Source organism: Puma concolor, chromosome D4 (genome assembly GCF_028749965.1).
Source record: "Puma concolor isolate L17-30 chromosome D4, mPumCon1.1.hap2, whole genome shotgun sequence".
Lineage (NCBI taxonomy): Eukaryota > Metazoa > Chordata > Mammalia > Carnivora > Felidae > Puma > Puma concolor.
The window spans coordinates 72,888,412-72,960,500 of record NC_141679.1 but is presented as its reverse complement, the minus strand read 5'-3'; the positions used below and the strand labels follow the sequence as shown (position 1 = coordinate 72,960,500).

At 40.2% G+C, this 72,089-nt stretch overlaps 1 protein-coding gene across 1 annotated transcript; it reads right to left on the bottom strand.

Annotated features, from left to right (window-relative positions):
• Nucleotides 1-15,032: 15,032 nt before the first annotated feature.
• On the bottom strand, nucleotides 15,033-53,992 carry UGCG (UDP-glucose ceramide glucosyltransferase). The gene is made up of 9 exons (XM_025932063.2): nucleotides 53,451-53,992; nucleotides 34,081-34,222; nucleotides 26,080-26,182; nucleotides 25,251-25,352; nucleotides 23,676-23,788; nucleotides 20,018-20,196; nucleotides 18,629-18,715; nucleotides 17,941-18,130; nucleotides 15,033-17,579 (listed from the first exon to the last, which is right to left on the bottom strand). The coding sequence occupies exons 1-9, from the start codon at nucleotides 53,546-53,548 to the stop codon at nucleotides 17,409-17,411; spliced, it is 1,185 nt and encodes a 394-aa protein (XP_025787848.1). The 5' UTR covers nucleotides 53,549-53,992; the 3' UTR covers nucleotides 15,033-17,408.
• Nucleotides 53,993-72,089: the final 18,097 nt, after the last annotated feature.

The following is a 72,089-nucleotide window of genomic DNA, read 5'->3' as shown; positions in this document are numbered from 1 at the left end:
TCTGAACCCCAGCTCTGGATCCTCTTTAGGTGATTCTGGCAGTGACCCTAAAGCAAAGGGGCAGGTTGGGTCTAATTCTCTGTAGGTAGCCCATGTCTCCCCGTCTCACACAGTGTGCCCTGCACTGGGAGGTCTGCCTCTTTCTATAGGATCCATTTGCTATAGGTCATCTTTCTGCACATGGTTCAAGGTACCGGTATTTGGATGCTGAGTCTGGGAATAGCTGAGTGAGCCTGGTGCTCTGAATCTCTAACCAAGGACTCTGTGCGCTCTTCGAGTGGCTGAATTCATTACAGATTGTGGTAGCAAAAAGGAGTTTTAAAGGCTGTCTGGCTAGAGGAGCCCCTTCCTGCTTGAGGTCAGAACTGAAAATGACTTCCCATTTACACCGTACTCTGGCATTTCCTATGCAACAGTACTGTCGCTTTTTGCCCAATATCCCCTATTACATGGTCACAACACTCTTCTTTCATTCATCAGAAAGGCAGAATAGTTGGTGAATAGTTTGAGTTCTTCAGTTGCACTCTGTAAGGGATGTAGTGAGGTGCTCTGTATGTCGTTCTATTGGAAAAATCGAGGAAGGCTTGATGGAAAGAGAAAGGCCACCTATCTGTATCTATTCTCAACCCAGACAGGCTGTTGGCTACATACAACACCGGTTATCCCATATCATGGGCTGCAGAGAATTCCAAAGACTGCTGCTTCTTCACTGGAGCCATCCTTAATGGATGCTTCCTGAAAGAAAGCGAGTAAAGTTTGCTACGTGTATATCTTTAGAATACATTCTTAGACGTGGAGCTAATTAAGTCAAAAGGCATGTGATTTGTAATTTTCAGCCTGAAAATTGTGCCAATTTATATGTCCACCAGCAATGTATGAGAGTACTTGTTTTCTACACCTTTGTAAATAAAATGGGCTTTTAAACTTTGCCCATTTCTTCCCTGGATTATTTGCTTTTTGGGTGTTGATAAGTTCTTTATAGATTTTGGATACTAACCCTTTATCTGATATGTCATTTGCAAATATCTTCTCCCATTCTGTCGGTTGCCTTTTAGTTTTGCTGATCGTTTCCTTCGCTGTGTGGAAGCATTTTATCTTGATGAGGTCCCAATAGTTCATTTTTGCTTTTATTTCCCTTGCCTCTGGAGAGGTGTTGAGTAAGAAGCTGCTGTGGCTGAGGTGAAAGAAGTTTTTGCCTGCTTTCTCCTCAAGGATTTTGATGGCTTCCTGTCTTATGTTTAGGTCTTTCATCCATTTTGAATTTATTTTTGTGTATGGTGTAAGAAAGTTGTCCAGTTTCATTTTTCCACATGTCACTTTCCCAACACCGTTTGCTGGAGAGACTGAACTTTGCCAATTTTATAGGTGAGAAAATAAAGTCAAGTTTGTAACCAACTGTGAAAAATCCATGCTCTTATCACTGGAGACTCTCTAGGAGGAGACCTGGATTTGGTAGAAGCTTTGTTGGGGTTTACTCATATCACCCCAGAGTCCCATAGAGAGGCCAGGGAAGGGGGGGAGGGGGAGGAGAGAAGAGTGGCAGAGAGCAAAAATGGGGTGAAGAAGGTGAGGAGGTCAAGTTGCAGTAGGTTAGGGCACATCCAAGCAAAGCTAGAGATTACAGTTCCTAGCTAGCCGGGCATTCTTCTTATCTTCCCACCTGACTTACCTCCCTTCATCCAACACGTGCATTCCCACCCAGCTGCTCCACGTTTTGTGAATAGGGAGTCATGCTCTGGGCACTTAATCATCACGACTGCTCATGCTATTCTTGGACCTTAGGACAGATACTAAACACAGAGGCACCCAGTGCCCAAGGGGTGCCTGCTTAGGGAAAAAGGAGTAGTATAGGCTGTACCAGGAGGTTTCTAAGGCTCTGACAGTGATTATTTGGGATGGAGGAAAGGATCATAAGTGAATTCTGGGCCAATCAAAAAACTGTAGGTGTTGCTGCCAGAGGGGACACAACTATGGGATCAAAACTTTTAATACTGATTTTTGTGGTTTGTACAGGTGCAGTTGCTAGTGGAAAAGCCAATGTGTTAGCCTGTTTGGGTTGTAATGTACAAAAAGGCTTACCCATTTTACCCTGAGTGTTGGTGTTTTATGAAGCTACATGTTTTAAGAAAGGGTGACATCTTGGCCATATAACCAGGTCCCTGGTGACCCTATTAATAGCTCAACAGCTAACCTCCCCAGGGCCTAGAACACTGTTTGGTAATTGGAAGGTAGTGCAGGATCCAACGTGGTCTGGCAGCTGGGTGATCTCTACACCTCCCTCCGCAGCAGGAGGAGCCAGTCGCTACTCCAGAGCTTCCCCATCGTTTGAACCCAGCTCCTCCATCCTTTCTTTGCTGTTCACATCTCCACCTATGAAACGCTTTTTGCTCTTCATCTGACCTCACACCCTGCTCACTCATAGCTTCAGCTCATGTCTTCTTACTGCCTGTTCTCTGTGTCTTTTGTCCTTCCTATCAATTGCTCAGAGCCCAATGTCTCATATTCAAAAATCCTCAAAAGACAGAATCTAGCGGGTTCAATTAGTCACTGGAGTCCCTCCTGCTCAGTTTATAGACCAGCATCTAGGCTGGCTACCCTTCCCCCCTTCAGCTATGGCCATGCTGGAGGGCTCAACAGTAGCAGCATGGGCCCTAAGGTGAGAAAGCCTTAGAGGGGGGTCATGGGTATGGGGCTGAGGTCATTAGACTTCTTTAGGACAACCAAACTAAATGCTGGACTCACATCCCAGCCCCATGAATTCCCACATGACCTTGCCAAACAAACCTGTCAGGTAAGCAGGGATTTGTTGTACGTGATCTCTAAGTTCTTTACAGCCCTGAAGGTCTAATTTGGTCGTTCCACCTGTCTGCAAATAACACATCTGCTCTTCCTGGTTACTAGTCCTTCCTCTTACACGATTGTCTCATTTACCTACCATTCTAGATAAGACATCAAGACCATTGTCTTTCTTTCCTCGTCAGAGTGAATTACATGTTGCATCTGCTGACGATCCCTGGTAGACTCAGGGTGTTGCAATGTGGGAAGCACAGTGTTGAGAGGAAGGAATGCTTGTTCCCCCTTCCTCACACTGTCATAGAGAAGAGGTGAAAGCATGGGCAGACACGTTCAGCCCCTCTCTCCTTCACACAGTGCTCCCCAAGGGAGAAGTGACTAACCAGAAAATTCTCTTTTGGAGCAGCTTGCTCTCTGAAAACTCGGGTTCTCTGCTCCTCCATGCCATGAACTTACTGGGATATATTCTGCCCCTCAGAGAGAAAAGACTGCCATGCTGGGGATAAATAATAGAAAGTCTGGGGAGGTGAACCCATGGTCTCCTTTTCAGCCATAAAGCTAGTATTTTGAGCTTTGTTTTTGTGAGATCTTATGATTATGCCTCAGTCACTTTGGAAGCTGGCTTAGGAGGGAGGAGTATGGTGAATGAACACCACCTTGTTTCCTAATATGTAACAATCCTTGGGCTTGGATGCTTGAGAAAGCATGCCACACCAGCCTTTGACTACAATACACAGTGATTTGCCTTAAAGTCCCAAAGCAACCTGAGGAAAGAAGGACACCCTGCAGGGATACTGGCCCCCTACCAGGGAATCTCAGGCCCCTGACTCTATCCAGAAAGATGCTCCATGCTTCATTCTCCTCTGTGGCCTGATACAGTGGAAAATGTTCTGGCTTTGGAGTCAGATGATTTGAACTCAAACCTTGGCTCTGCCGGTTACGAGTTACATAACTGTACACATGTAAGTCTACTTCTGAGTCTCAGTTTCTCCATCTTTTTTTTCTAAAATTGTTTATTTTTGAGAGAGAGAGAGAATGGGGAAGGTGCAGAGAGAGAGGGGGACGGAGGATCCAAAGCAGGCTCTGTGCTGACAGCAGAAACAAGGCTCAAACTCAAGAACTGAGAAGTCATGACCTGAGCCAAAGTTGGGCACTTCACCGACCGAGCCACCCAGGCGCCCCCTCAGTTTCTCTATCTTTAAAATGGACCTCATGATACCTACTCAGAGAGTTCTTGTGAAGATCTTATTCAATAGAGAAACAAGTGGGAACATGTTTGTAACTCTACAGATGGGAGTGGTTGCCATCAACCCTGCTGAGAATGAGCACACTGAGCTCTTGCTCCCCACTCCCCTACCACCCCTCTGCTTTTCCTATTGGGTTCTGGTGGTCCCAGGCTGGAAGTGAAAAAGACAGTAGTTTTCCGATGACCGTAGCATTGCTAAGTTTTCTGTGAGCCCTTTTGTATGGAGCAAAAGGAGAAGTGGGGCCTCAGCCAGATCAACTGGGGCTAAGTTAGCCTGGCAGGTGGGAATTCTGAAAACAGTGGGGAACTCACTTGTCAGAATCCCTGATTACTCTTATCATCTATAAAATGAATGTAATCAGGGGCGCCTGGGTGACTCAGTTGGTTAAGCATGTAACTCTTGATTTTGGCTCAGGTCATGATTTCATGGTTGTGAGATGGAGCCCCGAGTAGTGCTGTGCACTGGGCATAGAGCCTGCTTAAGATTCTCTCTCTCCTTTGGTGCATGATTAGATAGTCGAATGTTACTTCTCTTCTTCCCATTAAGCACTGAGTAAGATGCTACTCCTTAGAAATATTTCTTATAGAATTAATTTGCTTTGCAGAAACGTGATTTTTGAGGACCTCCCAACAAAGAAAGTTCAGGGAATGTCAAATTGAAACTTGAATCCACACAGAACTGTCATATGACATCTGGACAGATTTGAGTTGATAATTTTTTCAGTCAACTCCCAGAAAAAATGGTTAGTAGTGACTTTTAATATATTAAAAGTTGTGATTGGAAAGCCATGTGAGTTCTTTGACAACAGCCAAACCAGGAATGAGACTGTTACCCGCCTCCACTCTCCCTGATCTAGACCCCCATCTGGTCCAAGCCTAGTGTCTCACATACACTAGTGCAATGGTCTCTTCATGAGCCTTGTCGTGGCTTTCCTTGGAAGTTGTCTCAAGTTCCTCCTTAATAAAGCTTCCCTATTGTTGCCAGTTTAATTTTTCCCCATGTTTGCACGTATGAGAGACTTACACTTAACGAGGCAGCAGCCCCCATATTTTCATGGCATGCTTCTCTCGCTTCAATCACATCTGTATCTTACTCAGGTCCCTAAAGCATCTGCTGCATCCGGGCCTCCAGGGTCTATTAGCTTGATGTCATCAATATAATGGGCCAGCATCATGTCCTATGGAACAAGGAGATAGTCAAGCACGGACTAAATTGTGGCACAGAGGCAGAGTTGATGTAATCCCAAGGCAAGACAGCCAAGGTGGACAGCTATGCTTGCCAGGTAAAAGCAAATTGCAACTAATGCTTTCTCCTTATTTGAATGCATAAAAACAGTTATCGCACCCATAGTTGCACACCAGATGTTAGGAACTATGCTTTGCTCAAGTAAAGACAGCACATCTAGAACAGCAGATACAATTTGAATCACTACCTAATTAAATCTGTAAGAATACTGTATATTTCTTTGAGTTTATCTGACAGCTGCAGAGATAAAACAGGTATGTTAGAAAGGGATGTGAAAGAAACATTACCAAATAACCATAACCACAATCAAATCTTTTTAATTACATATGCATTTCTGAGAATCTTCCAGGAATGTATCATTGCTTCTGGCTAACTCTCATGGTAGGCAGGAGAAGGTCTAGAGTGGGGCTATCCAGTCCTGTAGCCAGTGGCCACACGTGGTTACTGAGTACCTGTAGTCCATAATAAGTTGTTCTGTAAGTGTAGCATAGGACAAAAATAAGTTTACTAATATGTTGTATGTTGATTTAGTGTTGAAATGATACTATGGTGGATATAGTGAGTTAAATTAGGTATACTACCAAAATTAATTTTACCTGTTTCATTTTACCTGTTTAAAATATGGCCACTAGAAAATTTAAAATTAAATGTGTGCTCACATTATGTTTCTATTGGACAGTACTCCTTGAAGGCTTAATTTGCTTTTTTTTACCACAATAGCCCTCATAACGGGGGTCAGGAAGCAAACTTGGAAATTATACCAATTGCTAAATTTATTTATTCCAGCTACACTCAACCACACGATAGGTTCGAGGGGCAGAAAGAGAGGGAGGGAGACAATCCCAAGCAGGCTCTACACTGTCAGCGTGGATCCCGACATGGGGCTGGACCTCATGAACCATGAGATCATGACCTGAGCCGAAACCAAGAGTCAGACGCTTATCCGACTGAGCCAGCCAGGCACCCCTACCTAAGGTTTTAATTTAACATTCTTCAGAATTAAATTTTGAATATTAGGTAGCAGTAGGGAAAGCCAAACTGTGAGTGGGACACTGGAAAAGGGAAATAAAGTTAGCACTGAGAGCCTGTCATATGCAGGAACAAATTGGAGAGTGATGTCCTGGAGAAGTCAGATGAAGGTAGGAAGTTAGATGAAGTGGGATGTCACTCTGACAGGATTTTTCTTAGGTGTCAGCCTCCCGGGATTTTGTGAGGTCAGACCCTCATAAAGACAGATATAGGGTCGGTATGGGACATGAAAGGATTCCCACTGTAGAAAGTGCCAGGTTGTAAGTGGCACATTCCCATCCAACCTGCACAAATGGAAAAAAGAAAAGTTTCTAGCCACCCTGAGGTCATAAAGGTGGGGGTGATTTCCATAAATAAACAGAATTCCTCTTAAATTAGAACAAAAAATTTCCTTCTGGTCTCTGCCTTCAAGGTCATTATCACTGAAAACTCTATCTCCATGTAGCAACCAGAGAAATCTTTCTAAAACACAAACCCTTCAATGCCCTCCCTCCCCCACTGCCTTCAGGATAAAGCCTACATTCTTTATCTAGGATTTCAAGGCTTAGCATGCTCCTGCCCTGTCACCCCATCCGTCTTCATCTCATGGTCCCCACCTCCATCCCTATCCCTATTCTCAACCCTATTGCTTCCCAATGACCTTGAACTTCATACAGGACCTTCTTTTTTTTTTTATGTTTGTTTATTTTTGAGAGAGAGACAGAGTGTGAGCGGGGAAGGGGCAGAGAGAGAGGGAGACACAGAACCTGAAGCAGGCTTCAGGCTCTGAGCTGTCTGCACAGAGTCTGACGCAGGGCTCGAACTCACGAACTGCGAGATCATGACCGCAACTGAAGTCGGACACTTATCTATCTGACTGAGCCACCCAGGCGCCCCAAAGTGCACAGCCTTCTAATGAAAGTGTATCCTGTAAAAAGACAGACCATAATCACAAGGTTTCTGCTAGTCCTTTTTTTATTTCTAAGGGAGAAGTTGTTCCTTTTGTCCCACTGAACATCTTGATGGGTTTTGGATCTGAACAGGTGGGCCTGGAGCTAAGTTTGCAATCTGTAGCTAACCTGCCCCGTGCAAAGGGTAAGACGAATGTGGGTAGAAAAAAAAACAAACAAAAAGGTTGGAGAGCTGAGGCGGTAAAGAAAAGACACCACCAGGTGGGAGAGACAGAAAGAGAGACAGCAGACAGAAAGGGGTGGGGGGTCGGGGAGAGAAAGAGCTCGAAGAGATACTACTACTACAGTGAAGAAATCCTCAGTGGAAGAACAGACAAAGGATGTTTCATGTCTAAGGAGCAATTTTGAGTTGTTTGTTGCACGCCGTGGAAATGGCACGGCAGCCCTTCCCTTGAGACTTGTAGAGCTCCGCAAAGCTTGAAGCCCTAATTTCTTTCATGTCCCTACTCTTAGGTTTTGAGAGAAATTAGAATTTTAGCCAAGGCCATTTGAAATTTCCCCTATAAAAAGTCTTATCTGATTCAAAAATTCTCATTATTCCATGCTACACTAGCATCATCCTTTCAGACCGTGACTAACACAAGGTTCATTATTCACCACTGTTTCCTTGAATTCTTTCAACTCTCCCATGCAGAGATTTCTGATTGGGGTTGTTTTCTTGAGTACTTTCTTGACTTGGGATAGAGTACATGGTTGGTGTGCCTTCTGTAGCCCTACAGGTCCAGAAATGCCTTCTTTTTGCCCTCCTATACTAATGTTTTGACTGGACATAAGCCTTTCCAATCATAATCCACTTTGCCCCCCCTGGACTATCCATATCATTCCTGTGCCTCCCAAGAGCCTAGGTAGTGCTGATAGTCCGATGATGGCCTCACTGTGTTTCCTTTGTCAGTAACTTGTTCTTTCAAGCTGATGAGGGTGAAATTTATCCTTGAAGCTCAGAAATTTCACCAGGACACTTCTTTGGGAGTGTGTCTTTTCAATAAACCCACCTGGGCCCCTTCAATGGAAATCAGGCCTTTAGTTTTCTTCCATGTCCCCTTTCTCCCAGGACTCCTACTGTTAGTCTATTAAGTCTCCACCTGTCGAGTCCTTTATGTCTTGTATCTGTGAATTTTTGCATTTAGTATGTTTTGTTTTGTTGTCTTTGGCTCTGGGTTATTGAGACACCCTCCCACCCAAACATGAATTTGGTTTTTACAAGTAATTGCTCCATTTATACGTTGAAAATTTAAATTTAGAGATCTTGCTTTTTAGTTCCAGAATTTCATTTTTTTTATGCTCTGTCTTCTTAAAAGTTGTCATTATGTTTCCCCCCCCCTTGTGTTTTGATTGAATTTCCCCCTCTGTTTCTCCCATTATTATTTTTTTTTTATTTTTTATATTTTACCGTTTTTATTTATCTTTGAGACAGACAGAGCATGAACGGGGGAGGGGCAGAGAGAGAGGGAGACACAGAATCGGAAGCAGGCTCCAGGCTCTGAGCCATCAGCCCAGAGCCCGACGCGGGGCTCGAACTCACGGACCACGAGATTGTGACCTGAGCTGAAGTCGGACGCTTAACCGACTGAGCCACCCAGGCGCCCCTGTTTCTCCCATTATTCTGCCTCCACTTACGCTCATCTTCTGGCCAGCTTGGTCTCTACCACAAATTACACGTTCTCTTCACTTGCAATCTCTTTTGCCTGATAATTTGGCAAGTCAGCTGTTGGAATCCTTCAGGCAGTGTGGACTGATGGCCACTGTAATACAGGCTGGCTGTAACAGGGACAGGAAGCCCGACATTTCTGTTGAGGCTTTGGGGATTGAGACTTTGGGGTCTCTGTTCTCAGATGCAAGAGAGCTCAGTTTTCTTTCTAGCGCTACTGCTGTCTATGGAATCACACCGGTTTCCCCCAGACAAGGTCACAGCAGGACATATGGCAGCCTGAGTGGTCCTAGGTGGGAGGGGCTGTGATCAGAAGTGAGATGGCAGCTTGTCATTTTCCCAGACTTCCCTGGCCGGACAGGTGTGGCACTGCTGGTCCAAATCAGTGGGACTCTGAAGGACAGAGGCTGCTTCCTACCTCTGCTCAGCAGCTTTGGTTCAGTGTCTTTAGACACAGCCATGGTACTCCTCCACACACTTTCCCCCTTGTGCTAATCCATGCAAACAAAGTAAAAATTTAAAGTTCCAGTTACCCTGGTTATAAAGTTCAAAATTACAGGTTCTAAGAAAAAAATATTGAAAACTTTCTGTTAACTTTTCAAATATGTTTTCCTGTGCCTCGAGGTTCCTGTTACCAGACCTCTGGATTGCCGATCAACACCTACTGTTCCGTATGGTCTGCCTTGTAGATTCCTGTGTGTTGTGGCAACCACTGGTGATTACACTTCCACCCGGCCACTACTGGGTTCCCGATCAGGATTCCAGTGTGTGGTGGGAGAGGTTCTTCCCATGTTACCTAGCAATGCACAGGACACCAGCTAGGTGTCCAAGAGTTTAACTCAGTTGTGACACTATCTACCCAGAGATAGCATTAGATCCCACAGGTTAAGGTTTCAGTCCTACAGGACTGTCCCCCAACTGGCCCCCTGCCCCTTCAGACACCTGTCCAGGTTGTCACCTGTGCTTCTGACCAACTGGCTATGGATTGGAGTTTCCAACCACCCCTGCCTTGGGTTCCATTAATTTGCTAGAGTGGCTCAAAGAACTCAGAGAAACATTTTACTTACCAGATTACCAATTTACTAAGGCAAATAACTCAGGAACAGCCAGATGGGAACGATGCAGAAGCCAAGGCATGAGGAAAGGCTTGGAGATCCCATGCCCTCTCCAGGCATGTGAATCTCCTCAAATCTCCATGTGTTCACCATCCTGGAAGTTCTCTGAACTCCATCCTTTGGGTTTTTATGGAGGCTTCATTACATCGGCATGATTTAAATCATTGCCCATTGGTGATTGATTCAACCTCCAATCCCTCTCCCCTCCCTGCAGGTCAGGAGGGTGGGACTGAAAGTTCCAAACCTCCAATCCCAAGTTTGGTTCTCCGGGCAATCAACCCCAACTCTAGATGCAGGTCCTAGAGTCGACTCATTAACATAACAAAAGACCTCTCTTCACATAGGAAATTATAAGGGTTTTAGGAACTCTGTGCCAGAAAGGGCGCTGAAGATGAAATATATGTTTCTTATTAAAGGGGTGCCTGGGTGGCTCAGTCAGTTGAATATCTGGTTCTTGATTTAGGCTCAGGTCATGATCTCATGCTTCATGGGATTAAGCCCCACTTTGGGCTCTGCACTTTAAGTAGGGAGCCTGCTTGGGACTCTCTATTTCTCGCTCTCTCTGCCCCTTCCCTGCTCGTGCTCTCTCAAAATAAACATTAAAATACACACACACACACACACACACACACACATATCTTACTGTAAATCACAATATTGCAACCACTTCACCTAGAGATCAAAAAAATTATATCCTAGGGGCTGAGCCTCAACCCTCCTGCCCACAAGTCCACCACCTTCACTCCACTGTCAACTTGAGTAAAATGCATCCCCACGGTGATACAACTCCACTGAAATGTTTCTCACAGTGTCCTGGAAAGTGCCTGCATCAGAATCTCAGGAAAGCTTATAAAGGTTTAGAGTTTGGGGCCTTATGATAGGGGAGTGGGGCACTACAGTTGGCATGTAAAATAATTCTTATCCGGGGCGCCTGGGTGCCTCAGTTGGTTAAGTGGGCTCATGAGTTCAAGCCCTGCATCAGGCTCTGTGCTCATAGCTCAGAGCCTGGAGCTTGCTGAGGATTCTGTATCTCCCTGGCTCTCTGCCCCTCCCCTGCTTGCCCTTGCGGTTGCTCGCTCTCTCTCAAAGAAAAAAAAACATTAAAAAAATTAAAAATAAAATAATTCTTATCCTACAGCTTAGGAACCATGAAAGCTGCAAAGCCATGTGCAAGAAAATTCCCCTTCAGATGGCCAGGTCTAGAGACCTCAGCCTCCACACTCACTGCTCTCAGTGCTCAGGGTCAGAGAACACCCAGGAAATGTCTTTTAGTTACACAGAACCAGTTGTCCTTTTAAAGAATAATAGCAGGAAACATTCCAGTCAGGTAAAATTCCTTGAATGTTGCCCATGTCACGGGTGCACCTCATTGCACATAGCGTGTTGCAACGCTCTGCTGTGAACACCACGTGCTCAGTCTTCAGATTTTGTGGACTGTTCTTATGGGAATGCGGGCCTGTGCAGTGAGGCCTTGCAATTTTCTGCCAGGCCTTGCAGTTCAGGCCATCAGCTAACATTCTGGCCAGTATTATATGGGCTACAGTAGCACTATTTATAATAGTTTAAATAAATCAGATTGATTTTTTGTCTTGAACGCTAGATAGAATATTTACTGTGAACCACCAAGGGCGGAGGGGTCAGTTGCCCTACAAAAGATCAAGCAACTCTCTCCATCAGATTCTGAACGATTCTTTTCCTCAAGCCTTGGAGGAAGAAGAGCTACTTTGTCCGACTGTGCAACTAAGCTTTCATTTTCACTTAGTGACTGGAGATCCTTATTGTAACACAAGCTTTTACCAAGAATGTGGCTTTTCATATGCAGTATTTCCTTTAATTCTCACATCGACCCTGAGAAGTAGATCACACTGGAATCCACTGAGGCGCAGGGAGTGTATACAGGAAGCATATGGTGACGCTGGAAAGTGGGCCCAACCGGTCTGGCTCCACAGTCTGCGCTCCTAACTATGACGTGATTGGCTGTAGGCATAAGATTAGTGCTGCAGGCATGCTTATCTTTATTTGTTCGTTAATTCATTCAATAAAACGGACTTTGTGTCAGGTCCTAAGCTAGGCGCTTGGAACACAAAGTCAAGTAAGAGACTGACCTTCCCTGCCCTTGACATTTCGAATTTAATGATGAACACAAACAACTATAGGAGCAATTACAAGAACTAGTATTAAGTGCTAGGACAGAAGTGCAGGGTGAGGCTGGGGAGGCACAGACACCGGGCATATAACCAGAGAAGATAGTCATGGAAGGGTTGGCACCCTGAGCAGAGTCCCGAGAGCGGGGCAGAGGTCAGAGGAACTGGAGTTTGAGTAAGCAACAGGCACAAAGCCCAGAGCAGGGAAAGGCAGACGTCAAGGAATGCAGGAAGTTTACAATGAGAGTTTATGTGAGTGAGTTTGGCAAAATGGTAACAAGTGGATCTGGAGGTGCTGGCGAGGATATAACCTAAAATGGTGCACTTTTTCATGTTTTTATTTTTGAGAGCGAGAGAGAGAGAGAGCGCCAGCAGGGGAGGGGCAGAGTGAGAGGGAGACACAGAATCGGAAGCAGGCTCCAGGCTCTGAGCTCTGAGCTGTCAGCACGGAGCCCAACGCAGGGCTTGGACCCACAAACTGTGAGACCATGACCTGAGCCAAGGTTGGAAGCTTAACCGACTGAACCACCGAGGCACCCCATAAAACAGCCTTTCTGCCATAGTAAAGCTTGGGCTTTACCCTGAAGGTAACATCAAGCCATTAAAGCATATCAAGAGGAGTCACAGGGTCAGGGTTTCTTTGTAGAAAGAGGGTATTGGTAGCCTCGGGAGGGATGGCCTTGCCAGCCAACTCTACTCTCAGATCAGAGGTCCAAGTTCAACCTGCACGGGGGGCTGCAGACCTCCTGCCCTGCAGCATACGTAGCTAGTGAGAGTTGGAAGAAAATTATGAGAATGCCATATGCATCTCTATGGTGTAAATGACTAAAAGTGACTTTAGAATAGAGGTTGGAAATGTGAACTGATTATTACCAATGAAATAAACTGAAAAGGTTTTTGAAGTGCTAGGCCCGTAAAGTCTTATGGATAGATTCTTTCGAACTTTCAAGGAACAGATAATTCCTGGCTAAATAATTTCTGAAGCATGGGGGTGGGGGAGTGGGGTGGGGAGGGAAAGCCCAAATGACTGCACTGTTAGCGTAACCTCACTCTAAAGCCCAGGAAATATTCCACTAAATACTAGCCAATGAAGTTCAGAAATGTACTGAAAAAAAATAGTACTCACATGCCACGTAAGCTTTATGTCAGTATATTGTTACTTCAAAGCTGAAAATGGTGTGTTCTAAGGCAGGGAAATCACATTTGGAAAGACTGATCTTTGATCAGGACACTTGTGTGGGCCATTTAGTTACACGAATGTTAATCAGTTATTTCCATGCCTACCCCATCTTGCCTTGGGAAAACATTATCTTAAATGCAAAGATTTTAGCAGTGTTTTGTCTGGTAATGTAAATTGTTTTTTATGGTTAAAAAGAAAAGAGATGTGGAATACACAATAAAAAAGCATTAAGACCCTCATGTAAATAAGACCAAGAAATGGAAGACATTCCAGCGGTTGTAAATCTTACGTGCAGAGATAATCTTGCCAGTCGTAAAAAATTCCGTATGTTTAGGGCGCCTGGGTGGCTCAGTCATGAAGCATCTGACTTCAGCTCAGGTCATGATCTCAGGGTTTGTGAGTTTGAGTCCCACGTCGGGTGAACTCGAGCCCTGCTTCAGGGGAGCCTGCTTCCCTCTCCCTCTGTCTCTCCGCCCCTCGCTCACTTGCACCCTCTCTCTCAAAAACAAAATCCCTATGTTTAAACAACGAGGTACAATATTTTCATCTGTCAAATTTAGAAAGATTGTGAAAATGGCAATTCTTAGTCTGAGCAAGGATGCCACATAAAGAGCAGTCCTACGCACTCTCTTGAAGCCGTTTCAGCAAACGGTACCAGAAGACTGGAAGGAAATCATACATTTACAGTGGTTTTAATTTTCCTTCATTTATTAAAAAAAAAAATGTAATGGAATCAACCAGACCATAAAATTTGCCTTTAAAGGCAGACAATTCAGTGGGTTTTTTGGGTATAGTCACAAGGTTGTGCAACCATCGCTACTATTTAATGGCAATACATTCTCATCCCTTCAAATTCCTTTTCGACTCTTCCTCTCCTGGGATGTGCTCCTCAGTTAAAAGTACTCTTCCCTCACAGGCTGGTGGTGAAATGGGCCCAGAAACGCCTCTAGGCCGGGAGGGGCCTGGCACTGGAGAGCGTGGGGGACGGCCTAGTCTAGCTCCCATGTAGGTCTCCAGCAGCAGAGCCGGTTCCTTTCCTTGGTTCCGCCTTTCCCCACCACTGGCATTGTACCATCTAAGAGGCTGAGTCAGGCTCTGAGCCTAGGCGAGGGGGTCACGGGGGCGAATGGGTCTCTTCTACAGGCGATTGTGGGCCAGCACTTCTCAGGCCTGCCTGCACAAACAGAACAAGCAGAGCTCAGCCCTCACCCCACACTAATTAAACCAAAATCTCTGTGGGCAGGGCCCAGGCATCTGTATTTTTTTTTTTTTTTTTTTTAAGTTTTCCAGGTGGTTATAACGTGCAACCAACGCAGATAAGCCGAACGTCAAGCCATAAGCCTGACTTTGTAGTCCAGGTAAAAAGGAAGATTTCAAATTAACACTTGACAGGGGCGCCTGGGTGGCGCAGTCGGTTGAGCGTCCGACTTCAGCCAGGTCACGATCTCGCGGTCCGTGAGTTCGAGTCCCGCGTCAGGCTCTGGGCTGATGGCTCGGAGCCTGGAGCCTGTTTCCGATTCTGTGTCTCCCTCTCTGCCCCTCCCCTGTTCATGCTCTGTCTCTCTCTGTCCCAAAAATAAATAAATGTTGGGAAAAAAAAATTTAACAATTCTTTTAGTAATTCTGATATGAATGGTGGAATATGTTGTTTATAAAAATACAAGACAGCAAACAAGAATACATTATTAATGTTTTGATTGTATTCAAATTTTTATTTTAAACAAAAAACTTCATACAATGATTTTAAATAAAACGTGGTATATTCTAGACATTTTTTTTAACGGTTTATTAAATTTGGACTCCTACAGTTCTGTTGTGGTGCTTTCTTCAACATTTATATTATTTCTTACCATTTTACCATCACTCCTAAACTTGCTAAACAAAGAATCACTCTGTCCTGCTTAAGTGAAGCTTCACTTCAAGGAAATACTCCACGACCACATAAAACACACACACAGAACAGTCATTGTTTCTATTTACAAAACACAAGAAGTCTGTCCAGCCATTTGGATGTGTTGTTACATTGCCCATACTGAGATCAGCAAAAAGCCAAGTAATAAGCAAGATTTCACTTCAGCGGTGCAAAGGATGGCATCAACCAAACTTCATTAAACAAACCGACAAATTACAAACATATTCAGCAAAATTCAACTTGTGTAATAGATATTTAAAAGAAAAACACAGAGTGGGTCACAACTAGACTGGTTTTCACTGTGCAACTTTCCTCAGGGAACACTACTACCCATTTCACATAGAAAGGAATATGCATCAAAGCCTTTGTTCATGAAGAAAATGCCCTTCAAACAAATTCGTCATAAGGCGCCAAAAAAAAAAAAATTTTTTTTTAAATGAAGCAGTTTGGCCCAGAGAAAAGCTTATACATAATGTATATACATAGTGTATACACATTGATATATTACAATTTAAACCATGTATATTAGTCATTAGACAATTAAATGAGTTGGCTCAGTGAGGTGAAAACGTGTTCATTTTCTTTAAATATGTAATTATTGCTGATATGCTACACACTATGCTTTGACATGGAAACTGTAGTAACAGAATTTAAAGCTGCCATATTGCCAGCATCAGCCCTGCAGCAGGCGTTCATATGGACAACATGCCATCTAATCCCGAAAAGAAAGCAAAAATTCCACTACCAAAGGTTTAAAAAAAAAAAAAAAGGCTTATGCACTATCCCTTACATTTTTGCCTATTTTTTTTTTAAACAAAAACAAGTCCAGTTCACCACAAGTTAAGCACGACCTGACAAGCAAGTTCAGCGGCATGATGGGGAGAGAAAAGTGACATACAGCATGCATTTACAACTAGCACTGATCTATTCTGTCATACAAACTGGAATACAAAAATCCAATTTAAATAAGACTAGACTAACTGTAAGAGTAAAAAAAAAAAACACACACACACACACAGTAGACTTAGTTTGATACTGATTAATTTTAAGAGTAAAACTCATCCTGTCCCCACTTAATACTCTACTGCAATTTATTTGATGGCTAGAATATTTACTTAAAAAAGATATTAAATACCTGTATCATGAAATTACATTCTTTTTAACAAGACATACTGTGTAAGAAAATAGCTCATGTGTGAAATGTGTCTGAAATGCATTTTTCCTCACAACTATCAAAACATCCACTCACACTAAAACAACCCCCCCCCCCCCCGAAAAAAAAAGGAAAGAAGGGACTTGGGCAGGTGAGGAGCAGGGAAGGAAAGGTCTGCCAGCACAGTGATTAACAATGGTTCAAGACAGAACCAACAAGAGTTGGTCAAAAGGATGCCTTCAATACATGGCTACAATTAAAAACCAAACTCAACCACTTTTGGTTCATTGCAGTGAGACCAAAAAAAAAAAAAAAAAAAAAAATATCTCTCACAGATTCATATAAATACTAGACTCCAGCTCTTTTATTATTATTTTTAAAGTTTTTCCATTTGTTTTTGCAAGGCCTAGCTACCTTATTACAATTTATATTTGCTCTGCAACAACTACAAGAGGTAGGCATAGAGCATGAAAAAGTTTCTTAGTTAGTACCTCACCGTGGACTGTTCACCACGTGACACCATTCACTTTAGATCCGTAAAGTGATTACTTTCTAGTCTTTTCTAAACCCCAAAACAAAGCTGCTGCCATCCCATAAATGTTCTAAAAGAGTGTACTGACAAGTAAGAAACTTTCTCTACTGAAGGATACTGTCATAGTGTTTGCTGCAGAGCATTCATATATTTTATATATATATATTTATTTATTTTAAAAAATAAACAAACAACAACAAAAACCAAAGCCAGGTTCCTAGAACCAATTCTCTTGATTCTCTACTTCCACAAAACAAAGGGTACCATTTGGCCAAGACTACAGATGTGGGTTGTTTTTTTTTTTTTTCCACAGATGCAAGTGCCATGCAAAATAAATTAAAGAACAGATATCAAACATACATGTGATAAAACTACTGAAGGTAGATCTTTAAAAGCATTTATATAAACATAATTTATAATACTTCTCTTTTTTCCTTTATGTACAGTCACAAAGCTGTAGCTATACATCTAGAATTTCCTCCGCTGTGCCCCCACAGCGCAATCTGTAGCGACCAGTTCTCCAGCTTATAGTAGGGTCCCATAATGCCGACAAAAAAATGTATATTGTCATGGATTCACGGATGAACCAGGCTACTGCATAATCAAGTTTTGAAAAACACAGTGTGCCACCCTAGGAATTAAAAAAACAAAAATTTACTGTCGAACTATACACAGTTAAAAAATGGAATTCTTCAATTTCACTCTTTTAAAATATACCATATGAAATCAAGCCTGCTTCTTTAGATAACTGAACTGCTTAACATCATTTTTTTTGGAGGCTTAATAAAAGCGATAGTATAACTATCACCTGAAAGTTGAAAATCAAGTTAAGTTTTCTGTCCACATTCCACTAAAGAAGGTAATGTTTAAACCCGATGTTAACCTTCAATGGGAAGCTGAAGAATGGGTTGGATAAATTTCAAGCTTTTCTAAATTAAACCAGTTTTAGTTCCACCAAATGACTGCCAACCTTTTCATGCCTGTCCACATACCTGGACACCCCTGAGTTGAATGTAGTCAAATATAAACCATGCCAGGCAATGACACATGAAAAATACCATAATATCCCATCTGAATACATGGTGGGCTGCCCATCCAATAATTAAACTGGCAACAAAGCACTCTGAAATTGGCTCACAAATTATTGTAGCGGGAAGCATGTTAATTCGCAATTTGGTCCACCTAAAAAAAAAAACCAACAAAAAAAACCTTTTCTTTAAAACAGCCTGGTTACAAGACTAATCAATTCCCTGCCCCCCAAATGATCAGCTCTTTAGCCTGTTACATAAAAGCCCTTGTCTCTTTAAAGAGTATTTAAGAATCACTTTTCTATTTTTATTTAGTACATTAAAGAAAAAAATCTATAAATTCATTTGTATGGCCTACACTCTAATGAGTAAAGATTATAAAATTCAAAGTGTAGAAAGAAAATAGAGAACAGCACGTTAAAGATAGCAAAGTCTCAACATGTCTTTACTGAATGCATTCAGGATTACACAGCAAGAAAATATATTTAGACATTAAATTTATTTTAACAAAGATGCTAACCTCTCTTTTCTGGAACTAAACAAAAATTTGACTTTTAGATATTTTAAATATCAAGTTAGACCATGTAAAAATTACTCTCTCCCCCCTTTTTCTTTTAACCATGTATAAAAAGAAGAAAGCCAACTGATTTACCTGATCATTCTGGATTGAAATTGGGAAATTGAATAAGAGCCAGAGTTTTGCATTGCAACCTGAGTGGACATCGCAAACCTCCAACCTCTGAAAATTAAGACAATTATAAAGTGAACTGTGATGATGAACACCTGCAGGCATGACTGGTTATGCATTTACTTACTCATCACTGTAAGGAGTTAAGAACTGTTGGTGTTCAGGGTGAGCCTAGTTCTCAGGATCAGCACCCTACTTAGGGTGTATCGTACTCCTGGATGTTTTAGCAAATACACAGGACTATGACAGTACCATCTAGAACTGGAAGGAGCTACAACCTCTCCGTTTACAGTTTAAAAAACTTAAAATACAGATGTTCTCAAAGTACCAAGTGGAGTGGGTTCATATTTAATAGTTTAGTCTCGCGTCACCTAAGTGGGTCAGTCGGTTAAGCGTCTGACTTCGGCTCAGGTCATGATCCCGCGGTCCGTGAGTCAGAGCCCTGCGTTGGGCTCTGTGCTGACAGCTCAGAGCCTGGAGCCTGTTTCAGATTGTGTCTCCCTCTCTCTCTGACCCTCCCCTGTTCATGCTCTGTCTCTCTCTGTCTCAAAAATAAATAAACGTTAAAAAAAATTAATAGTTTAGTCTCTGATCACTACTAACCAAAACCAAAACCAAAAAAACCCACCAAATCAAATGGCGGGCAGTGGGGGGTGGAGTGGGGTGGGGTGGGATGGGGAATATGTGTGATGTGTGTGTGGATATTCAACATGAAATGCAAACAAAAGTGGTATTATATATACATCTCATTGGAAACACTATGAAACTATGAGCCACATGAATAGCATCATGAATTTTTAAAACATACCAATTTTTAAAATCCTATCTTTAGTAAATTACCACATGAGGCAATGAACCCCTTTAAAAGCAAACAATTTTGTGACAGAGAAAATGTTAAGCCATTCATATGAATCGTTAAGTGGCTTTTTAGCAGAGCATCAAATAATCTACTGAGAAATTCCAAAATGTGGAATCATATTCTTTAAATTTTGTAAATCTTTAAATTTAAATCACCTACTAGCTTATGACTGCACTAACATTTTTAATTCTTCTAAAACACATAGAAATTTACATCCATAATAATGAAAATTTATAATCACAGAGAAGCTTCCTTTTCATTATGTCAAATCACATTAATTTAAAGAATGTAGAACAATCATTTATTCACATATTTCTTTCATAACAATATCTATGAACAGGAATTACTTTCTTAAAAAATATTGACCTATTCTGTACTCACTAGCAAAAACTAAAATAAAATAGCCCCTTAATCCAAGACTTTAACAAATACAATAAACCAACAGAAGTCAGGTACTAAAAATACTACAGCCTAATGTGATTTAGTTTGCTTACCGGTCAGCTATGGCTTTGGCCATAAAGTAATCCTCAGCAATGTATTGAGCAAAAGCTATAAGCCCTCCTGCTTGATCTAACACATCCTTTCTCATTAAACAAGACATTCCTGTCACACATTTGAAGCCAGTTACGTTGGCAGAGATATAGGACCTTGGATGAGAAGTTCCAAAATATACCTGCCGAAACAAAAGCAAAAACATATGTGTGTAATTAGGATGTTATGTTAAAAGTATGGTATGTATAAACTTTTTTTTTTCCGAAAGAATATCCTTTAGGTATGACTGAGTATCTTATTATTCTTACATAAACTACCTGAATAAAAATTTTTATAAAACAGTGTTTTCATGTAGCAGGCAATCAGTAATTTCTTGTTTGGTTGCCTATTCTTGTTATTACCATTACGAAGAAAAATATACTTCTAGGAGGGAAAAGTATATATTGTATTCCCAAATAAATACTGTCTTCCCTAAAGATTCATCCAAATAAAACCTAATTTGGATAGAAGTCAGGTAAAAATAGGACTCAAACACATATAAAATATTCATTAATATTTTATATTATATTTTATAATATATAATATATATTGTACTTTAAATATGTGTAACTGCACACACACACCCCTACACATAAAGGTGTATGTATATGCATATATGTGTACGCGTATGCACGTGTGTTTATGTGTGTACTCACACATGCATACATAACACACAAATACTCAAATACTCACCTGTAGGTATATCAACCTACAGGACAATCCTGTTTCTAAATTCCTTTTTTGCACCCGTTTTTGCATAGCTGGCTGCTTCCTGCCCCTGAGTCACTGAGCTTCTTCCTGATTTGCCCAATGTTATCTTTCAATGTATCTTTCACAAACAGGGAAGATACTGAAATTCTGTCTTCCATTTTACTCCCCCTTTCCCTAGATATGCTTTGAAGTCATGAGCTATGCAAGTTGCTAAATTAGTGGTAGAATAAAATGGTCATCATCCTAATTATTAGACATAAAACCCTTTTGTTTACATCTTAGATATGCTGCCTTTCCTAACTAGCTTGAAATAGAGAACGGTGATTTTTCCCAATGGCAGCAGTTACATACACACAGCATGGAACAAGAGAACTGGCAGGGGTGGTGACAAATAATAGGATTCTTGCTGCCTGCTCAACATCCAGACTGTAGTGAAGTTGTGGTTTATGGGGCTGAACTGAACCAAACGCTGAAGAACAGAAGCGCACATCTTAATTTCTTAAGCAGTTATTAAGTGAGGCTTTAGGAATGAGGTGAAATAGGGACTCCATCAAAGGCTCCCAGGATTTCTTTACAGACTGGAACAATCCCTCTATTTCCATTCACTCTAAGTATGGCAAAGGGGCCTTTAAGGATTACATTTAACCTAAGTCACTGATTTGTGTGATCTGGGGGATGCTTACCACTGCCATTATAAATCAACTTAGGTATTTGTAAAACAAAAGTATGATGTGGCATATAAGAATAAAAAGTATTTTATTTTTGGGGTGCTTGGGTGGCTTAGTCGGTTAAGTGTCCAACTTCCGATCAGGTCACGGTCTCACGGTTCCTGAGTTCAGGCCCTGGCAACGGGCTCTCTGCTGTCAGTACAGAGCCTACTTTGGATCCTCTGTCCCTCTCTCTTTGCCCCTCCCCCACTCGCACGCTCTCTCACACTCTCTCTCAAAAATAAATACTAAAAAAAAATTTGTAAGTATTTTATTTTAAAGTAACTACTCAGAGTTTCTCTTACTAAACAAAAACTCTGATATTTAAAGACTTGCAATAGGACAAATCTATTCATGGGCAGTATTAAGAGGTCATGGCTCAAAGTGCCGAAGGTTAAATTCCACACACAATGTACCTTTACCCCTAAGATCTGTAGTAATCACAAGACTGCAATTCAAAATCATACAAGTGCAGATACACTTAAAAGCAAGTTGATGTGTTTAAAAGACTGCAACCATATGTCCTTCCCTTATGACGTGAAAACATTCTTCCTAAATGTTTAGCAGCACAGGAATGGTTAAGTCAGGTCTAGGATAGTATGATAGACTATGATACAGTCAACAAAAATCACTTTTATAAAAAATTACTCATGAGGCGCCTAGATGGCTCAGTCAGTTAAGTGTCTGACTCTTGGTTTCATCAGGTCATGATCTCATGGTTTGTAGGTTCAAGCCCTGCGTTGGGCTCTGCACTGACAGCATGGAGCCTGCTTGGGATGAGCTCTCTCTCTCTCTCCCTCTCTGACTCTTCCCTGCTCATGTGCTGTCTCTGTCTCTCTCAAAATAAATAAACTTAAAAAAAATTAAATGTTGCAGCACCTGGGTGGCTCCGTCGGTTAAGCGGCCGACTTTGGCTCAGGTCATGATCTCGCAGTTTGTGAGTTCGAGCCCCACGTCGGGCTCTGTGCTGTCGGGCTCTGTGCTGTCGGGCTCTGTGCTGACGGCTCAGAGCCTGGAGCCTGTTTCCGATTCTGTGTCTCCCTCTCTCTCTGCCCCTCCCCCGTTCATGCTCTGTCTCTCTCTGTCTCAAAAATAAATAAATGTTAAAAAAAATTTTTTTAAATTAAATGTTAAAAATTATTAAGGATAGGGAGAAAAGCTGATGAAGTGACAAAAATCATATATGAATTGTTTTTAGAGTACCACCTCAATATAGGAAAAAAAATAGAAACTTCCTCTAGTTGGTAGGATTATGGCTTGTTTTTTTGCTTCTTACATTTTCCCACAATTTATAGTTTATATAATTCTATTATAGGGTGAAGAGAAAAAAATGGAAACCACAAAATAAGTTTGTCAAGTAATTAAAAAAATTTTTTTTCAATGTTTATTTATTTTTGAGACAGAGAGAGAGTGTGAGTAGGGAAGGGACAGAGAGAGGGAGACACAGAATCCAAAGCAGGCTCCAGGCTATGAGCTGTCAGCCCAGAGCCTGACGCAGGGCTCGAACCCACAAACTGCAAGATCATGACCTGAGCCGAAGTCGGACGCTTAACCAACTGAACCACCCAGGCACCCCTCTCCAGTAATTTTTAGAAATCCATTTTAAAAGGAAATCAAATGGATTTTATAATAACTTATAATTGTAATAACTTATAATTTTATAACAACAATTTTCCTTTGTTGTGTGTATTTCAAATACTCTGATATTTAAAAAAGATTCTTGGGGTGCCCAGCTGGCTCAGTTGGAAAAGCATGTGACTCTTGATCTCAGGGTTGTGAGTTTGAGCCCCACTTTGGGTGTAGAGATTAATACTTAAAATCTTAAAAAAAAAAATTATTTTCAGATTAGATTTCTGAAAGAACTATATGTCATGTGCTTTTATGTAAGCCTAGAACCAAACTCTAGAACTGAAAGAAAGGACCAGAAGGAAACAATATATTGTGTTCAGCTGGTAATGAGACCACAAGATATTTCCTGTGCACATCCATTCACTGCCAGAGTGCGGCTGTGAGTGATTCCAGGGGCCCAAGAATTTCTTCACTACTAAAACAGCTACTCTCATCTTGAGGATGCCAGTACTTAGCAGGTTAAAACAGACTTAATTACAGTTAACTTCACGTAGTCCATCCCAACTCTCAGAATAATCTCAAGTTTCTGGAAGATCAGGGATGCGACAATATTATCTATGACAACCATACTTACCTGTTCTAATGTAGCAGCAAAGCCCTGTCTGTCTGCTACATAGGGCAGCCCATGAACCAGGCCCACTTTCTCTGTCATTTGGTTAACCATGTCAGTAAGTGTGTCTGGAATTACTACAATAAAAAAAGACAAACAGGTGGTGAGGGAAAAAGAAAAAAACAATCCTTTTTAGTAAAATGTCCACCAATGTGAAATGTATTTTGTGAGCTGTTATAAAGTTCTTTTTTACATCTGGATCTAATAAAATCATTCTCAATCACTTTTCTAGGTAGAATACAAAATTTCAAAAAGGCAATTTACTCTCTACACTTTCAGGCTACTATGTACCAGAGCCAGGATATACCTTGAAAATGGTACTCCCCCTATTTCAGAACCTCCAAACTAGAATGTGGACAATGTGTTCCTAATGGAAAAGTTACAGGAGCAGAGCTGAAAGGACCTCAGTTTTTATGCTGGTTTCCTGCACTCTCTAACTACAGAATATGAGCCTCCACTTTCTTGGAGGATACGAGATATCCTATGTCATAAAACTGCTAATGGGAATTGAATGAGATTATACTTGACCAAGAGATGAACATATATTATGAAAACAAAACAAATGTAAGATAGAAAATAATTTAAGGTAGCAAACACGAAGAATGAACGTAGTCTCTCTGTCCATGAATTGACAAGACTCACAATGAGCCTGATTAATTAGGCATGTCACACTTCTATTAATTTTCACATCTGTGTTTCAAGCTAATAAAAAAAATTTAAATCACTGTCCCCTCTTCAAATAGCAAACACTTCCTACCTTTTTCCATGACTTTGTATTTTTATTTCCTTCAAAAATACAAAAGCTATGAACAAACCTATTGTATAAAAGTGTATTTGGGCCTTAAATACACATATTCTACAACAGCGGTTCCCAACTGCTGCCCTGCAGGGGACACTTAGCAACGTCTAGGGACATTTTTGGTTGTCACTACTGAGAAAGAGGTGCTACTGGCATCTAGTGTGGAGAGGCCAGGGATGCTTGCTAACCATCCCATAGGGCAGCCTCAACAACAATCACCCAACCCCAAATACTGAGCTTGAGAAACTTACGGTAATTAGAATATAAATGTTTAAAAATGCAAACACGCAAATTATGATTTCAGTATATTTTCCTCCTAAAACCAATTAAAAGCCATGTTTGCATTTCGGTAAAATACTCACTTATTAATTTCTGTCCCTTTGTGTGAGACAGTATTGGTGCCACAAACAGATTAAAGTAAAAGACAAGTTATTACATGAACTCGGGAAAACTTACAACTATGAAAAATCTTGTGTAAAGGATTGTATGGTAGACCGTGACTATTCTTTTTTTAATAGTTGGAATTTTCTCTTCAAAACAAAAACAATTCTACAGGTGTAACATTCTAGAGTAGCATTAAAAAAAATTCCAAATAAGTATAACTTGACATACCATGAAATAATGATGAATGAATTACTTTATTAGGCAAACAAAAAGGATTGATGCATGTATTTTTAGAATGCTTTTGGCATTTTATCATCAAATGAATAGTTCTGTAAAACAAATAAAAAGCAGCTCACCTCTTATTCCACTATCACAGATCCATATCAGATCATACTTAGCAACTTCATATCCTGGCATTAAATTATTAATTTTAGGGTTAATGCCAACCTTTTTGCCACCTAAAAATTTAAAGATACAACTATGAAACATTCATCCAACGTTGAAAATATATTCTATTATACAGATACATGGTAGAGAGAAGTGAAAAGTACCTTCATACGTAATAACAGAAACAAACATACTTTAATGTGTTTTGCATTCCTTATTATTCATATTTAGAAAAAATTGTTCGTTCTCAAAAAGAGAATTAATTTGTCTTTGAAAATATATTAAGTTTCAGTTTGATTCTTAAATTATTGCATCAATAGTTAAGTATGAATCAATGTTTAATGGCGAATATCTCTCTACAAGTCTTTAGAATAAGCCTGCAGGCTTTTGAAAAATATTCTTTTTGCAATATAATAAAAGTAAATTCTATTGCTCACTCCCAACTACAGTGAATGAGATATAAGAAGGCCCACAGGTTGAAAATAGTAAAGAAACAAAAATAACAGATTCTCGTGTCTGAGAAAAACATAACTTGGGGTGGTTTTTTTTTTGGTTATTTTGTTAATCCCAGATATGGAAAAGCAACGACGACCACCATCACCACCCTGTGTTTTTATAACTTAAGTTCTCTCGAAAGGCTAGAAACACCTTTCCCTACTCTAACAAACACTCAGAAAGCAAACATCCCAATAACATCAGTGGCTGGCTAACAGCTTAATCTATAGTTCAATGCAAGGATTACTGATACTTAATACTATTAAAGCAAAAGGGTTATGGTAGAATTTATTTGTTACCTACCAATAAACAATCTAGCATCAACATTTGGGTATTTTCCAAGAAGCTTCTTACATACATCAATGGCTGGATCATCGTGATCTTGTACACAAAGGAGTACTTCATACTAGTCAAAGAACACATTTTACGGAGATTAAACCTCTTTTACAAAAATAAGCACATTATTGGTATTTACTGATTGATAAAAAGCATTAGGAAAAAGAAGCCGTTGTACACACAGCATTTAAAAGTTAAGAGAGTACTCATAACGATGCAAATACTTATGACATCAAGTGTTGCTTTGAGAGCAGCTTCTCCAGAACAGGGGCTGATTTGCAAGCAGCAGAGATAATGAAGAGACTGGAACCCCCACAGTTGGAAGTCCTGCCATTCCCAGACAGGCATGGCCTGAATTAAACTGGATCTCAAGCTTCTCTGTGGCCTTCATCATGAAACATCTCCCTGTTCTCTAGAAGCTCTGTCTCTGAAGTTACTATTTCATGAAGGTGCCAGAAAGTATGTATCAAATCCCAGAATGATCAACGTAAAGAGTTTTTCCAAACTCTTCCCATGAAAAGGACAAAGTGCTATTAGATTTTTGCTGTATAATAATTTTTTGAAATAAAATAGAATTTGGTTGAAAGTCTATCATCCTGAGAAGCATGATTAGCCTTCTAACAATGAAAATATCCAGGGTTTTATTTTGCTCAGTGCTACGTTTACTCTTTGATAGGATGTTTACTCTTTGATAGGACATTAGGGAAGTCATTTCTTCACATTTGACTGGCTGTGTCGGTTACCCTGGGACATTTATTTAAAGAGAATACTGGGCCCCACTCTTACTTTTGAATTAGAATCTCTGGGGGCAGTTCGGACATGTAACTAGGTTTAAAAAATCTGGAGCTAAACCTTTAAATTACCATTTAATAAACTACTACATTTTTTTTTTAAAAAGTGTTTGCTTTCACATACAAAGATGCTACTTTATTATTTTGTGGGATAAGTATTCTTAGTAGTAACTTTTTTTTTTTAAATTTTTTTTTCTTCAACATTTTTATTTATTTTTGGGACAGAGAGAGACAGAGCATGAACGGGGGAGGGGCAGAGAGAGAGGGAGACACAGAATCGGAAACAGGCTCCAGGCTCCGAGCCATCAGCCCAGAGCCTGACGCGGGGCTCGAACTCACAGACCGCGAGATCGTGACCTGGCTGAAGTCGGACGCTTAACCGACTGCACCACCCAGGCGCCCCGTAACTTTTTTTTTTAAGTGCTGCTAAATTCATGCTGACTCAGTGACAAATATCCTACCAATTCTCTTTCTAAAATGGGATGGACATTTTTAAGCAAAGGAGGGAGGTTAGTTGTGTCCCCGAAAAAACAAAGCTATGTGTTTAAAAAAAAAAAATACAAAGAGCTAAGGACATAGCTTTTTAAGTATCTAACATACAGGAACCAGCTCAGGTAAAGGGAAACTCAGCAAAAACTGGCAATATGGAAATTAGGGGCTGAGTATGAGAAGGGCCAGGACTAACTAAGGTCAATGAAGAAGGTAATAAGATTTTTTTTTTTCAAGTGGAAAAAAAAAAAGTTTTCTCAATAGTTAAGTAGACTCTGGGAAAACAATGTATACTTTTCTCATACTTTGTACCTATTATTATTATACATTCTATCAACTAGCTACCTTTAATGATGACTGACCAAAATTGCCACTCAGGAGGTATCGAAACCAACTTTATAGCTACCTAGTCTTCAGGGACCAGATAAAAATCTGAGAATGGGAAGGACACCACTCCTGCCCACGCCCTTGAATTTTCCAAAGGGTTGACTCCTAAATCCTGTAAAGCATCAGTCCTCTTCCCAACCTGACTCTCAAAACAATGTTCCGCTGAACTAGCCAAAAGGCATCGACCTTAACAATGAAGATCAGAAAGATTAAGTGACTTTCCAAAGGGTAAAAGTTACAATTAGCTTCCCTCCTAGAGTGAGCTGCTCAGCCACCCTTGCTGTAAGAATGCCTAGTTTTTCCCAACACCTCAGTTTCTTTAATGCTTTTATAATTTATGCTGTTTTGCAGGTATGAGCAAATACAAGTGAAAGGAAATGTTCGTAAATGATACAATTCCATAAAATATAATAAAAAACGTTAGTCTTTGCTTTCTTCCCTAGCAAGAGAAAACTTTGCAAAATACAGCTCTAGAAAAGTATTCAAAGGAGACAGTTTACCTTTATTCAAATGTAAGATTTAAAGTTTCCATTTTTATTGATTATGCCTTTTAATTTCAAATGAAAACCAAACACCTCCTGATTAGCCAGAGTGCAAATAAAACTCACTTCATATTATCTAAAAAATGTTCAGACTTTTATTTAAACACACGACTTATGCTTTCGCTTGTTTCTGATATTGAAAATTATACCAAATAGGAGGTAGCATTCCAACTATGTTCTAAGGTATTAAATGTTAACCAGGAATCTTGATTTTTCAGCTCTGATAACCACCTCTGTGTCTTCAGTTTAATCAAACATTTTATTTGCTAGGAATCTCTGTATTGGAATAATTAAATCACTCCAACTACACTGTAACCGGCAAAACACAGCATATTAAGTTGGTTGAAAGCTTTCTTAGCTAATACAAAAAAAATTTTTTTAGGGGTGCCTGGATGGCTCGGCAGGTTAAGCGTCTGCCTTTGGCTCAGGTCATGATCTCACGGTTTGGGGGATTTGAATCCCATGTCGGGCCCTATGCTGACAGCTCGGAGCCTGGAGCCTGCTTCCGATCCTGTGTCTCCCTCTCTCTCTCTGCCCCTCCCCCGTTCATGCTCTCTTTCTCTCTCTCAAAAATAAACAAAAAAAATTTTTGTATATTTTTACACTATCTAAAGGATCAAATGTAAGTATATATGTTCAAAAATATAGCATTTATTAAAAATATTACACTTTAAAAATATTTCAAGAAAACGCTTACTTTATAAATCTGAAACAGCTATACAATACAGTGAATTCCAGTATAAATGGGCAGTGTGAATCTAGAAATATACACCGGAGCAATTTATATATTTATTTTTAATAAACTTTTCATATCTCTTTATTTTATCTTATTTTATTTTATTGAGAGTGCGAACGGGGGAGAGGGGCAGAGAGAGAAAGACAGAAATAGAGAATCCTAAGCACGTTCCACACTCAGCGCAAAGCCCAACACAGGGCTCGATCCCACAACCCTAGGATCATGACCTGAGACGGACACTCAGTTGAAACAACCAGGCACGCCTAAAACCCAGAGTAATTTAGATGAGAAGATTAGTCTCCAACAACTCCTTAGTAATTTCCTTTTCAAACAGTACAATGACTAAAAGGCTGAGAACAAGAGAGGTGTAGGAAATCCACAACCTGGGATCCAGCCCTTTGATATTCAAGAAGTGAATGTCTGAAATGGCAATAATCACGTATGCTACGTTCAGATGCATATATAGCATTAAATTTAGGTATATAAATGACATAAGAAAAAAGGGCTCACTGATTCAAACCTGTAGACATTAGGAATATAAATTTTGAACTATAGCAAACAAGACAAAACATCTTAAAATAGAAAACTTTTTTTTTTATTTTTTTTTTAACGTTTATTTTTGAGACAGAGAGAGACAGAGCATGACCCTCCAGAATCCGAAACAGGCTCCAGGCTCTGAGCTGTCAGCACAGAGCCCGACGCGGGGCTCGAACTCACGGACCGCGAGATCGTGACCTGAGCCGAAGTCGGCCGCCTAACCGACTGAGCCACCCAGGCACCCCAAAATAGAAAACTTTTTAATGATATTAATCAATTACATTGCATATCAAGTAGGAATATCTTGAATTGTCTATAAATAACTACATATCATTTTTAAAGAAAAATTTTATGAGGGTATTTGGATTACAGAATATAAATTTTCTATGACAAGAAGAGATTTAGACCCCAAATGCCTAGAACAGTCTCTGGCATGGAACGATTAATAATACACTTATAAGTTAATGCATTTGTCTTTAGGGTAACTTCTGAGTAAAAGATAGATGCCAGGAAGGAAATGTTTCGTAAGAACACAGCTCTGAATTCAAAGACTGGACAAGTTGAGTTATATGCATCTCTATTTTCAAGAAACAGTTTGTTTATACTGTTTTCCAAATTTACTTGGTAAATTCCTAATCTTGCAGATTTGGAAGTTTCACTAACATATGTTGTGCTTGGTCTTTTGATAATGGATTCGATTTTCTGTCTTCTAATTCTTTGTTTAGAAGACTATCCAGTTAGAAAATAATTCTTCTTAAGGAGAGCTACACCACTGGTAAGAAAGAGTCTAAACACGGCACTGGACTTGTAACATTTTAAACCAATTGTGTATTTGCAAAAGAAGCAAAAAACCCACCACAATGACCACAGCCTCACTCTGGTCAGAATTCTGATCATTTAACTAAAAAACTCTTCATATGGCAAGGATTTACTAAAGTAAAGCTATTTTGCTGAATCTTCCTGCTACAGCTAAATCTCTCCCTAAATGCCTTCTTTGCTGCCACCGAGCGCTCAATTTGCGGAAAATGAATTACATGGCTTTTCCATCCCACCCCCCCCCCCCCCCCGCCAAGAATAAATATCAAAATAAGTGAATTGATAAGACACGTAAAGCACAAAAATCTTTCAGGACAATTAACATAGTAACAGTCTCACCAAAATTTAAACCTAGAAATTTAGAACAAGTACCAGAACAAGAAATTTTCTTGCACGTGTCCAAAATTAAATTTCTGACCATGTTCTTTTTTTTTTTGTAGAATCACCTATAATGTTCCAAATCAAATCAGGAGGAAAAGTTTAGGTCCAGGATGAAACCAGACATACTTCTCTAAAACAGTGTTCACACTCGACAAAAAGCAAATAGTAAAGTTTGCTGGGCCTGGCAGTCACACAAATGTTCGTTTCAGGACTACAGGCCTCCTTGGGCACACAAGCGACTTGTCTGTTCACACTCAGATTGGTGGGAGGTCAGTGGTTTCACTTTAGTTTCTTGTGGAACATGGGCCATTGCTCTTGGTCTTTTAAAAATCAAACGAAATTGGGGCGCCTGGTGGCTCAGTCAGTTAAGCATTCGACTTCAGCTTAGGTCATGATCTCATGGTCCGTGGGTTTGAGCCCCGCATTGGGCTCTGTACTGACAACTTGGAGCCTGGAATCTGCTCGGAGTTCTGGGTCTCCCTCGTTCTCTGCCCCTCCCCCACTCACACTCTGTCTCTCAAAAATAAATAAATATTTAAAACTTTAGAAAATAAAAAGCAAATGAAATGCCGTGAGATCCAAATTTTCCTTTAGACTGCAGGTGCTTAACACTTTTCCTCCACTTTACAAATTTTCAATTTACACAGCTAACAGTACTTTTATAATTAGTAAATAAAATTTTGAAAAAGTAATAAAAAACAATCTCTTACATTTGGAGTTCCTCATTTTATAGTAAGAATCAAAATAGTTTTCTCCTTGACGAATTTAAATACCTCAAAGGCATAATTTGTGAAAAAAGCAAAAACAAGAGCTCTTGAGATAATCCCACATTGTAATAAAAGAAAAATCATTCAGAAGAAGAAATCAGTTATCGACTTACCCCAAATGTTCAGAATTAATGGATACATATGTTCCTGGATTATTTTTAGAAACTCTTTCTACAACTAAAGCCCACACTAACTTCCTCAACCAATTAAATTCTGTGACTATCATCTCACAAGGGCTGCCACACAGAAGTTCCATAACTTAGTTGAGAGTGGTTGAATGGGGAAAGGGTAGGATGAGGATTAAAAAATTGAAATGTGACATTAAGTTTCACAAGGATAAATGTATGATTCTAAGCTGTTCTGAGATTTAGTAATAATCAATGAAGATATTCTTTCATTTATTAAAAAAATCTCTTGCACCTGGGTGGCTCAGTTGGTTAGGCGACAGACTCTGGGTCTCAGCTTGGGTCATAATCTCACAGTTCGTGGGTTCAAGCCCCACGTCAGGCTCTGCACTGCCGGTGCGGAGCCTGCCTGGGATTCTCTCTCTCTCTCTCTCTCTGTTCCTACCTTGCTTGTACTCTCTCTAAATAAACAAACTTAAAAAACATTAAAAAAAAAATATCTCTGCATGTATTTATACAATGTGAGGCTTGAAAACCTTCCATTTTTATTTTATTTTTACGTTTATTTTTGAGAGAGCGCAAAAGGGGGAGGGACAGAGAAAGGGGGACACAGAATTAGAAGCGGGCTCTGCGCTGACATCAGCAAGCCAGATGTGGGGCTCAAACTCACAAGATGTGAGATCATGACCTGAGCCGAAGTCAGATGCTCAACTGACTGAACCACCTAGGCATTCCTGAAAAAACCTTCCATATTCCTTATTGCAAAGCTTAGTTTACAATTAATTTTATTAAAGGCCACTTTTTGCACTTCTAGTTGGGAAAAAAAATCAAGTACAGATCTTATTTTTTTTAAATTACATAGTTAATTTATGGGATAGATAATACATGCGTGATTCAGATCTCTAAAATTATTAAATACATATATAATACACAACACATACAAACTGTAAGAAAAACACATAATGGTTTTGCTTAAAATTAGATTCAAATACCTCAACTTCCAAACTTTAAAAGCAGTAATATAAAAACACTACAAAATAACTGAATTATACTCGTGTCTACATACTTAATAAGAGCTGCATTAAGGCTATCACGTCTGTGTCTTCTCTATTCTTTTCATTGATGCTACTGAGAAAAATAAGAGCAAAAAGAAAGAAAATAAGAGCATGAAAACCAGTTACTACGAGAAGTGTGGTGTGTATTTTATCTTCCTTCTCATTACTTGGGTTACACTGTCCTAAAGAAATAGGAAGGAGTCTCCAAGTGGCAAAAACTATAGAAAAGCTGAGACAGTGAGGGTAAAAACTGAGGCAAGTGAATAGAGACCATGGAGGGAAAATTCAAATGGACTTAAAATCAAGCATGCAGACATGTAAAGAGACATCCAAAAGCAGTGTTTCAAACAGGCAATTTAAAAAGCTGAGATGAAGCTAAATACATAAGTCAAGGAATAGTTAAGTTCTCGTAAGAAACTATAGGCAGAGGGGCACCTGGGCGGCTCAGTCGGTTAAGCATCTGACTCTTGATTTGGGCTTAGGCCTTAACCTCATGGTTTGTGGGATCGAGACCCACACAGAGCTCTTCAAGGTCCACAATGACAGTGTGGAGCCTGCTTGGGATTCTCTCTCTCCCTCTCTCTTTGCCCTTCCCCCGCTCATACGCTCTCTCACTCTCAAAATAAATAAATGAACTTAAAAAAAAAAAAGAAACTACAGGTGGAATATTAAAAGGAAGAGATAAAAAGAATACTCTCATCTCAACAAAACCGGGAGTTCTCCAATGAAGGATTAGGTTGAGTTCATAGATCTACAACTTGTATAGATAAATGATAGGAACAAAACAATTGGGCATTAAAACTCAGAAAGATACAGAAATTAGAAATTAGGTATGAGGAAGACCCATGTTATCACGAACTGCAACCTATTCTTGGCTCAAAAGCCACATTTTACAGGGGGGTTATGTTTACTTCTAGCTATCCTGAATCCCATTTCAGACCATTAAACGCCGCTTTTTCTTTCTCACTGCCTCTTCTTCCTGTCATTCACGTACAACTCTCATGGAACAAGATTTTTATATTCAAATTGCCAGGCACTTAACCATGTCCGAGTTCCAGGAGGTTTACTCACAGATTTCAAATTCAGATGGACAAGCGGTTACAAAAAGGAATCTGCACCCCTCCCTTCCTCAACCCCATTTCTGCCCTGTGACTGCTGCTACTAGAGCATAAGTTGTATGAGGCCGAGATGACCATGAATGTTTAATACCTTCACCTTTTACAGTATCAGAATGCCTCTTTAAGTGTTTACCATGAGGGAGAAGCGTGTGCACGCACACACACACCAAAAACCAAACAAACACGATCCCACCCATTTCTAATGAGTACATGACTGTACTTACTTTGGGATAATCCAATTCGAAGAATGTCTCCAAGTTGTTGATTAGGTTAGGATCTACTCCTTTCAAAGGTTTCAGAAGAGACACACCTGGGAGCTTGCTATATGGCTGTTTGTCCGTTGCCTTCTTGTTGAGGTGTAATCGGCTGAAAAGCAAATAATATATACGTTATTTCTGGAGAACATAATAGTGCTATATAAAGTATGCGTCAAGCTATCAAGAAACTACCAAGTTAAATTTTTTTTTAATTGACATCTTTTTAAAGGGTTATCTGAAAATGAAGGAAAGTAACCAGGTAAGCATCCAGTTTAGGAAAACCAGATCTAAGCAGAATGAATGTTCCAATGGAGGCTGGAGCTTAAGAGTGTTGTTTATTGCTGTACGTACAGTGCTTAGAGAACTATGCTTAGCAAAGAGTAGCCATTCAATAAAGACATGGTGAAGAAATGAATTATAGTGTTAGCCTACACATTAACTGCCCTTCCTCCCAAAGAGCCATCAAAAGAGACCAAAAACTATAAAAACTGTAGGGGGCGGGGGGAGGGAAATCCCTATCTTCCCCAGAAAAATAGAGAAGTGTAACCAGAAAAATCTGAGATATTTCTATAGTAAGCAGTCCACATAACACATGATTGAAAGAAGCACTAGGCTACCAGCAGGGCAAGCAAGAAAATGGGATAACTAGCAGCACTCCCAATATGCACAAGCTCAGAATGGCTGGGATGGAACAGAGGGAATTTGAAATCTCAATAATGAGAAAAATGTCTGGTAATGACACTGGAAGATATACCATTGCCACCAATTCACAGATAAGCTGGCCAAGGTTCTCAGTGCTGGCCCATCCCATGGCTCTTGAGGAGGGAAGCCATGCCAATTAAAGAGAGAATTTGCCCCAGTTAATGTTCACGGTGTCACAACAAAGAGAAGAGATGCCTTTCAGCAGAGTGATGGTGTTTCTAAAGGAGGTCACCAAAGTCTTCCCCCCTCCTTCTCATAAGCACGTCTCTAAGCACTCAACAGTAATTACAGGTTAGAACAATCAGGGGGCCACGTGCAAGATATTTTAAGACACACGTTCTTCCACATTTTAACATCTCCGAAATCAATGGCATCTTATGATTGGTAGCAGTCAGATGGAAGTCCTAAATTAATAGCATGAAACCCAACCAATGAAACCTTCTAGAAGATCAAGAAAACACCAGCATCCTGGATTTGATGAAATACGCAATTAATCTGTGAATGACTTCTGGAAGTACATCACTACCATCATCCAGAACAGTTAGCCATGGGCTCACTCTCAGCTAATTAAAGACAGGGATGTGCCACAGTGAACATCTAATGTTTCAGATAAAGCCATAAAAGATTTTACAGAAAGAAAACAGGTTACCTACAATGGAAAAAAATTTAAACCAACAAAAGATTTCTTAAAGAACAAAGTGATACCAATTTCTGATCCACAGTCCCCAAATGCTGGATAATAATGGGGCACCATTTCCAGCAGTGCTGCTCAGTATGGTCAGTGAATAAAGTGGCTTTTTACTGGTCTGTGATGAGAAGAAATTGAGAGAAGCATTTAGAAATGTTTATAGCACTTTGACCTTTCCATGCCATCCAAGCACATGATCAGTATGTATGTATGTATATGTATGTATGTATGTATGTATGTAGTTAGTAGCCTCCCAAAACAGGGCTTGAACTGACAACCCTGAGATCAGGGCCTGAGCAGCGATCAAGAGTCAGTCAACTGACTGAGCTACCCAGGCGCCCCCAGTATTTATTTTTATTATAGTTTACCAGAGTATTAGTCCATGCCAGACTGGAAAAATTTTAAAGAGCTGATCCTTTGCCATAGATAGTTTGGAAAATATTCATCTACCAAGTTCATTGAGAGGTTGTACAGAGGTAAAACCATAATCTAAAATTTATATAACCACAAAAATGACCACTATTCCATATCTAACAAAATGGCAGATTAGATGTCTGAGGAAACCCAGCCAATAGAGAACATATAGACTGCTGGAGACAAAAAAAACTTATATATTTAATTGACTGAACCAGTTGTATCCACATGGTTCAAATCACTGAAGATATTAAAATATTCACGTAAAAGAAGTCTCCCTGTCGCCCCTGTCCCCCATCTGCCACGTTCTTACCACCACATTCTCAGCAATATTAGTTTCTTGTTCATCTTTCCAGACTTTTAAAAAATGCATATACAAGCCAACACACATGCACACAGGCGCGCGCGCGCACACACACACATATTCTTACAGAATGGTTATAATATTTGATACTACTGCACTCAAAGCATGTTTTTAAACACATGACTGAACTGTTAAGAAAATAAGGGAAACCTCTCAGGTCAGAAATGAGGAGAAATCTCTGAGTGAGTGAGTGTTGGATGCTTTTGCCCCAGGGCCACCTGTTAGTCCCAGGTGATGTAGAGATGGAGACAAGCCTGAGGTAAGAATGATGGGAACTCTGTTCTGACAACCTTGTATAATATGGAATCCCTGAAAGGCAAAGTAGAAAAATGCTGGCCCACAGAGGGAAGATGGGGATGTTGCCTTCTTGGATCCACCCCTCAAAGAAGGAAAGTCTTCCAGGAGAACACCTGACCACACAGGTTTGGAACCCGTAACGCAAACTACCTGTGTTGCTGAACAAAACCCAAGAGAAAGATTGAGAGAGACCATCATATATATAAAGACAACATGCAATGTCTAGAAATAAAAATTATGATTGTTGGCATAAAAACTCAATAGATAGGTAAAAGAGAAGACTGCATATACAGTTTAAGAGAGGACTGGACAAACGGAATCTAGATTTGAGGAAATTATCCAGAATGTGGCACAGAGAGAATGAGAAGCAAAAACACTGAAATCATGAAACAGTTTGAGACACGGAGGATAAAATAACGCGGACTAAAATCCCAGAAATTTTTTATTCTCTTCCCACTGCAAGATCATTCAAGTGCTATTAAGCTTATCAAAACACGCACAAGGTCATGACCAATTCAGAGAAACCCAGCCCACTATCTCATTGCATTTAGAAAGTCTTTAGATTAAGAACAAGGATAACTTAAACAGTGTTAAACAGTCTAGTACTGATCCTATTCCCCCCATCCATTCTCCTTCATTAAGATATTTTGGTTTAAACACTAACATAGATATACCTCCTATCCTTTGAAGAACTTTTCATATCAAGAATGCAGTATTTTATCAGACTCATTCTGACTCACCAAACAACAATGAAGTCCTCTCCAGGCTTATGATGAAGACAACTGGTAAATACTAGATCTGAAATTTCTACTCAAAAATAACTTGAACTCCCAACTATATCACAGGACCTTTAAAAAAAGGTCTTTTGTGTTTTCCCCCACATCCATCTCTCCTCCCTCCATCCCCCAATATTTTCTTTCCATATCCCACTGAGTCCTCTTGTGGAGCATACCCTAGGATACAAGAATCCTACTCTGGAGAATACAGTTTCAATTTATGTAACACAACTGACAAAGCCCCTTGTTACAAATTGCTTGAAATGTTTAGCAAAAACAATAAAAGAATATCCATGAAGTCACACACAAAATCACACAGCACTATGATGAGCACACAGTGGTGCTCTACAACTACTTAGCGTCCCCTTACCAAATAATCCTTTTTTAATTTAATTTAATTTTTTTTATTAAAAAAAATTTGTTTAACGTTTATTTATTTTTAGACAGAGAGAGACAGAGAATGAACAGGGGAGGGTCAGAGAGAGGGAGACACAGAATCTGAAACAGGCTCCAGGCTCTGAGCTGTCAGCACAGAGCCCGACGCGGGGCTCGAACTCACAGACCGCGAGATCATGACCTGAGCTGAAGTTGGCCGCCCAACCGACTGAGCCACCCAGGCGCCCCAATCCCTTTTTTAAACAATCATTTTTGAGCCCCAAATGTATACTATGCATTATCCTGTGTGCTGGAGATACAGTGATGGACAGGCAAATTCCCTACTGTCAAGGAGCTGCAGTCTAATGGGGGAATTGCACATATATGGAAGTTCTTCTTCATATAAAACTCTTACGGTCAACCAAGCTATGTCCTAAAGCAAGAAATCTATTAACTTTGCCTGCCACACAGAGAAATGATGCTGGCGGGTGCCTTGGCCTTGGCCAGTGTATTGTAAACCAATCTGTAGCTTTCAAAACATGATCAACAGCCAATTTGCCTGGAGTCTCAAAAGTGGCCCAAGTGGTAGAGTCTTCCAAGTGGGGTGGCTCTGACAGGGTCTACAAGGTTTCCTGGTTTCAAACCAGTTTTTACTTTGGTATCCCGGGGCAGGGTTTCTGTATCACTTAGAATTGAACTTGAGCCTACTGCATCCACACATTGCACAGGATCGATCACGGGTATGCATTTCCACCTGTGGCCTGGAGCAGGTGACCTGCCTTCTGTCAGGATCCTTTGCACAGTTCTTTCTCACTTTCAGGTTCTACACTGGGAATCCAGTTCTACCTTCCCATCACACATTTTGTTTGCGACCTTGTCCTTCTTTTAGAGGGTGGAGGAGAGTACTTTTTATTGATGCATGACACACATACAGTGAAGTCACATATAAATAAGTATACAGCTCAATGAATTTTCTCAGAGCGAAACACCCATGTAACCAGTACCCAGATCAGGAAACAGGATTACCAGAACCCCAGAAGGCTTTGCATGTCCCCATCTACTAACTACCTTCGCCCTCAAGGGTAACCACTGTCCTCACTTCCAACACCATAGGCTAATTTTGCCAGTATTAAAATGTTATCTAAATGGAATCCCATAGGATGTACTCATTTGTGTCTGGCCTCTTTGACTTCATATGTTTGTGAGATTCATCCTTGTTGTTACATTTAGTTATAGTTCATGCATTTTCATTACAGCATGTATTCCTTATATTAACATACCACACTTTATTTAGCTACTTTCCGTTGACGGGCATTTGGGTTATTTCCAATTTGGGGCTACTACAGCCTTGTCTCTGTCCTTACAAAAGTATCAAAAAACTTGACCTAAACCCCACCCCACCCCCTACACTTAAACTTTTGGGCAAGATGAAGAAACAGGGACCCAATTTGCTTGCCCACCTGAAACAACTTTTTAAAAATCAGACAAAATCAGGGTGCCTGGGTGGCTCAGTCGGTTAAGCCTCCGACTCTTAATTTTGGCTCAGTTCAAGATCTCACAGTCATGAGATAAGTCCTATGTTGGGCTCTGCACTGAACATGGAGCCTGCTTGGAATTCGCTCCCTCCTTCCCTTCCCTCCGTCTCTCTCTCTGTCCCTCCCCTACTTTTTCTCTCAAAATAAATAAGTAAGCATAAAAAAATCAGACAAAATATAGGAAACAATGGTTTTTAACATACTAGACATCAGGTAAAGAAGCTTAGTGACTCCTGCAACACGGAAAACAAAGAAGCTAAGCCCTCCAACTGCTCCAGTTACTGCTTTGATACAATTTCCAGACCAGGAGACCAGCGTTTCTCAATATTTGTATACATAATGCCCACAGGTGAGAATCACAACTTAATGGACTGGCTGCAGAGCCTAAGAATCTGTATTTTTATAAGCATCCAAATGATTCTGATGCAGGCCAGCAGTGAACCACACTGCTGTAGACTATAAATTCTCCAGGCTCCGGCAAAATAAGGATAAACAACAGTATGTTCTCAAGTTTAAAAAACATGGACTAGATAAGAATAAAGAAATATATATACAGAGCTCAGAAGGTCAGGTTAGTCTAGAGAGAGAAATATGGAGCCATCCAGAGTTTGTTGACTACATAGGCTCTCCCGGGTAAAGCATGCCATTAGCAGGTGGCCACAAATCAATGTAACTGACAAAGAGCCAATAATACATGCAGGAGACCAGGAGGGAGTAAGCCAAGACGCAGAAAGGCAGGAAGAAAGGATTTATTAAAGACGGCTTTATTTGGCTGTTTTCTTTCTGAAAGGGTTCAAGAAGAGCAACATTGAATGCAGCTGAGAGGTGAAGGCAAGAACTGAAATGTCCACCTCACTGTGTGGATCTGCTGCCTCTGGAGCACTGTGCACGGGGAGGGGGGAGCATGGAATGAAAAGGAAGCAAAGGAATGAAGCAAAGGAATGGATGCAAAGGAATGAAAAGTGCAATGTGGTAACGGAATAAACACTAATTTCTCATGAAACCTGACAGTGAGTAAAAGGGCAAGAGTAACTAGATGGAAAAAGGTTTTTCAGTTTAATTTGGGGGAAAATATTTTTAAATACTTGAGTATACAGAGTAAGGGGAAGAGCTAGTCAAAGGTAAAGACAGAGAAAATGGCATAGCACGACAGGCTCCACAGTGTGGAGCAGGAGTGAAGAAAAGCTGACAAGACGGAAGGCAGGATAGTGAAGATTTAGAAGAGATTCCGCCAGTAATGGGTGACCTAGGCTAAATAAAGAAACAAGGCAGTGCCAGAGAGCACTGAAGGCTTAGCTGAGATCTGAGACCATGAATGTGTAGTAGTACTAACCCACATGGCTGTGAGATTACCCTCTGCAGGATTCTGAAAGTTGAGAAGCTATAAATTATGAGATGGGTTCAGGATAACAAGGCAGACTGATAGGAGGGAAGGCAAGGGGCAAGATGATGAAGTGATGAACTTGAGTTCTGGCTACATGGAGGATTCAATGAAACCAAGAGATAACAGGTGAGGGCCACAACTGTGGATCAACAGCCTAGGGCACCTGTTCTCAACCTTAACTGCACATGAAAATCACCTGGGGAGTTAAAAAAAATCCTGATGCCCAGACCAGTTAGATCAGAATGTCTAGGGCTGAGACCTAGGCAAGCAGTACTTAAAAAAAAAAAAAAAAAAAGTTTATTTATTTATTTTTGAGAGAGAGAGAGAGAGAGAGAGAGAGAGAGAGAGAGAGAGGAGCCCCAAGCTGGCTCTACACTGTCAGCACAGAGCCCAAGGCAGGGCTTGATCCCATGAGCCGTGAGATCATGACCTGAACCGAAATTTAGAGTGAGAGGCTTAACTGACTGTAATTTTTTTTTTTTTTTTTTTTTTTTTTAGGCCTCCCCTGGTGACTCCCAAGTGCAGTCAAAGCTGAGAACCATGGACCTAGGAAGACTAGATTTCCTGTAAGGAGAGAAGAAAGCTCAGGAAAATCAGGAAGATCAGCAGCTAGTTACAGGATGGGCTGAAAACAAGTAGCCCACGAAGTAGCTCAAACAGTGTGAGAATGGGGAAGAGCTGCAGGAAAGCAGTAGGGGCTCTCTCCACACGAGTCTCAATGTTGCCAGTTATCAGAAGCAAGATTCACAGCAACTGAAGAAATTCCCATACTAACATTCTATCCTTGCAGATTACTTCCGGGGTTATTTTTAGGTTATCCACAGCCGTACAGACAGCATACTGGTTTAAGAGCCTGGGGTGGAGGAGGTTCTCCTGGATTTCTATACCAGCTTCACAGATAATTAGCTGAGTAATCCTTGGGTAAATCACTTCTTTATCTCAAATTTTTTTAAAGTGTGTATAATTAATTAGTACGTACCTCAAAGTAGTTGTAAGAAACAGAGGCAAGTAAGCCACAAGTAAACATTCAATGATAGCTAATATTGATCATTTTTTAAAGCTGCTAATTTTAAGGACGTTTTCCACCAAATGTAACTTCTCTCAATTACCATAGTTCTAGTAGGAGATTTAGAGATGACAAACATTGATGAGGCTTATACACCAGAATGGAAGAACTGGAAATTCACATATTTAAAGATTCTTTGATAGGTACTTAAATATTAAGCTATTACGTTGGGTTTAAAAATTTTTTTTATTTTTTAAAGGCTTTTATTTTTAACTAGTCTCTACACCAATGTGGGGCTCGAACTCACAACCCCAAGAGCAAAGATTCGCACACTCCACCGACCGAGAGTGCCAGCCAGGCACCCCTATAAGGTGCTTTTTTAAAACATAAAACAACTCTGGTGTATTAAGAAAGATTAAAGGGGGAAAAAGGGATCATCAGAATTCCCAAATCACGGTTAAAAGAGACAGTCAAAACATGGCATAAAACACATTTAATACAAAGTTTAAATGATATGCAGTTCTTAGGCTAAAATTATATCCCAAGTTAAAATTACACCCAATATTTAGGAACAAATCTGAAGTTCTGCGGAGATCATCCAAAAGTGTAAAGGCAATGCAACTAAGGAACATTAACAGCAATTATCCCCTGAAGTGGCCTGATCTCTTCCTTTAAACCATTAGATGGGTTCTCAGTGGGTCAGAGGAGCTGCATCAGTCCTGGCTTCTCTGAATTCCTCTACCCTCAGAGCCTGACTCAAAATGTGGGATTCTGCTGCCACAGAACCCTTCACTTGGCTCTCTCTGCTAGAGGGAGAGCTGGCCACGCTCAGAGTGGAGCGGGGAAGGCCAGACACCATGAGCAAAGGAACCCCCAGTGACTATGTAATCCAAGCACATTGCCTCCTAGAATGGAGACATTTTGAGGGAGTCCAGAAGAGACTGTTCTGTAGACTATTAAATCACCACGCCTGGCGCAGTCCCCAGAGCAAACACTGCAAGGCAGCCTTCTAAGCACTCCAGTCCAGGCCAGAGGGAGGCCCCTCCACACAGCCCTGAACACCTGGAAAGCCCTCAATCAGTGAAAGCGTGTCCCAGGCATCGGGCTCCAGCAGAGCCATAATTTGGGATTTTAATAATAATCTTAGTTCTTTATGGAAACAGAACCACCCCTCCTAATATATATGCCCATCTGAGTTTCAGAAATTTGATTTTATTACATTTTCAGGAACACACTGGGTTACAAAAGGAAATGGACCTCCTCTATGTCCGGTCAATGGTTTTGACTGGTTTCATGTTTATTTTTTATTAAAAAAATTTTTTTTTCAACGTTTATTTATTTTTGGGACAGAGAGAGACAGAGCGTGAACGGGGGAGGGGCAGAGAGAGAGGGAGACACAGAATCTGAAACAGGCTCCAGGCTCTGAGCCATCAGCCCAGAGCCCGACGCGGGGCTCGAACTCACGGACCGCGAGATCGTGACCTGGCTGAAGTCGGACGCCCAACCGACTGCGCCACCCAGGCGCCCCGACTGGTTTCATGTTTAAAAGAATAAAATCATCCTGGAACGTGACTGAGCCATTTTGGGGAGACAGAAAGCACGGGAAAACTTCAATGTGTCATTTTCCCGAGGAATTATTTCTAAATTAAATGTTCAGTCAGGAGCTGGAGTCACCCTCTGTCACAAAAGTCGCATTCATGTAATTAAGGCACGTCACTCTCAACGGCAGGGAGGAGGAGGTGCTCATGGCCAGCTGCTGCAGGGCTGTACCTGCCAGCAGCGGGACAAGGGACAGAACACAGGGGACAGGAGTATGGGTACACGGGCTGGGCTGTTTCCTCAGAGTAAGTCAAGTCCAAAAAGTCGTGAGGGGTGAATCACAGTCAAAAGAGAGAGGCCTTCAGGTCCTGCCCTCCACTGTGAGCTAGAAGGACATCTATTCACAGAACACTTCAAAGACCTCCAAGTGACTGTAAGAAATATTCAGGGTTTCTGGTGGACTTTATAGCAGCTTTACCTCGATGAATCCTAACTGCCGCTCTGCAGAAGGGTTTTCAACCTCTAAGCTGATGGGATGGCCTTATTTTATCTTGGATGATTTGTGTTTCCTAACAGCTCATCTCTAAAACTGTTACTCTTTTTTGCCATTTTGGCTTATCGTTTGAGCCTTCTAATCTTTTTTTTTTTTTTAATTTTTTTTTTTTTAACGTTTATTTATTTTTGAGACAGAGAGAGACAGAGCATGAACGGGGGAGGGTCAGATAGAGGGAGACACAGAACCTGAAACAGGCTCCAGGCTCTGAGCTGGCAGCACAGAGCCCGACGCAGGGCTCAAACTCACGGACCGTGAGATCATGACCTGAGCCGAAGTCGGCCGCTTAACCGACTGAGCCACCCAGGCGCCCCAAGCCTTCTAATCTTTTAATTCCCCTCCCTGCTTTCCCTTTCTCATAAATTTTTTTATTTAATAGTGCGTACCACTTTAAAAAATGTTTGTTTATTTGGGGCAGGGGGAGAAGGAGAATCCCAAGCAGGCTCCACACTGTCGACACAGAACCCAAGGCGGGGCTCAATCTCACAAACTGCGAATTGCAAGATCATGACCTGAGCCGAGATCAAGAGTTGAGCCACCCAGGCGCCCCTAGTGTGTACCACTTTAAATGGCTTATTTTACAGTTTCATATTCTGATTGCATTTTGAGCAGGAGGGAAGCCTGGTATGAAGGGACACTCCCTGGAGAGAGGGCAGGCTCTGCTCTTCCCCTTCAGTCGGCTGGTAGCAGCCTCTGCAGCAACCTTAATGCAGAGAACTACACCTCCCAGAAGTGAAGCAAGAATCTCACACAAGGCTTCGAAGGGAGTAAGGATTCCTCGAGGGCAAAGTTCACCTTGCTTAACAGCCCCCCACCCCCACAGCGCTTTTTTTTTTTTTTTTTAATGTTTTTATTTATTTTTGAGACAGAGACAGAGCATGAGCAGGGGAGGGGCAGAGAGATGGGGAGACACAGAATCCGAAGCGGGCTCCAGGCTCTGAGCTGTCAGCACAGAGCCGTCGCAGTGCTCGAACTCACGAGCTGTGAGATCATGACCTGAGCCGAAGTCGGACGCTCAACCGACTGAGCCACCCAGGCTCCCCCAACAGCGCTTTTTTTAATAGTTCTGCTGGGTGACTCAGTTGAACCAATTTATCTGACTCTCGGAATTCATCTCCTCTGTTCCATGCCACCAAGCCTGTTAATATTTCATGTAAAATTAGGCTGACTGCTATATCAGCAGGTCCCCTACTTCACATAGTCCATGCCTGCAATTTCCAATGATTAAAGGCTTCTGTTGTTGTTACTTCTGCCTGTGCCCTGGAAGGCTGTTACTGTGTGTTTATGATCACTAGGTGTCATGACTAATGTTACTTCTAGATACCACTTAACTTTTAAAAAATTGCACTGCATCAAAATGGGCTTCTTCAGCAACACAAAGCACACCTTCTGGTGCAACCTGAACTCTGCAGACAGAAGATTCCCCAGAGGACACAAAATAACCAATAGTGAGTTAGATTTATGGGAAAACACAAACTATTTCCACTGGACAGTAGACTTTAATTACATACTAGAGAATACGAGAAATTCCATTACCATTGAAAACAAATAAGATCTTTATTAATTCTACCATTCCCTCCCCCCAAAAAACCCCAACTCACTAATCCTTTGGTGACAAGTTAGCCCTAGTGTATGGGAGATGGACAGGGCATGGTATTTTGCTAATAACAACTAAGTAAGACAGGCACCCAACAGACTATGAGCCCAGCACACAGTGCTCAAAAACACAGGAGACCCTCAAATATAGCATCCACTCAAGCTGTTTTCAAATCAAAACTGTCTCAATGGTCTTCCAGAAAATTCCCTAAAGCAGAATGTGATGTTTAAATTAAACTGTTCTGTTTATAAAATAAAATTCTGTGGATGGAGGAAAAGTGGGGGACACTTAATGATCTGCATGTCAACCAACTCAGGAAAGCACTGGGTTCGGCATCCCCTGAAGGCCAGATCTAAGGGTAAAGATTATTTATGACAAGACAGGCATTCCCATAGGAAAACCTTGGGGAGGAGACTCAGATCTGTAAGTAAACATGTTATTAATAGAGTCTTGTTTCTATTTTAATGTGCAATTAATTAGAAATAGGGAAATAAAGATTCCGTTCGGTCCAATACATTTCATCAGAGTCCATGGCCACTGAAAGCATCCCCAAATCTGACCATCTACCTCAGATCACAATGGCCAAATGATACTGAACTAATGAATGTAAATCCACCATCACTACTGGAAAAAATTCAAAGATCATTCATTCAACCAGCAATAATTGAGTGCCTAGTACACACTGGAGACGGAACGGTAAATAAGACACTATCCCTACCCTCAAAAGCTTACAATCTAATTGGGAAAAGAGACAACTGAACACACATTTACAATTTAGATGGGTAAAATCTAGGTACTAAAGAAGGATAGAAGGGGGGCGCGTAACCCAGTAAAAAGCTAAAGTCTAAATAGACTTGAATGAGTAGAAGTTAGTTAAACAAAAAAGGAGGGGAAAAAAAGGGGCATAAGGAAGGAGAATCCTAAAGAAAACACATTGCATAATCAGGGGAATGTCAGTAATTCAATGTTGCTGAAGAAACAAGTACAGGGCTCAGCTCCTCAAGAACTATGCATGTCTTGTTAAAGAGCCTGAATTTTAACGTGAAGGCAATAGGGAATCATAGTAAAATTTTAAGCACATGATCTAAGATTAGTGCTCCAGGAGGATAAGGCAACAGTAAGAAAAGTAAAGTAAAAAGGGAGCAAGGCTGTTGGACGCGATACCAGTGAATAGAGACAGTTACAGTAATCTAGAATAGAGATAAGGGGTACTGCACTAATCATGTAGGAAGAGGGAGGGTTGATGAATCAACAGAACCATCACTGAATATTAACACTGAATTACAATGGTCATTTTGCTTTTTTTTTTTTTTCAACGTTTATTTATTTTTGGGACAGAGAGAGACAGAGCATGAACGGGGGAGGGGCAGAGAGAGAGGGAGACAGAGAATCGGAAACAGGCTCCAGGCTCTGAGCCATCAGCCCAGAGCCTGACGCGGGGCTCGAACTCACGGACCGCGAGATCGTGACCTGGCTGAAGTCGGACGCTTAACCGACTGCGCCACCCAGGCGCCCCTCATTTTGCTTTTTAAAGCTATCACACTATAGTCCAATTTGGTATCTTCCCAGGCTCAGGTTAAAGGGGCACCCAAAGTGGTCCTGGCAGCAATGACCCTACCTGATCAACATGTGGCCAAAGTCCAAGTGTATCTCAGAACTGAACCCAAACAAGAAGCTCTCAATTCACATTTCACTAAGGCTCAGAACGCCAACGTATTAATGAATTTAAGGCAAAGGCCATACTATCTAAAAATAACATTTAAAGTGCTAAAATTTACATTAAAAACAATTCATTTCTGACAGGTGGTTTACCACAGACATCCTGATACAATGAGTATTTAAATTCCATTCAAAAACTACGCAGCAGGTATAGAAGTTGTTGTGCTAAATAGGTTAGAAAAAAGTAGAATGAACTGGAAGGAAACCTCCAGGGAAAAGACCTCTGCTTTACTAGAGGGCAGTTAATATTTACAGATACAAGGAGTATTTCTACACTAGCCTGGCACCTCCAGTCAATTAAACGATAAAGCCTAGCACTAATCATTAGGACATTACATACAGAGGACAAAAAAAAAAAAAAAAAAAAAGATAATCCAAGCAGAGGGAAAATGGGAATGCGGGGGGGAGAGAAGAGAAAAAGAAGGGAGATAGAGGAAAAAAGGCAAGGTGCCTCGCTCAGATACCCTTATCATCCAGCAATATGGCTCCCAAGGGCTGAAAAGAGAAGAAAATGGCTGCTTCCAGACTTTTTAAAAGATTTCATCGCAGCCCCCAAGCTATCAAACCACATTAGATCTCAAAAAAGGAAAAACTCATAAAGATCACTTAGGGAAAAAAAAAGTCTTGGGAATAAGAGCCCTGATTTTCAGTGCTCTAATCTGAATTTTATCTTGAGCATTATAGGCAGTAATCCCGGAAACGTGTGCCATCTAGAATATATCATGAAATGACTAAGTATCAGTTCAATATTAAAATTGGAAAAGAGCAAAGCAGTAGTATACTGATAGAGATACCAGTGAACAGAGATCATTTTGAAATATTAAAAAGAATGGCTCTCTAGTTTACAAATTATCTCAATTATGTTAAATTGCAGGCTTATAAGAATTGTAAGACATCTGTGAAATCTTAACAAATAATCTGAGCAAGAATTGCTCACTGTATTAATCACACTGATCTCTATTTTTTTGTTGTTGTTTATTTACCCTTTTTTTAGTAATCTTACACCCAGTGTGGGGTTTGAACTCATGGCCCTCACATCAAGAATCACAGGCTCTACAGACTGAGCCAGCCTGAGCTCCATTTTTTTAATACTTTGCTCTGTCTCTAAGAAGACACAATTCAATAGAACACTGAATCTAAATTAACTAGATACCACTGCACATTGTATTTGATTTAAAAAAAGAAACAGTTGATTTTTTAAAAGTTTTATAGCTTTTCTCAGCCATTTTCCTATAGTATCTGTATGACTTAAATGTTTTTGACAATTAGGTGTCCATGATTAACCTCTTTAATGTGACAACCAGAGCCATATAAGTTTTTGAAATAGGATCCATTTCCATCAGTTGCTAGCACACAAATTTTGTAAATTTTTTTTTTTACATTTATTTATTTTTGAGAGACAGAGAGAGACAGTGTGTGAGCAGGGGAGGGGCAGAGAGAGAGGGAGACACAGAATCAGAAGCAGGTTCCAGGCTTTGAGCTGTCTGCGCAAAGCTCAATGCAGGGCGCGAACCCACGAACCATGGGATCATGACCTGAGCTGAAGTCGGACGCACAACCGACTGAGCCACCCAGGCGCCCCAATGAGCACACACATTTTAGAAGAGTCTCAATATCTGCTTATTTTAATATGTATACTTTACCTTGTTTCAAAAAGGATTCTAGAGGACACAGAACATGCATTCAGAAAACATATTATTCAATAAAATACAGAATATTAGCACATCTTAACCAAAATATTGTTGCCAATGTTCTTTAGCTTTCCTTGTCAAAATGTTGATATTAAGTTTGCAATTTTACTAAGTACAGTAGAAAAAGGGGTAGGGGAACAAACCTTAGTGCTTTGCTTGAAAACAATTCAAACCAGGAAGTATCCTTATTACAATAAGAAAGGGATCAAATCAAATCAGTAAGTAATTCTGAAGGTGGCACCAGAAGAAAGAACTTAGCAAAAAAAAAAGGGGGGGGGGAGGTAAGATTTAATTTATACAGAAATTAAGCAGTTGCCTGGGTGGCTCAGTCGGTTAAGCATCTGGATTAAGATTCTGGATTCTGACTCAGATGATGGTCTCAGTTTGTGAATTTGAGCCCCACTTCTGGCTCTGCTCTGACAGCATGGAGCCTGCTTGGGATTCTCTCTCTCTCTCAAAATTAATAAATAAACTTTAAAAAAAAAGAACTGTTTAAAAAAAAGAAATTAAGCTGTTGACTATTTGCTCTATGTTGAGTTACTCATTTCAAAAAGGTATTCTTAAAATTCCTTTAATGAATGAACTATTCATTATAATGTTATAAACTAATTGCATTTTTTTCATTCTATTTTCAGGATCCTGTTACTGGAAGTCACAAAGGTAACTATGTAGGGCATGAGAAAATAAATACAAAGCCTCTCTATGGTATTTTAATGAAGCTAAATGCACTAACTGAAAGTATTTAAAGAAAACTTTACTGTGTATCATTAAGCACAAAATAAATAACTTACAACAATTGTAGACTTGTCTCAAGTCTAACACCATGGGTTACTTGGAATATTAAGCTACATTTCTCATGTCTGTTTTAATTAAAAAAGTGCGATTTTATCATTATGTATATATTATAGAGGGAAGGGGATATATCATACTCCTATCTTGAAAGAAGTCAATTTTCTCCAAATTGAGCTGCAAATTTAATACTTCCAATTAAAAATAATATTTTAATCATTCCAATTGAATAACAAGGTTACTTAGGGCTTGGGAAAAAAATCTTAAAGTATATCTTTAAGTAAAAATGCATAAAATCCAATAAAGTTTGCAAAAGAATAAGGGGCTTTCCTCACCAGTAATGAGGTAATAAAACTTCATTAATTAAAACAGTGGAGGGGTGCCTGGCTGGCTCAGCGAGTGGAGCATTTCACTCTCGATCTTGGGGCTGTGAGTTCGAGCCCCTCACTGGGTGTAGAGATTACTTAAAAATAAAAATTAAAAAAATCTTAAAAAAATAGCGGATACTAGTACAAGAACAGATCGATGAAACAGCACTGGGAATCTTGAAACATGCAAGAATACAGAAGAATTTTAGTCTATAATAAAGACAGTATTTCAAAACTGTGGTATAATCAAATAATAATTCAATTAGTGATTTTGGGACAAGTGGCTAAATATTTAGGTGAACCTAAAATTAAGTCTCTAGATCTCATCATATCACAAAGTAAAATAATGAGTACATTACATGATAAAATGTAAAAAAAAAAAAAAAAAAAAGGAAAGAATTCAGATTACTAAAAGAAAACGGATATTAACCATATAATAATTGGAGGAATAGCTATAAAATTACACAAGTCAGAAACATTAAAAAAAGAAAAAAAAGGCCCTGACAATCCAAAACACAGGTGCACATACTTTCCTCCACGTTAAACGTATGTACAAAGTTGAAAGACCAAAAAAAAAAAAAAAAAAAAAAAAGCTGGGGGAAAAAATGCAACCTATCACAGAAAAACAATCTTCGTATCAAAAAGATTAATACAGGGGCGCCTGGGTGGCGCAATCGGTTAAGCGTCCGACTTCAGTCAGGTCACCATCTGGCGGTCCGTGAGTTCGAGCCCCGCATCAGGCTCTGGGCTGATGGCTCAGAGCCTGGAGCCTGCTTCCGATTCTGTGTCTCCTTCTCTCTCTGCCCCTCCCCCCTTCATGCTCTGTCTCTCTCTGTCTCAAAAATAAACGTTAAAAAAAATTTTTTTTTAAAAAATTAAAAAAAAAGATTAATACAGCAATAGATTGCAGCACAAAGGATTATGAGTATGTAATTTACAACTAAATGTAACTAGCATACCAATATATGAAAAATGTTCAATAGAACTAGTAATTAAAGGAATGAAAATAAAAAACAGAAAACAGTGAGGAGCACGATAAAATGCAAGGGGGAAATGAGGACCAAAATACAATGTTACCAGGACTCCGAATAGATACAACCTTCCTATAGGGCAATATGTAGCAAAGTTTAAAATGTGCTCCTGGCCCAATAATTCCTTTCAGGAACCTAAACTAAGGAAATCCTCTCAAAGATGTACACATATGGGGGAGCCTGGGTGGCACAGTCGGTTAAGCGTCCGACTTCAGCCAGGTCACGATCTCGCGGTCCTGTGAGTTCGAGCCCCGCGTCGGGCTCTGGGCTGATGGCTCGGAGCCTGGAGCCTGTTTTCGATTCTGTGTCTCCCTCTCTCTCTGCCCCTCCCCCGTTCATGCTCTGTCTCTCTCTGTCCCAAAAATAAAATAAAAACGTTGAAAAAAAATTGAAAAAAAAAAAAAGATGTACACATAAGAATTCATCACAGGGTTGTTTGTAATGTTGATAATCGGAAACCTAAATGCCCATCAATGAATACATATTAGTACCTCATAAACGAAAATGCCATAAATCTATTTAAAAGGATGCAGAGATGATATTTATTAAAATAGGAAAAAAGTGGTCATGACATTTTACATGGAAACCCCATGTGAGCAGGTTGGGCAAAGCCTGGATGTCTTGTTCTTCAACCTTATTTCCAGCACCTAGAAAAGTGCCTTGTAAAAAAGGAGCTCCCAGAAAGCATTTTACTAAATAGATAAATTTTAAAAGCAGGCTACAGAACAATAATTATAATGTCAATCCCCACCCCGTTCCTTCTTTCTTTCTCTCTCTACACACACACACACACACACACACACACACACACACACACAATTGGAAGGACAGCCACAAAAGGCCGACAAGGTGAAGTTCTGGTGTGTGTAACTTTTCTTTATTCCTCTCTGTACTGTCTAAATTTCTTACATAGTTAGCATTTTTAAAATTTTTATGATTGGAAAATAGTAACAACATTGCTTTTTAAGAACTCATATATATTTAAAATGAACTCCAGAAAGTGTTCAGTGACATCAGCTACAAACTACAAAAACTGAGATCAGCAGTATCCAAGTGGCATGTTTTTTTCACCTCCAAATAAATATCTTTGGAGTATGTTTTCTACAATGTACCACCTTTTTCCAGTACCAGGAAATGCCACCCTATCCTGATAAAATGCAAAATTTCCAAAAGGAAAAGCACATTTTTTTCTAGAGTAAAAAGCGGGGGGGGGGGGGGGGGGGGTGAGTAACAAATTTCTTAAAAGTCCTCCCATCTCAGGGTGGCTCAGTAGGTTAAGGATCTGACTCTTGATCTCAGCTCAGGTCATGATCTCACAGCTCTCGGGATAGAGCCCTGCATCCAGCTCTGCACTGACAGCCCAGAACCTGATTGGGATTCTCTCTCTCCCTCTCTCTCTCTCTGCCCCTCCCCCGCTTGTGCTCTCTCAAAAATAAATAAATAAACATTAAAGAAAAAAGTCTTCCCATCTCCTCTATTGACACACGCCCTCTTCTAGTTGGTGATAAAGATTACTATGCATAATCATGTTTTTTTCAGGCTAAATGCCAGTGAATCTGTATCAGCAATGTGCTCTCTGTAATTCTTTCTTTAGGAAGGCAGATTTCATTTTAAAGACATTTAAACAAGTGAATGTTTATTATTATTCTATCATTATTCATTACTCATTATTCTATCATTATTCATCCCACTACCCTATATCATTCAGACTTTATCACTATGTGAAATAACCCTATTTGAATTATTATCTGCCTCTCCTTTCCAGAATGTAAGCTCTATGAGGACAGGAATGTTGTCCTGCTCACCACTGTGTCCCCAGTGAATGGCATCTAGTAAGGACTCAAGATGTAGTTGTTAAATTAATAATGAAAAAGGTCGGGAGGGGGGAGAGAAATTTAAATAAGACTATATGTAAGGAAATGGAAAAAAGGAAAGAAAACTACAATGAAATACACAAGCTGACGTGACTCTAGGCTGTAACGTCAGCCCGGAGGTTTGGTGGATATTTTTCAAGGTGGACAGGTGCTCCACACCTATCTAAAGGCATCCAGGAAGAAGAAAAATCCACAGGGAGGTCTCCGGGTAGCTGTGTACAGCTCCCAGAAGAGTGAAAATGATCATCATCATAACAGAAATGTCGTCCAGGTCGAAAAAACAACTACAGCACAACAACACACTATATTTGGCCCAGATGAAAAATCAAACGAAGCCCCAACACAATGAAACCAAGCAAGCAACGTTCCGCCGACACATAGAAAGATCATAGTCTCCTTTCCCCAGGCCGTGCAGTCGCCCGCAGCCCAGCAAACCCCCTCACTCACCACTTTCCCCCCTCAAGGACCCCCGCCCCAGCTGGTCCAAGGTGAGAGGGAATGGAGTAACAGTCTGAGAATTAGCTTTCTCCACTCCCACCCGAGCCCAATCCTCTCCAAAGCGCAATGCCTCCCACTCTCCCACCCGGAGGCCCTGACCCCCGCGCCAAGGGCTTCTCCTGCTGCCCCTCACTCACGTGTAGATGATGGCCATGAAATGCATCAGCCACAGCACCAAGAAGAGGACGAACCCGAAGACGGCCATTCCCTCCAGGGCCAGGTCCAGCAGCGCCATCCCCCGGCCCGGCCCGGCCCGCTCCGGCCGCCGCCGCGGACCGCGCTCCCGCCGGAGGACAGGGTGGGCGCCCGGCGCGGGGGCGCTGGAGGGGAGAGGAAGGTGGGGAGAGGAAGGGGCGGAGGGGGGTGGGGACGGAAGGGGCGGGCAGGGCCTGCGCGCCCCGCCCGCGCGCACTCGTTCCCTCGCTGCCCTGGGCGCGCTCGCGGCTGCGGGCGCTGCGGTGGCCGGGCTCCGTGGTCAGAGCGGCAGTGGCCCCCACGCTCCGGCTCGCCTCTCCACACCCTCACGGCCGCCGGCCGGTCCTTGAGCGCCTGCGCCCCAGATGCCAACGCCCCGCCGCCTCGCCGCGGAACCCCGGGCCGCGCAGCTCCGCACCCTGCTCCGCCGCCGCAGCTCCGTGCACTAATCGAAACCGGCGGCCAGCGATCCGACTCCCCGGCGCGCCCCGCCTCGCCCCCGCCCTCCGGAACCGTGGCGCCCGCCTCTCCGAGGGGCGGTGCGCGCCGCTGCTCCCCGCCCACCTTGCCGCCCTCGCGCCCGCTGCGTCACCGTCACCTTCGAGAGCGCGCCCCTGCGAGGCTTCTGCTGGACGCGAGCCCGCCTTCCCTCCCCGGGCTCCTGTCTCCGCCGGCGCCTACCCCTCGGCGTCGGGCGGCGGCGCCCCGGGCGGCCAGCCCTGCAGCCCCGGGGCCGGCCTCCCCCGGCGGTGGCGGCGCGTGACCGTGTGTCCGGCTCAGAGGCTGCTTGCCCTCTGTCCGGCTGCAGTGTTCGGGGGCGCCCCAGAGAAAGGCACGGAGTTCCAGGCAGCCGCTCGGGTTGTCTCGAAATCCAGTTTCCAACGCTGTATCTGCAGCTTCTCCGCCGGGCACCGCTCAGAGAGGCTTAGGCCCTCCTCCAGGCCATGCTCCTGGACGCACGGGTGTCCCATTGCCTTTCTTTCTCAATGCTTTTAATGCTGTGTTGTCTTGGATCACAACCGACCGGAGAGCAAAATAATCGTACGCCTCACATATCTCTAAGCACCGTAGAGAATGTAACGTAAAAGAAATTCTCACATTCACAAATATAAGGAATCAGTTAGTATGGAAGTCCCCTAAGACTACTGTCCAATACGGTAGCCATATGTGGCTATTGAGCGCTTAAAATGTGGTTGGTAGAAATTGAGACGTGCTGTGCGTCTAAACCATACGCCGATGTCGAAGACCACCTCATTAACCAATTTTGGTTACAATTATTGATTACATCGTGAAGCTATATTTTGATATATTGGGTTAAATTAAAAATTATTAATTTTACTGTTTTTGTTGTTTTACTTTTAAAATATAGCTAGTTACCAGAAAATTTTAAATTACGCATGTGGATAGCACTGCTCTAAAATGTTAAGCAGTGGGGCGCCTGGGTGGCGCAGTCGGTTAAGCGTCCGACTTCAGCCAGGTCACGATCTCGCGTTCTGTGAGTTCGAGCCCCGCGTCAGGCTCTGGGCTGATGGCTCAGAGCCTGGAGCCTGTTTCCGATTCTGTGTCTCCCTCTCTCTCTGCCCCTCCCCCGTTCATGCTCTGTCTCTCTCTGTCCCAAAAATAAATAAACGTTGAAAAAAAAATTAAAAAAAAAAAATAAAATGTTAAGCAGTGGCACCATGGATTGTAAGGCAATTTAGCATTTATCTTCATTTTAAATCTGTCCAGGGAGATGTTTTAATCTAGTATTAAATGTTCCTGTTTGTTTCTTTAGCCTAGATGAGTTTATATTGTTTCTTGATTGTTTTATGTTTAGACAGTGTTTATTATTTCAAGTGATTTCCTTTAAAATAATCCATGACCTCCCTTGAGATTTCAGAATTGCATTCAATTTTGAAAAGAAGTTGGTTATTTTATCATTGCTATTTATTATAGCTGATATTGAGTAAATGAACTACCTTAATCTACAATTAAGTGATAAATTACAATCAGAGAAGAGTTTAAATTAATGTCTGTACTGAGAACCAATCTGCATTTACTATACTTTGTGTTTTACTGGGGTAAAGTCGGTGAGAAAGAACAATGCTTACAAAGGAAACTTCTATTGTTCAGAGTTATTGGTTGATGAATTAAAGTTATAGTGGGATGGTACACTACTAGCAAAATAACTACAAATGGAAAAAAATTTTAAGTTTATTTACAGAGAGAGAGTGTATGTGCGCACGTGTGCGCGTGTGCAAGCAGGGGAGGGGCAGAGAGAGAGGGAGAGAGAATCCCAAGCAGGCCCCACACTTTGAGTGCAGAGCCAGAAGCAGCAATATTGTACTTGAGCCTAGTTTCGGTTGGTCTTGTACAAACCATTCTACAGTATCTGTTAGGACCACATATTCCAAAATGAATATGCATGAATATGTAACCCTAAAGTTAGAATATATAATCCTAACATTCTATAGATACTATAAAAGTGTGCATTTCTTCCATGTAGCACAGCAGCATAGGAGTCTAGCAAAGACCCTGTCCACTGATCTCACTTTTAGCACTTAACACTTTTTTTGGTTATCTAATGGGCACTCTTCTCTTTTAGAAAACCGATTTCATGAAGGCCAGGGCTTCTGATTCTCTCCAGAGATAATCGAGTACCATTTGTATATATTAGAATTCACACTAATAAATTTTGAGGAGCAGTGTTTTGAGGAGCAGTGTTTTCAGAGGCAAACAAAATCCAAAATTAACTATCATTTAATGGCCCTAGAAACTTTAGTTTATAAAACCTTAACAAGAAAATAATTCCAAATATCTGGTTCAAACCAAGTAGTTACAACACATTTTTGGCTTGAGCCAAACCCAAACCAAAATATTTATAGCTGACTCTAAACTGAAACTTAAATAAAATTGTATTAATTCTGGCCCCATGTCCCCGAAAAGATAGGGCAGAAGGCTGGGAGAATACAGGTACATACATAAAATTACTTCATAGAAACAAAATTTATCTTTGGTAAGTTAATACTCTTAGTTACATAATGCCCTATATGCCTATATATAAAGGTTCATGTTACATTTTTTAAAGTTACATTTTCAACAATCAGGATACCTAATTTGGGTTGTGTCTAAGAAACATCATCTTTGGTGAGATTCTAGATAAATCAAGTTTAAAATGTGACACTTGAAAGGCTATGCACAGAAAAAACACTGAAAGAAATACCAGACAATTATTTATCTTTGAAGAATGAAATGTGTTGATTTTTTTTACCTGCCTTTTTATATTGTTGATTTCCTATAATGAGCATTATTGTTTTTATGGTGAAAAATATGGCCATTTTTCTATTTTACAAAGGGGTTGATGAGAACCAAGTAGAAAATTTTTGTTATTTATTCTTTTAAAATTATGAGTGGTACAGTCACTTTGGAAGACAGTTTGGCAGTTACTTACAGAACTAAACATACTCCTAACCATATGATCCAGCAATAGCATCCTTGATATTTATCCAAATGAGTTGAAAACATGTACACACAAAAACCTGCACACAGATGTTTCTAACAACTTAATCATAACTAACAAAACTTGGAAGCAACCATGTCATTCAGCAGATGAGTGGATACAATGTGGTACGCCCAAACAATGGAATATTACTCAGCACCAAGAAGAAATGTGCTATCAAGCCTTCATGAAAGACAGGAAGGAAGATTAAATGTATATTACTAAGTGAAAGAAGACAATCTTTTCACTTATATGGCATTCTAGGAAAGGCAAACCTAGAGACAGTAAAAAGATCAGTGGTTGTGGTTATCATGGGAGAGAGACATGAATAGGTGATCACAGAGGATTTTAAGGGCAATGAAACTAATCTGTACAATACTTTGTTGGGTTGCCTGGGTGGCTCAGTTGGTTAAGCATCTGACTCTGGATTTTGGCTCAGGTCATGGTCTCATTGTTTGTGTGATTGAGCTCCATGTAGGGCTCTGCACCGGCAATGCAGATCCTGCTTGGGATTCTCTCTCTCTCCCTCTCCCTCTGCCCCTCTCCCACTTGCACTCTCCCTCAACATAAATAAAGAAACACTAATACTAAAATGGTGGGTACATGTATTATACATTTGTCAAAACCCATAGAATTTACAACACCAAGAGTGAATTCTAATATAAGCTGTGGACTTTGGGTAATGACATTGTCAGTGGAAGTTCATCAACTGTAACAAAGGCACCACTCTGGTGAGGATGTTGTTGGGGGTAGGGGTGCTGTGCATGTGTTGAGGCAGAGTGCATATGAGACCTGTCTATAATTTTTGCTCAGTTTGGCTGTAAACCTAAAACTGCTCCAGAAAATAAAATCTATCTTTTAAAAACTAATGAGTACTCCACCATATGTATATGTACATATTGTAAGTGTCTGAATGAGTGAGATAATCTAGTTTGTCATCAGATCCCAGGGCTTTGCACCTTCTAGGCACTCAAATATTTGTTGAACGAATGAATAAATAATCTATGTTGAGAGAAGTCACCGGAAAAATTGTTAAACTTTCTCCTTCTCTCCTTTCAACTTTTTAAATACTTTAAAAATATTTTTTCTTTGTGGAAAAAAATACACATTATTTAACATAACCCCTCCTTCATATTACATAATTAGATCACAGAATTGCAGAGAGTAACTACATGTTAGTTTGCCTAATTACAACCTGAAGACCTGCTCCAACTCCTATATTCTCCTTGACAGAGTCAATGCATGACTTTTATGTCAGCATGGGACGTTATTTTCCATCTTTGTCATTATTATAAAGAATCTTTCATATAAACATTTTTTTTCAACGTTTTTTTATTTATTTTTGGGACAGAGAGAGACAGAGCATGAACAGGGGAGGGGCAGAGAGAGAGGGAGACACAGAATCGGAAACAGGCTCCAGGCTCTGAGCCATCAGCCCAGAGCCTGACGCGGGGCTCGAACTCACCGACCGCGAGATCGTGACCTGGCTGAAGTCGGACGCTTAACCTACTGCGCCACCCAGGCGCCCCTCATATAAACATTTTAAAAATCACAATTCAGTTCCCTACAGTTAATGTGTTGTTATTTTTAAAAGACAGGTATACTGTGAATTTTCAGCCCTATAAAAAACTTTTTAAAAATAACATTAAAAAAAAAAGGTGATCCTCCAGAAACTGGGTAAATTTGAAGTTTCAAAAACAAAGTTAAAATCAATTGATCTGGAATTTGTGGTGCTAGTGCCAAAAGAAGTAATTTAATTCATTTGTTTTTTTCTCCCCCTCAGCATGTTTTGCAATTAGTTAGAAAAATGCCTTATCTACTTATTTAACTCAGGTGCTTAACTTACATTGGTTTTGTTACCCATGAAATGGGTAGGAACAAATCCTAAGATTTGTTCACACAAATTCACACAAATGTTCACACAAAGGTTCTAGGTAAATTCTCAGTTCAGGGCCTGATCCTGACAGTCCACACGTATAGTGTGTTTGTATGTCTGGGTGCGGTCCAGGGGAGTGCCTGGAGTTCACTAGAGTTCATTATTTCATTCTCAGCTGTTTTGCTAACTTATTCAAATGATTAAAATGATTTACTTATACTAATTTTTCTTTTCAAAACTCATATTTGGTTTTGTTTTAGTTCATAGTGTGCTACTGTGCTAGGTTGAAGCACTAATGTTTATTCTTAAAGGAAGCTAAATAAAAGATTTCCAAATATGTCTCATGTAAATGTCAACTATTTTCTTTTTCAAAATATTTTTAAAATTGCTTTCCTTTTATTCTTTTAATTAAAATGTTTTTTTTATTTATACTCTTTAGACTTTGTTTTTTTTTTAAGTAATCTCTACTCCCAAAGTGGGTCTTAAACTCATGACCCTGAGATAAAGAGTTGCATGCTCCACCAGCTGAGCCAGCCAGGTGCCCCTAAAGTTGCTTTCTTTTTAGATAGACTCAAGTCAATTTATGTATTAAAGTTTATAATGTTAAAACATTCACCTAGGCTGTGTGCGTGTGTGTGTGTGTGTGTGTGTGTGTAAACAAACATGGTAGTTTATTGAAAGAAAGAGACAAAGACAGGCTGAGACTCTAATTTATTGAACACAACATAAGTTATATGCCAGAAAGTTTTTGAAATATTAACTTGATGGGGTGCCTGGGTGGCTCAGTTGGCTGAACGTCCGACTTCAGCTCAGGTCATGATCTTATGGTCTGTGAGACTTATTAAAGTCTGGGGACTTTAATACCCCACTTACAACAATGGATAGATCATCTAGACATAGGATCACTAAAGAAACAAGGGCCCTGAATGATACAATGGACCAGATGGACTTGACAGATATATTTAGAACTTTTCATCCAAAAGCAGCAGAATACACATTCTTCTCAAATGCACATGGAACATTCTCCAAGATAAAACACATACTGGTTCACAAAACAGCCCGCAATAAATATAAAAGAACATGCACATGTTCAGGTCAAAATGCTATGAAACTTGAAATCAACTACAGGAAAAAGTTTAGAAACCCTCCAAATGCATGGAGGTTAAAGAACATCCTACTAAAGAACAAATGGGTCAACCAGGTAATTAAAGAAAAAATTAAAAAATATATGGAAACACACGAAAATGAAAATACAACAATCCAAATCCTTTGTGATGCAGCAAAGGTAGTCCTAAGAGGACAATACATTGCAATCCAGGCCTATCTCAAGAAACAAGAAAAATCCCAAATACAAAATCTAACAGCACACCTAAAGGAACTAGAAGCAGAACAACAAAGAAACCCCAAACCCAGCAGAAGAAGAGAAATAATAAACATTAGAGCAGAAATAAACAATATAGAATAAGAAAAAACCCCAGTAGAACAGATCAATGAAACTAAGAGTTTGTTTTTTGAAAAAATACACAAAATTGATAAACCCTTAACCAGACTTCTCAAAAAGAAGAGAGAAGACACAAATAGATAAAGTCACGAGTGAAAATGGATTTATCACAACCAATCCCTCAGAAATATAAGCAATTATCAGAGAATACTATGAAAAATTATATGCCACAAACAGGACAACTTGGAACAAATGGACAAATTCCTAGACACCCACACACTACCAAAACTCAAATGGGAAGAAATAGAAAATTTGAACAGACCCATAACTAGTGGAAAAATTGAATCAGTTATCAAAAATCTCCCAATAAAAAAGAGTCCTGGACTGGATGGCTTCCCTGGGGAATTCTACCAGACATTTAAAGCAGAGTTAATACCTATCCTTCTCAAGCTGTTCCAAAAAATAGAAACGGAAGGAAAACTTCCAGACGCATTCTGTGAAGCCACCATTACCTTGATTCTTCAACCAGATAGAGACCCCACAAAAAAGGAGAACTACAGACCAATATCCTGGATGAACACAGATGCAAAAATTCTCAACAAGTTACTAGCAAATCTAATTCAACAACATGTAAAAATAATTATTCACCATGATCAAGTGGGATTCATTCCTGAGCTGCAGGGCTGGTTCAGTATTTGCAAATCAATCAACATGATACATCACATTAATAAAAGAAAGGATAAGAACCATATGATCCTGTCAATAGATGCAGAAAAAGCATTTGACAAAATACAACATTCCTTCTTAATAAAAACCTTCAAGAAAGTCGGGATAGAAGGAACATACTTGAACATCATAAAAGCCATATATGAAAAGCCCACAGCTAATATCATCCTCAAAGGGGAAAAACGGACAGCTTTCCCCCTGAGATCAGGAACACGACAGGGATGTCCACTCTCACTACTGTTGTTTAACATAGTGTTGGAAGTTCTAGCATCAGCAATCAGACAACAAAATGAAATAAAAGGCATCAAAATTGGCAAAGAAGTCAAACTTTCACTTTTCACAGACATGATACTCTACATGGAAAACCCAAAAGACTCCATGAAAAGACTCCTAGAACTGATACATGAATCCAGCAAAGTCTCAGGGTACAAAATCAATGTACAGAAATCGGTTGCATTTTTATACACCAATATGAAGCAACAGAAAGAGAAATAAAGAAACTGATCCCATTTACAATTGCACCAAGAACCATTAAATACCTAGGAATAAACTTAACCAAAGATGGAAAAGAGCTGTATGCTGAAAACTATAGAAAGCTTATGAAGGAAATTGAAGAAGACACAAAGAAATGGAAAACAATTCCATGCTTATGGATTGGAAGAAAGAATATTGTTAAAATGTCAATACTAGGGGCGCCTGGGTGGCTCAGTCGGTTAAGCGGCTGACTTCGGCTCAGGTCATGATCTCGCAGTCTGTGAGTTCGAGCCCCGCGTCGGGCTCTGTGCTGACCGCTCAGAGCCTGGAGCCTGTTTCCGATTCTGTGTCTCCCTCTCTCTCTGACCCTCCCCCGTTCATGCTCTGTCTCTCTCTGTCTCAAAAATAAATAAATGTTAAAAAAAAAAATTAAAAAAAAATGTCAATACTAGCCAAAGCAATCAACACATTCAATGCAATCCCAATCAAAATTGCACCAGCATTCTTCTCAAAGCTAGAAAAAACAATCCTAAAATTTGTATGGAACCACCAAAGACCCCAAATAGCCAAAGTAATATTGAAAAAGAAAACCAAAGCAGGAGGCACCACAATCCTGGACTTTAGCCTCTACTACAAAGCTGTAATCATCAAGACAGTATGGTATTGGCACAAAAACAGACACATAGACCAAGGAAATAGAATACAGAACCCAGAACTGGATTCACAAATGTATGGCCAACTAATGTTTGACAAAGCAGGAAAGAGCATCCAGTGGAAAAAATACAGTCTCTTTGCAAATGGTGCTGGGAGAACTGGACAGCAAAAGGCAGAAGAATGAAACTAGACCACCTTCTTATACTATACACAAAATTAAACTCATAATGGATGAAAGACCTAAATATGAGACAGGAAACCATCAAAACTCTAGAGGAGAAAGCAGGCAACAACCTCTTTGACCTCAGCCACAGCAATTTCTTACTCGACACATCTCCAAAGGCAAGGGAATTAAAAGCAAAAATGAACTATTGGGATGTTCAAGATAAAATGCTTCTGCACTGCAAAGGAAACAATCACAAAACTAAAAGGCAACTGACAGAATGGGAAAAGATATTTGCAAATGACATATCGGAAAAAGGGCTAGTATCCAAAATCTATAACTTACAAAACTCAACACCCAAAAAACAAATAATCCAGTGAAGAAATGGTCACAAGACATGAATAGACACTTTTTCAAAGAAGACATCCAGATGGCCGACAGACACATGAAAAGATGTTCAACGTCACTCATCATCAGGGAAATACAAATCAAAACTACACTGAGATACCATCTCACACTGGTCAGAGTGGCTAAAGTGAACAAATCAGGAAACTATAGATGCTGGCGAGGATGTGGAGAAATGGGAACCCTCTTGCACTTTTGGTAGGAAGGCAAACTGATGCAGCCACTCTGGAAAACAGTGTCTCAAAAAATTAAAAATAGATCTACCCTATGACCCAGCAATAGCACTGCTAGGAATTTGCCCAAGGGATACAGGAGTGCTGATGCATAGGGGCACATGTACCGCAATGTTTATAGCAGCACTTTCACCAATAGCCAAATTATGGAAAGAGCCTACATGTCCATCAACTGATGAATAGATAAAGAAGATGTGGTTTATATATACAATAGAATACTACTTGGCAATGAGAAAGAATGAAATCATGCCATTCACAGCAATGTGGATGGAACTGGAAGGTATTATGCTGAGTCAGAGAAGCACAGTCAGAGAAGCACAGATAAGACAGTCAGAGAAGCACAGATATCATATGTTTTCACTCATATATGGATCTTGAGAAACTTAACAGAAGACCATGGGGGAAGGGAAGGGGAAAAAAATAGATACAAACAGAGAGGGAGGGAGGCAAACCACAAGAGACTATTAAATACAGAGAACAAACTAAGGGTGGATGGTGGAGATGGGGAGAGGTAAAATGGGTGATGGGCATTGAGGAGGGCACTTGTTGGGATGAGCACTGGGGGTTGTATGTAAGCCAATTTGACAATAAGTTATATTCATAAAAAAAGAAAGATTCTGAATTTGACAGGTAAAAAACAAACAAAACAAAAACTAAACAAACAAACAAACCCCAAACCACCACCACCAACAGTAAAAATGTAACCAACACCAAAAACCCATAAAAACAATTCTCACGGTTCTGATTGTAAAGTGATTTTTGTTTAGCACTATTTAGTTTGGAAACAAATGTTCCATATAGGTGAATTTCACCGTTGAAGGTACAGAAAAGCATATTAAGAATAGGTCATGTGTTTTATGCCTAGAGACACTGGCAATTTAAACATCTTACTCTTTTACCACATCTTTTGCTTCAGTTAAGAGGAATTTCGTAAAATATATTGTCATTTCAGAACAATTCACCTAGGAGAGTAAAAACTAGTAGAAGAATTAAAAAGAACAGTCTTTTTTCATAAGTGCTTTCTTCTCATAACATAATTCAGGGAAATACCAATAAAATCTGCTTCTTCTGGTATTATTTCATAGTATTAACAATGTAAGAAAAATGTGAATTTAACTTTTACTACGGAGCAAAGGCTGTTGAGATAACCTGGATCACCTGAGTTTAGGATCTCTACAAAATACCTTTCATCTTAAGAATGCTTTGTTTTAGGATTCAGTGTAGACTATCAGTTAAGCACATACACTGTGAACGTCAAAGTGTCTGGGTTTGAATCCCGGTTCTACTGTTTACTAGCTCTACGAGCTGTGTTGTGAGGATTAAAGTTCACGTATTTTAAATATTTAGAACAGTTCCAAGCACATGAAATTCTATGAAAGTTTTATTATTATTCTTTAATAGAGTTCATTCATTTTAATTTCATATAGATCACTAACTTGGTCTTCTCCATTTCTCCTTCTACTGTTTTTAACTATTAAAAAAAATTAAAATTAACTATTCCCATAAGGATTTTTTTTTTTTTAGCAAATCAGCCTGTCTGTAATACAAGCATATAACAATCCTTGCTTATTACACAAATAAGAATATCCTACTGATCTCATTTTCTTGCCAACATAACTAGTTTAGTCAATAAGAAACAAATGCAATTAGATGACAATTGCATGGAATAGGAAAGATATAATTAATTAATAAAGAGCAAACAAACTTTTATTCCATGAATAAATTCCTTTTATTTCAGGCCTTGAAATATATTATACCAAGCGAAGAATAAGATTAAAAAGGTATTTAAGGGTGCCTGGGTGGCTCAGTCGTTTGTATCTAGCTCTTGATTTTGGCTCAGGTCATGATATCACCATTGTGAGCTCGAGCCCTGTCCTGTACTGACAGCCTGGAACCTGCTTGGGATTCTCTGTCTCTCCCTTTCTCTCTCTGCCCCTCCCCTGCTCACATGCATGCAGTGCTCTCTCACTCTCTCTCCCTCTCCCAAAATAAATAAATAAACATTAAAACAAAAGGTATTTAGATATACGTGGGGCCTTCTGACATGTAAGAAACAGTGACATTGAATAAGTGTTAATTTTTGGGGGGTAATAAATACCTTAAAAATACTTAGAATGAAATGCATCAGGATGGGGGGCTTGGGTAGCTGAGTTGGTTGAGGGTTTGACTTTGGCTCAGGTCATGATCTCACAGTTCAGTTCATGAGTTCAAGCCCTGCATCTGCTTTCTGCTGTCAGCACAGAGTCTGTTTTAGACCTTCTGTCCCCCTCTCTCTGTCCCTTCCTCATGCTCTCTCTCTTTCAAAAACAAATAAACATTTTTTTAAAAATGCCATCAGGATATCAGGATTAACAGAAGATGAAGTTTTCAGACAACAACGTGTCAGTTTACATGACAACATATATACCTGGGTTTTTTTTTAAGGTCAGAATTTTCTTTTTCAAAAAGATTACAACAACTGCATGAATGAGCAACAAACTAAGAATGAATTTGTGAAGATGAGCCCTCCTTCCATCCTACAAATTTTATGGTTCAGAAATCCTAACAGATTATTTTTAAATCTTTATTTTGCTGTGGGCATAAATTTTTTTAAGTTTATTTATTTATTTTGAGAGAGACAGAGAGAGTGCAAGTGGGGGAGGGGCAGAGAGAGAGGGGGAGACAGAGAATTCCAAGCAGGCTCTGCACTGTCATCTTGAGCCCTTTGTGAGGCTTGAACTCATGAAACAGTGAGATCATGACCTGAGCAGAAACCAAGAATTGGACGCTTAAGTGACTGAATCACCCAGGCACCCCTATTGTGGGCATAAATTTGAAGTATTATCTCAAGTGTGAAGAAGCATGAAATAGCCCATTGTGCAACTCAAGGAAATAGAAACAACTATTGAGGCCTTTTCTTTACTAAGCTCATCCCTAAATTCAATTGCCCATTTTAATTATTTTATAATCATTTGGGTTTGGGGGATATCATTAAGGGCCAGTCACTGTACAGTGGAAAATACTGAGCAAAATTATACGAACAAGATTGCTAAGACGACAAGGTAAACGAACGGCTTTCCTATTTAGTCATTTCTTTTCCTTTTCTAGTCCTCAACAAATTTCAAAAGAAACTATGTTCCAGGAGCACATTGTTCTTGTGCTTTGGATACAAACTTAAAATTGATGTAATTGTTTTTTCAGGAGACGCTCATAGTTGGCTACAAAAGATAAACATGAAAACAGATCATTGCATGCAATGTTAAAAGTGTTGATAAAGAGGTATGAGGAGAATTGTTTGGGACTGGGAATGATTACATTTATTTAGGAAAGTCTAGAAAGACTTCATGGAGAAGTCCTGGGTCCTGAAGAAAGAGTTTAAGAGACCACCAGGTAAAGTGAGAGGAAAGCAAGATGTCTTCTGTTGTTCCTCCGTGATTTCAAGTATTTTAAATAACTGAGTAACCGGAGGGAGCTTGCTGAGAGCCAGCCAGGAAACAGTGTGAATGGACACAATCTGAGAAACAGTTGGCCTTGACTAACTATTAAATTTAACTGGATATGTAATTGAAAATTCAGTTATAGGGAATTGACCATATAAATGATTGTCTAAATCAGGACCCTTTCCAGAAAGCAAGGAGCACTATTACCAATCAGGCTAGGAGAATTTGTGTAAGCTGAGACTTGTCCTAGGCAAATTTGTCATGTGGCACAGGACATTAAGTCACAGCTTAAAAGACACAGGAGTCAGGCAAGGCTCCATTAGGGCTTTTGATCCATTTTTTTTGTGATAGTCTTGGCTTTCTCCTTCTCAGTGGCAGGTTTGTCTTCTAGCTGACTTCTCTCATGGTTGTAAGATGGCTGCTAACAGTTGCCTGTACCTCACAGTTTTCCCTTCATGTGCAAGAAGAAAGAAAATGTGTTATTCATTCATACCCACTTAACAAAAACCTTGATGCCACTTGCTCACTGGTTTATGCTATGGCAAAAAGACTAGAATGGTCAAATCAGGACCCACTGAAGTTGACAGTATGGATAATCACACCCTAACTGCATAGCAGCTATGTAATGAATGGGGAAAAATAGAATTGGAGAGATAACCACAATACCCACTACACTGAGTTTTTCTCCCTCCCTCCCTCCCATCCTCCCTCCCTCCTTCCTTCCTTCCTTCCTTCCTTCCTTCCTTCCTTCCTTCCTTCCTTCCTTCCTTCCTTCCTTTTGAGAGAGAGAGAGAAAGAAAGAAAACATGAGTGGGGGAGGGACAGAATTTGGAGACACAGAATCTGAAGCAGGCTCCAGGCTCTGAGCTGTCAGCACAGAGCCCGACATAGGGCTCCAACTTGTGAATGGCGAGATCAAAACCTGAGCTGAAGTCAGAGGCTTAACCGACTGAGCCACCCAGGTGCCCCGCATACTTTTATTTTAATGAAATAGCCAGAATAGGTAAACCTATAGAGACAGGAATTAAACTAGTGGTTGCCATGGGCTGGAGGGAGGGGGAGGTGGGGAATGACTTCTAATGAGTCTGGGATTTCTTTCTGCAATGATGAAAATGTCCTGAAGTTAGATAATAATAGTTGCACAACTCTGTGAATATACCAAAAATCATGGAACTGAAATCACATTCAGATCATAGAAACATTAGACACTAAGGAAATGCAAATCAAAACTGTAATGAGATACCATTTCACACTTACTGATATGACTATACCAAGTTTTGGTGAGGATGTGGGAAAATGGAAGCCCACATATATTGCTGGTGAGATGGTCAAATGGTGCAGCCATTTTAGAAAACAGTCTGGCACTTCCTCAAAAAGTTAAAGTTACCACACAACTCAACACTCCTAGGTTTGTATCCAAGAGAAATAAAAACATGTCTACCTCAAAATCCTTTAACCTGAATGTTTGTGACCACCTAAAATTCACATATTGAAATACCAACCCCCAGAGATGATGTTACTAAGAAGTGGGGCCTTTGGGAGGTGAGTAGGCCATGAGGATGAAGTCTTCATCAACAGGATTACAGCTCTTTTAAAAGAGATCCCACAATGCTCCCCGGCCCCTTCTACCATGTGAGGGCACAGTCAAAGGTGCCAGCTATGAACCACAAAGAAGGTTCTCAACAGAACATGACCATGTTGGTACCTTGATTTTGGACTTCCTGGCCTCCAGAACTGTGAGGAATAATCTCCTGTTTATAAAGTCTGTGTACTTTGTTTTAGCCGCCTGAATAGACTAAGACAGATGGTGAACATATTTTCATGTGTTTATTGGCCATTTGTATACATTCTTTGGAGAAATGTCTGTTAAAATCCCTTGTTGATTCTTAATTGGGTTTTTATCTTTTTATTATTAGGTTGTAAGAGTTCTTTATATATTCTAGATACAAACCCCTTATCAGATATATGATTTGCAAACATCCCATTTTGAGGGTTATTCTTTTTCCTTTCTTGACGGTGTCCTTTGAAACAAAAACTTTTCATTTTAATGGTCCAATTCATCTATTTTTTCTTTTGTCTCTTGTGCTTTAGTATCATATCAAAGACACCATTGACTAATTCAATGTCACAAGGTTTACTCCCCCATTTTCTTCTAAGAGTTTTATGGTTTTAGTTCCTATATTTAGGTCTTTGATCCAGTTTGAATTAATTTAAAAAATTTTTTTAACGTTTATTTATTTTTGAGACAGAGAGAGACAGAGCATGAACGGGGGAGGGTCAGAGAGAGGGAGACACAGAATCTGAAACAGGCTCCAGGCTCTGAGCTGTCAGCACAGAGCCCAACGCAGGGCTCGAACTCACGGACCGCGAAATCATGACCTGGGCCGAAGTCGGCCGCTTAACCGACTGAGCCACCCAGGAGCCCCTGAGTTAATTTCCTAAAATTGATTTTTATATGATGTGAGATAGGGGTCCAACTTCATTCTTTTATACATGGATATCCAGTTGTCCTGTCACCATTTGTTTAAAAGATGATTCTTTCCCCTTGAATGGTCTTGGCATGTTTGTTGAAAAACAGTTGACCATCAATGTATGGATTTATTTTTAGAATCTCAATTCTATTGCCAGTCCCATATGGTCTTCATCACTGTAGAGTTGCAGTAAGTTTGAAATTCGTATGTATGAGTTCTCCAAATTTGTTCTTTTCCAAGATTGTTTTGGTTGGCTCTTGAGTTTTAATATGAATTTTAGGATCAGTTTGTCAAATGTTGCAAAAAAGACAGCTGGGATATTGATAGGGGTTGCATTACTATTATAATAATAGTAAGTCTTCTTTTTTTTATTTATTTATTTTTTTTTTCAACGTTTATTTATTTTTGGGACAGAGAGAGACAGAGCATGAACGGGGGAGGGGCAGAGAGAGAGGGAGACACAGAATCGGAAACAGGCTCCAGGCTCTGAGCCATCAGCCCAGAGCCCCACGCGGGGCTCGAACTCAAGGAGTGCGAGATCGTGACCTGGCTGAAGTCGGACGCTTAACCGACTGCGCCACCCAGGCGCCCCAATAACAGTAAGTCTTCTGATTCATGATGGGATGACTTTCCATTTACTTAGGTCATCTTTAATTTCACTCAACAATGTTTTCAGTGCACAGGTCGTACCTTTTCCTTTCTTAAATTTATTCCTAAGTATTTTATTCTCTTTGATGCTATTATAAATTGAATTATTTTCTTAATTTCATTTATGGATTGTTCATTGCTAGTGTACAGAAATACAATAGATTTTTATATAATGATCTTGTATCCCAAAGCCTTACTAAACTTGTTTTATTAGTTCTAATGGCTTCTTTGTGGCTCATTAAGATTTTCTACACAGAAGATCATGATCTTCCAATAGAAATAGTTTTACTTCTTTCTTTTCAATCTGAGTACCTTTTATTTCTTTTTCTGGCCCAAGTGCCCTAGCCAGAACCTCTAGTGTAATGTGACTAGAACTGGCAAAATCAGAAATCATTGTTTTGTAACTGATTATTGGGGGGAACTTTCAGTCCTTCACCACTAACTATGATGTTAGCTGTGGGTTTTACTGGGTTGAGAAAGTTCCTTTATATTTCCAAATTGTTGAATATTTTTATCATAAAAAAGTGCTGAGTTTTGTCACAATACATTTTCTGCATCTACTAAAAGGATCATATAGTTTCTGCCCTTTATTCTATCAGTACTTTAATCTATCAGTAGTGATTGATTTTCAGATGTTAAACCAACCTTGTGTTCTTGGAGTAAATCCCACTTGGTCATGTTGTATAACCCTCTTTAGATATTGCTGGATTCAGTTTGCTAGTATTTTGTTGAAGATTTTTAGGCCTATATTCATAAGAGATATTGGTCTGTAGTTTTATTTTCTTACAATGTCTTTGGTTTTGGTATTGATAATATGGCCTCATAGAATAGCTGGGAAGTATTCCCTCCACTTCTAATTTTTAAAAAAATTTTGAGGGATCTGTGTTCTTCTTTAAATGTTTAGTAGAATTCACTAGTGAAGCCATCTGGGTTTGGGTTTTTCTTCTAGGTGAGTGTTTTTTTTTTCTTTTTCGTTATTGTGATATCTTTACTTGTTACAGGTCTAATCAGATAACCTATTTCTTCTTGAATAAAGTCTCCTCAGATGGTTATAGGTATTTGTTTAATTTACAGAGCTCTGACAAAATTAATTTTGACAATTTCTGCTAGTACTCAAATTGCTTTTAGTGTTTCAAAAAGATAGAATTTAACATTTTTTAATGTTAACTGGGATATTTAACCACCTAGCATACATGGTACAATGGGAGTTAGGTTACATCTTAAGACTGATTAGGAAAGGGATTTTTTTTTACCAACATTTATAACCTCCTATATTACAGTAATTTTCCCAATCTCTTCTTACATCTATGTCCTCCTATCACCTTGACCAGCTCATCTTGTACATGGGCAATGATGATTTATCCATGGTTTATATTACCAAGCAAACTTAGGTAGGGTACATGTATTTATCTTTATCAGTAGAACTGGAATCCTGTCAGAGGACTATAAAATGTATATGCCAGAAGGAGATAGGAAATAATCTAATATCCTAAAGAAGGAATAAAAGGAAAGTCGTTGTATTAATGTTGGCAATTCATAATTCTTCCAAGAGGGACTATTGTTAGATCCCTAGAAGAGAATAAATGAGAAGCAGATTCACAAGTTTTATACCTTTCTTTGATTTGTAATAGAATCTCCTCGTTATCAATATTAGGGAAGGTGCTGCTCCACACTGAGCCACATTACTCTCAAGATTTTATTGAATACCCTCTTCTGGCTCTAGCTGTTGGATCATCTAACATGTTGGCAGACTAAGCACATTTATTTATTCACTCATTTAACAAATATTTATTGAGCACCTATTATGTGATATCACTGTTTTTAGTGATAGAGAAATAGCAGTGAACAAAATTACTTAGTTTCTGTTCTTACAGAGGCTGTATTCTAAGAGCAGGCAGGCAATACAAGTAAATATATACATAGTACAGTGTGGGAGAGGGGATAAAGAGTAAATATTTCTGCAGTAGTAGAGAGGGCTCCTCTGAAGAGATGACATTTGAGCAAAGAACTGAATAAAGTGAGGAAGTAAACAATGTATGCATGTAAGGAAGGAGAGATCCATTTAGTGCAAAGTGCAAGTGCAAAGGCCCTGCAGAGGAGCACTTTTGGCTTCTTGGAGGAAGAGCACATAAGCCAGTGGGGCTGGAGTATAGTGAATGAAGGGAAGAAAGGTAGGACATTGGTTAGAGTGAGGGCCAGGGTCCAGACAAAACAAAGCTCTGATGGTCAAAGTAAGGATTTTGGATTTGGCTTTGAGATTTGAAGCCACTGGAACATTATGGGTACGTGGGTGACATGATTTTGATATGACTTTAATAGGATCTCTCTGGATGTTGTACAGTGAAGAGTCCATGAGAATGAGAATGGAAGCCAATGATCCAGTTGGAAGACTATTAATGTAGTCCAGGAAAAGGCTGTATGGAATTGTATTAGGGTATATATATATATATATATTTTATTACTCGCCTGCTCCATTAAAATATAGATTCTATGACAGCAGGAACAATGGAGGTGAAGAGAGTAAGTAATTAGATTTAGGATGTATTTTGAAGGTGGTGCTAACAGGATTTGCTAATAAATAAGATACAGAGTA

Excerpts from the sequence above, each read along its gene's own strand:
- UGCG (XM_025932063.2), bottom strand. The coding sequence starts at position 53,548 with ATGGCGCTGCTGGACCTGGCCCTGGAGGGAATGGCCGTCTTCGGGTTC. Across the intron at positions 18,716-20,017 it reads GCCAAAGCCATAGCTGACCG|AGGTTGGAGGTTTGCGATGT; the intron begins GTAAGCAAACTA and ends CTTAATTTTCAG. Across the intron at positions 17,580-17,940 it reads TTCAACTCAGGGGTGTCCAG|GGTGGCACACTGTGTTTTTC; the intron begins GTATGTGGACAG and ends TTTAATTCCTAG.